The sequence below is a fragment of the Capsicum annuum genome, chromosome 3 (assembly GCF_002878395.1).
Source record: "Capsicum annuum cultivar UCD-10X-F1 chromosome 3, UCD10Xv1.1, whole genome shotgun sequence".
Taxonomy (NCBI): domain Eukaryota; kingdom Viridiplantae; phylum Streptophyta; class Magnoliopsida; order Solanales; family Solanaceae; genus Capsicum; species Capsicum annuum.
The window spans coordinates 68,471,706-68,543,794 of record NC_061113.1 but is presented as its reverse complement, the minus strand read 5'-3'; the positions used below and the strand labels follow the sequence as shown (position 1 = coordinate 68,543,794).

General features: G+C 36.2%; 3 protein-coding genes across 8 annotated transcripts; 2 read left to right on the top strand and 1 right to left on the bottom strand.

Moving 5' to 3' along the window:
* The first annotated feature begins 18,690 nt into the window (after positions 1–18,690).
* LOC107863747 lies at positions 18,691–20,109 on the top strand. Its single transcript, XM_016709864.2, has 2 exons — positions 18,691–19,249; positions 19,543–20,109. Exons 1-2 carry the CDS (start codon positions 18,892–18,894, stop codon positions 19,863–19,865), a joined length of 681 nt encoding a protein of 226 aa, XP_016565350.1. The 5' UTR covers positions 18,691–18,891; the 3' UTR covers positions 19,866–20,109.
* On the bottom strand, positions 20,082–50,588 carry LOC107863746 (protein EMSY-LIKE 3). Of its 6 annotated transcripts, XM_016709858.2 has the most exons (11): positions 50,372–50,587; positions 50,039–50,189; positions 45,709–45,763; positions 45,138–45,340; positions 44,718–45,053; positions 44,427–44,618; positions 43,581–43,649; positions 21,776–21,991; positions 21,607–21,675; positions 21,471–21,534; positions 20,207–20,545 (listed from the first exon to the last, which is right to left on the bottom strand). In XM_016709858.2, exons 2-11 carry the CDS (start codon positions 50,069–50,071, stop codon positions 20,406–20,408), a joined length of 1,377 nt encoding a protein of 458 aa, XP_016565344.1. In that variant the 5' UTR covers positions 50,072–50,189; positions 50,372–50,587; the 3' UTR covers positions 20,207–20,405. The 6 variants fall into 6 exon arrangements, with proteins under 6 accessions (XP_016565345.1, XP_016565344.1, XP_016565348.1 ...); XM_016709862.2 differs by lacking the exon at positions 50,039–50,189 and having other exon boundaries at positions 45,704–45,763; XM_016709861.2 differs by lacking the exon at positions 50,039–50,189.
* A 10,305-nt stretch (positions 50,589–60,893) lies between these two features.
* LOC124896676 lies at positions 60,894–61,508 on the top strand. Its single transcript, XM_047408335.1, has one exon. It carries the CDS (start codon positions 60,894–60,896, stop codon positions 61,506–61,508), a length of 615 nt encoding a protein of 204 aa, XP_047264291.1.
* Positions 61,509–72,089: the final 10,581 nt, after the last annotated feature.

Here is a 72,089-nt window from a genome sequence, read left to right as displayed (position 1 = left end):
CATTAGTTAACAATTTTAAAACACTTTCCTTCCCAAGAACACAAAATTCCAAGATTCTTTCTAAGGATTCAGCCATTCAAGGTCCCAATTCCATGTCTTCTACAAGAATTCAAGCAACTCAGGTTTGTGGGGTATTCATCAATGGGTTATTTTCACCCATTGAGTCTCAAGAATCCTTTGTATTTTATGTACAAACCCTTTTCCTTCTTTTTATGAAATTTCAATATTAAGTATGAATTTACTCATTGTTCTTTTAGTAGTTTTAACTCCAAGCCATGCCAATATGCTTATACATATAAATTATGTTATTACATGATTTAAATTTAAATTACCCATACCATGCTTAGTTGATACCATGTTAATTTATTAAGTTATGAAATAAACCATGTGAGTATGTTGTCGTCATAAGTTTAACATATTTCCATACTCAAAATCATGGATTTCATTAATTAGGGATATATTTTATGTTTTAGCTCTCTAAATCATGAATTTCTTTATAGTTTTGTTAGATGATGTCATTGTATTTAAAGTAATATATAGTGTTGGAGGGTTATGAACACCCGATACCTATCTGTCTATACATGTTTCCATTTTCAAGCAATAAGTCATTCAGATCATGGTTTTATTATCATACTCAGTTGGACATGATCATGTTGATCATTATTAGTTTTGATTTACAATTGAATTTAATCAATACCAATGTCAGTTCAATTAGAAGTAGGATTTAACACCAAGTGAATCCAAGGACGGGGACTCACCTACCAGTCGAGGGTGTAACCTTTAGTAGTAGTCCCTAAGTTCTAGAACTATGTATCCAGCATAGTTTTGAGAGGTCTTCCTTCCAATTGAGGGTTGACACTCTCTTAAAGGCACCTGCCAGTAAAGGGTGACATACTAGTCCTTTGGGACACCAGTTTAGTGGATACACACATCTAGAGTTGATACCCATGGCAAGGTACTAACACCCTTACAACTAGGGTTATAGGTTGGACCCCGATTATCTAAGATTGGGGCATGTAGATTACATAATAGCCCCCATAGTATAAGATCAGTATCTTATTTTATCAGCTTAGGTTTGCATGATCCAGCATTTAGTTTATCAATAATTTAGTCAGTCAGTATTACAGATTATTTCAGTACATGTTTAACTTGGTCTTGCATTTGTTTTACGTGTTCATGCATTCATGCTCAGTATTCATACATGATCCTTAATATAGTTTTACCGCCTATTCAATTTTAACTTAATATTTTCATATAGTACTTATATTTCTACCATTTTCTAACCTATAAAAATGTTTTCATCTCATGATTTCACATTCTTTTAGTTTTACAAACAGACCTATTGTTACTGCATATTTTAGCAGATAGCTTATGTCTTCAGTTTAAAGCATATGTTAGTTTTTCCATGATTTAGTTCATGTCTCACAAACTCCGTATATTCTAAATTACTAAGCACATATATGAGTTTGTGGCTACATTCCTTCATAATATAGGTACCAGATGTAGCATACACACCAGGGTCAGACAGTGATGAAAGAATAACCTAAAGAGATAAAGACTAAGAGAAATAAGATAACAAACAAATACAATAAAGTAAGATAGTTTGACATATGAGATTACAAAAAATAGGAACCAAATTGTGTATCAAACAATAAGACCCCTAAGACCCATAATAACAACACCAAACTCTTACGGTAACTGCTAAGGGAATCAACTCCACCTTACAACTACCGTTCTTAAGCAAAGATCAATAATGGATTTTCCAAGCTCTATACTACTTGGATTTTCCAAGCCCTACACTACACTCTCAAAGAAAGAAGAAGAAGTCTTTCAATGACTCTCAAATATCCATCATCAACTAACTAAAAAATAAGCCTAATGGAGTCTATTTATAGCTATTACATCAAATAACCAAAATACCCTTAGTAAAAAGAGGCTCCTATGGAGTGTAAAGAAAAGGTAAAAAAAACCAACACACCCTTAATAAGGGGTGGTCATGGAGTGTTAGGACTCCTTCTTCACACTTCAACCCTTGCGATCCTTTGGTGCCTTGGATAGTCATCAAGGCAAGCTTCTAATCAACCTTCCACACACGAAATTTCTTTATTAAGTGTCCAAAATTACTTCCCATGCATACTCTTAGGCCTTCAATGTGTCCAAAATTGGAGTCTCCATGTGTTGGCCACGAATGATGGCATTAAAATTTATAATGGCCATTTGGATCGTATTAGATAGTTCCCAGCATTTAGCCAACAGGTGATAGATTCTCTTATTTTAAGGACTTAAGTTAGTTGCAGTTCCTATATTTTACTTCTATTATTCTTATGTATTGATTAGGGATAGTTGGGGTTTATGTCCCGAGTACTTATAGTTAGTATAGTATAGGCTTCATAGATAGTCAGTTAGAGTTAGTATTTTTAATTTGAGTGTCTCTCTCTTATATTTCCCTGTTGTAAATTTTAAATAGTTATGTATTGAAACAACTTATTTCACAGTAATTATGCTTCCACTCAGTTATTTAGCCTTTATATATATTTTAAATTAGTTTCTCAAGTATAATGTCAGTACATAGGTTAGCTTGGGATCACTTATGGTTCTAAGCATCATGTTACGACTAAAGGGTAGTCTCGGGTTGTGACAAACTTGGTATTAGAGCACAAGGTTCAAGTATCCTAGGGTGTCTATGAAGTTGTGTCTAGTAGAGTCTTGTGAAATGGTACAGAGATGTCTGTACTTTTCTTTGAGAGGCTACATGGTATTTGAGAAATATTTCCCTTCTTTTATATCTTGGGTCATGTTGTAGATATGCTCTCTAAGAAACTTATACAGATTCTTGTCTTTCTCCATTTATGCCAACACTGCCTTATTCTTGAGGTAACATAAATAGTCAAGCTTAAATTCCTATCGATAAAGTTTTATCAGTCAGTCCCCACAGACAGTTATACGATTGCATGCAAGCTTAAATAGATCCCGCCAGTGACTCTAAGTTCCAAAGTTTGAAAATTTTTGTTCTTATTCATGAAAATCATGTACTAAGACAAAGTCAGATGTGCCCTCAGATCCCTTCTACAATTCTATGACAGCATATGATCTACGGTGAGAAGCATGGACCCAAAAGTTTAGCAGCGGTAAATTGGGGATAGTATTTTTATAGATTTATTAGATTATGTATCTATGGGGCTAGTTGTATGAAAGTTGAGCAAGTAGGCTTGAAATAGTTTATGCAAGAATTTAAGTTTATTGATTCAAAATTAAGTATGATAATGTGGATATGATCTAGAGGTGTACCCAAGGTGATATGGGATTGTGTTATTTCTAAGTTTTTAAAGTGTATGTGCTTAGATAAAACCCTTGAGTTTCTAAGTATGAATGAGGCTAGTAATGTAGTATATGATTTCTTACCAGCTAAGTTATAGGCTATAGGTTATTGATGTTAGATATTTTGGTGTAATGGTAATTCTCATTGTTTAGGGAAAAATATAAGCTTAGAGATGTGATATTAGTAGGCTATTAAGGAAAAGAAGTAGATTATGTGTTTAGTGAGGCAAGTATGTTGTCGAGAAGGGTGTAAGTACGTGATAATGATTGATGAAGCTAAATAAAGTTAAGGATAGTAGATATTAAGGGAGTATTTAAGAATTAAGTTAGTATAGTTCATTAAAAGATTGGGAATATTCATGTTAAGTGTTAGAATCTAAGTTTGAATCTTGGATGATTCAGCTAATTGAAAGGATAAGTTGAAATTCTAGATGATGTGAACTCAGGGTTTGGTGATACTCCTGAAGATCTTAAGCTAGTAAGTGTTTAAGTTATTATATGATGACTATTAGGGATATAGAAAGCTAAGAGTTATATCTTAGAAGGAAGTACTAGTAGTGGGATTTACACTTTAAGATATAGTCTTTCAGGGTAAGTTTATTATATATGTATATTTTTATATCTTAGACTCTAGAGTAGAGGTTGCAGTTTAGTTTAGAGTTTATTAAAGGGGTCCACAGACTTAGATTATGGCTTAAATCTAAAGGGGTGATGATAGAATAAGGAACCAAATCTTGCTCTTAGATTATAGTAGTGATACCAGTGTGTTGTAGAACATCACTAGGGAAAGAAGAGACCCGACTCATTCTTATCTCGGTACAATTTTATTTGTACTTCACTCATAACTATATCTACTCAAGCCTTACAAGTCATCTCTATGATCCTAGTTTATATTCATGCACTTTATATATAATCATGTACGCTCCCAGTACGTAGTATAGGGAGTTTCAGTTCACACAGAAGTACAAATCATATTCCATGAATTTATGAACTCCAAACTCAAGCCATGCAGCTCATGACTCATGTACTTATGTTTTACAGTATGCTCAGTTTCCCAAACTCATGACACACCCTTGATGGTCAGTTAATATTTGCATTATGTCATGTATGTCCTCATATTAGATCTCTTTAATGAATCAATTCCATTGTAGTTTGGGTCTTCAAGTTTGATACACTCATTGGTTCTTAATTTCTTATCGTTTCTTAAGTCAATTTATCTATCTTTACTTTCATGCATCTTTTATCTTTTGCTTCTTTAGGCAGATTTCATCTTTTGTAGCTAGATCCGTATCATTTAGTATCAGAGCTGATCTTGATTTTATTCCTACGAAATCAATCTTTGGTTTGCTATATCAAAAATCAAAAAAAAAGAAAAAGTTATTCTATTTTTACCCCTAAGCCGAGAATTTAGGTCTTGGATTTTTTGTGTCTTTTGTGTGTTTGTAGTGTTAGATCCTTCTTAACTAGCACTAATAGAATCTAAATCTTGAATTTGATTTATTTTTGGGTTGATTTGAGTCATCCACCATTGTTAAGCTTGAGTTGAAGAAACTTGAAGGTGAGTTTCACATATTTGGAAGGTTACTGTTAAAATTTAGACTTGAAAATATGTTGGTGATGATTGGGAGTGCAACGTGAGCTTGGGGAAACAAAAATCATCAAATTCTGAGGTCATATGCTTAAGGGTCAACTTTGAATATCCATAGTGTTATTCATATATTACTGAAGAAGAACATTCAAAAAGTGGTTGTTTGATTCAAAAAAGAGGTGAGAGAAGGTTTGGAACTTGTTTGTGTCAAAGAATATTCCAAGCTTTTCAAAGAAAGAAAGAAACAACAAGCATCAAAAGGGGAATATTCTCAAAGAATAAGACAAAGAAAGTATAAGGGGGACCATACGAAAATTCAAACTCTCTTGAGTTTGAAGGATCAGTTGAAATGCTACAATTATTGTATTTTTCACTCCCAAAGCCGATTACTACACCTCCCAAATAAATATTGATTGAATACAAATTAGAAACAAGAATTTTCCAAAACGTCAACCAACATCAAATGTCATTTTGAGGCAGCCACATCGCTCAATCGTCCAAGTGCCTTACGCTCAAATTTTGATTCTAAGTTTCTTTTCTTTGATTCTTTTGTTTCTTTCTTGATTCTAATGCTAATTAACAACTATTGATCACCTACTCAGTTGTGAATTAGTTTTGAATTCGTTTCTTTCGTTGTAATCTTTGTTTGTGTGCTTTTAAAGTCCGTATGAGATTTCTTTAAGTCACTCAAATGAAAATCTATTCTGGGCAAGAGTAGATATCATCCCTCAAATTCTCATAGATTATAAGCCAATATTCAACACTTGTGAATCCAAGTGTGAGGAAAATGAGGTGTGTAGAGTTGTGAAGATACCTTCTATTTGATCTAACGCGCTTGATATTTTATAGGTATCTTTTTTTCTTAGGTACCATGGACAAAAATGCTACTAATGTTATCTTAGCCACTATTGAAGCTCTCAACCATAACATGGAAAGACTACAAATGGGTGTGTCTACCATGAGAAGAAGGTTGGATAGCATAGAAAGGTAAAGAAACTCCCATCCCTCCACTCCTCAAAACTACCATGTTTCTCCAAGTGGACATGCTTAAAACACTTCTAATACCATTACCCCAGAAACCTTCCACCAAATGCTTAACCCACCAAGACTTCCATAAAATCTTACCACTCAAACTACCCCTTATCCTCAAAACTAAAACCCCACTAGACCACTTCATCCTCAATTCAATCAGATCCAACAAGAAGAACTTAGAAACCAAATGCCCAAATTTACACCAAACTCGATTCCTCCATTCCAAGCTCCACTTAACCAAATGCCTTAACCTCTACCAAATCCAATTCCCCTATTCCAAGCTTTACTTAACCAAAACCAACCCATACATGTAGAGAAAAATGGTAGGTAATTAATGAATAAGAAAGAAGTTGAGAAAAGGGAATGGGAACTAACCCTTGAACAAAGAAAGAATAGCATGGCTCAAGAACAACTAGAATTGACTAAGAATAATGAGCCTAGTGGTTGATTGAAAGGTGTGGATGAGGAACACTTAGTTGTGGGACTTATCAATACTAACTCTTTGTTAATCACTCACATTGATACTAGCATTTACCTAGTATCAACTCTTCTTTTACGCAGGCACAAGAAAATATACTTCTAAAGGAAGATCCAAGGAGACTTCCTTACGAACCTATTCTTGATAATATAACAGAGTTCTTGGCTAAGAATTGCAACTTTAGGAAGAGTGATGAAGATATGAATCAAGGGAGAAGACTTACAAACTCCCTTGTGATGAGAGCTTTCCAAAAGAGCAAGTGAGCTGCCATGATACACACCAAGGTAAAGACTATACCTCATATGAGCTACAAGGTAACAATGTTATCTCCTACACTCTTTTAAACTTAGAATGTTGTGATGTGGCTAGTAGTAGCCAAGTGGATGAAGTTGGTGGTTTGCTTAGAGGAGTATTACATGAGTCTTTCCTTTGTGATACTCTTGGTATTGCTAGGTTGCATGAAGATCAAATTCTTGTTATAAGTAAGCAAGCACTAGTTGATCCTATAGATAACCAAATTAATTCTTCTCATGAGATCAATATGTGTCCACCTAGTGCTAGCACTTATAACTTGAATGAGGTCCCATGCCGAGTGATGAGAGTAGTCACACACAAGTTGACCCTTGTGAAAATTGAGGTGAGTCTATGTTGGCATATGAGTTGCCAACAACTAGTGAAGGTGTGAATGATGATCAACTTACTCTTAAATTTAGTCCACTATTTGAGCATGTGTATGATGTGCTTAAAGAGTCTAGTTAGTAATGATATCGATAGAGTTGATCATGAGAATGGAAATATTATGAAGAATGACATATGTCTTTGTTAGAGTGAATCTATATGCTTGCACTTCTTACTATTAAATAGTGAATCTCTCTCAAAGCAAGATGTCTTATGTGAAAATAGTGACATCATTCCTTGTATAATATCTAGTGATGTGCAATGTGATCTGTTTAAAGGGGAAGGTGGTATGCCTATGATTCACATGCTACCCTATTTCCTTAAATCTATTAAAAATATAGGATTAAGTGAAGATTATGCTAACCATCTCATTCTTGATAATGATCTCTTACTTTTGAAAAAGAATGATCAATTAGGTTATGTAACTTTGACTCTCTTAAATATTTAAGAAACCAAATTAGTGATTATTCTTTTGAAAATGATTTTAATTATGATCCCTTGTATGACACTCACCCTTGCTTGACAAATATAGGGATGAATTGTTTGACCCATATGACAACTTGAGTTGTGATCTCTTTGATGTAAATGGTGAGTTGTGTCTATTTGAAGAATGCTCATTTGAATGAGAATATGGTGTTTGTTTTGAAATTATATCTACTTCTTCCATGTGTGTTTCCTATGTTGAGCATACTCATGGAAAGGATTTTAAAACTATTAGTGAGTACATGTATGAGGACACCATAGTTGAAATTGACTTATGTGAAATATTTCTCTACCCTCCTTTTGCTCATAATATTTCCAATGGTATTATAGAAGGTATGCCTAATTTTGGGGATGGGACCATAGGGGAAATAAAAAATATCCGTGACCCATGTCATTGGCTATTTCTCCCATTTGACCCCGGTAACCTATTGGGATGTGGAAATTTCTACACGTCCAACTTGATGCTTGGTCAAGACGACAAGCAAGGTTTGATTGAGAATGTTGGTATTCTTCCCTATGATGGAAAGTCTTTCTTGGGGATTTACAATCCACTTGATAAACCCAAGTTGTGCATGGGGGAATTTCTAACAACGTTAAGTGTTCATTAAATATGGGGAGTAATATTGAGGGTATGAGAGCATGCATGGGGGAACCATTTTGAGCTTCCAATAGAGCAATCCCATGTGTGGAAGGTTGCTTGGGGGCTTGCCTTGATGTCTACCCGAGAGCTCCAACTGATGAAGATTGATCGGGGAAGCCAAACTTGACAAAGCTTCACCACTTCACTTAGGCTAAGCTTGGACACAATTGGTCATTTATGTTTGACTTATTCCTAACTCATTTCACTTGGTTTATGGGCCATTTTTGGGTCCATTTTAATAGTTATCCTAAGACTATAAATAGATAACCCTAGGTCATTTTATTCCTTAGCTTATCTTTGATATTGAATGAACTTTGCTCTTGAAAAAGTGTTGGTGAAACTAGGGTTGAATGTTTGCTTAGAAATGGGAGTTTTGAGGGTATTGATTCCCTCTTAGTCCACATAATAAATTGGTGTTTGATTCTACGAGTTTTAGGGGTCTTCGAGTTTGATACACTCATTGGTTCTTAATTTCTTGTAGTTTCTTATGTCAATTTATCTATCTTTACTATCTTGCATCTATTATCTTTTGCTTCTTTAGGTAGATTTCATCTTTCGTAGCTAGATTTGTATCAACTATGCTTGTTTTCGAGAATACCTATATATGAGTTGAAACAAATAGAAAATATGAGAGGTTACAAAAGTTATTATAAGGTTGTGAAAACCCTCTCACATCACACTGCACGACCTCTCTTTTTTTCACTCTACAGTAGTCACATATCATGCCCTTACTCCTCTCAATCTTTTGTCTCTCTATTTTATTAGAGTTCAAATAAGTGCCATTGATCCATTGTGATGGGTTTGGAGATCTCTTAACCTTTATCTTCCACTTTGGGGCACAATAAGCGGATATGTTGACGTGCATATTCAACACCTTAGCACCAGCCTCACAAGGAGTAGCTTACTTTGCCTCCAAAGGAAACTCCTTAAATTCAACTTTATGTTGTTTAATTTGCCTCCTTTGGAATATTGACTTGGATTTTTAAAGTAGTCGAGAGCAATCATCCAATTTTTCATCCCATATTCCAAAATTTTCATCCAACTCTTCCCTCAATGAAGCATAATTTTTCCTCAACTCAGTAATGATTTTACTTGTATAGTCTTTCTTAGGGCATGTTGGAGAAAAGAGAAGTTGCTATTTAAGATCCATGATGTAATAGTACCAATCTTGTGTATATGAAAGTCCATGACTTTGGAACCATAGAATTTCCAAACATATTTGACAAGCTTCCAAGGGCACTACATCACACCAAATCTCCTCTTGATGATTTCCAAGTGAAATAGATACCTTAACTCCCCTATCAACCAAAAAATCCATTCGAGTAACAAAAGGATTTTGTTTTATAAAGAAAGGCAACACGAGCTTGCTAAACATTAAGGAGGTTATAGGGTTAATAACACTATAATCATCCATTACAACTTTAAGTTCTGCTCTTCCACAAATGATCATTTTTGTTTTAAGAATTCGTCTTCTAGTAACATGTATATATTGAAACATTGAGTTAGCTTTGCTCTCATGTACTATTGATCTTTCCATCCTATTAGCAGAACTCAACAAGCAAATTAGTAGCAAAACTCTCCATGTCTCTCATATGTCAGCTCACCTAAAGTGTCTTTCCAAAGTTGATAGAGAACTTCCTTTGTCCAATTAATTCACAAGTCCACTTATTATTTGTGTAAAAATGAATTTCTATACAAAGAAGGATGGACATCTCAAGTAAAACTAACGGACTTGAATCAAGAAATTATCAATAAAATACAGACTCAATGAACTTGATAATATTTAATAGGGTAATTTACTAACTAAAATCAAGTTATGAAGTCAAAGAAAATGAAAAATTAATGAAAAGAAATTGATTTAGCAAATTTGGACTTACAAAAAATATTTAAAAAGAAATTTGATTAAAATTCATGGAGAAATACCCCCAAAAGGTGAAGAAAACTTTAAAAAAAATAGCTTAAAATGGGTAATTTCCTGCACTAGAGCTGCACATGAGGAAGCTGGAGCCACTTGGCTGGACGCTGGATGTGCTGGAGCAGGTTGGAGGTAAAGAAACTAATGCAGGAATTTGTGGCACGACTGAGACGAGAAAGCTACACGGACGTTGATGAAAATATGGCTTGAGGTATAAGTCGGGTCCCAGCATGCTGAGCTCTAAGAATCTCGACTATTACTGCATGCGTGGACAGCTGGTGGCAGTTGAATGGGCGTGGATGCTGATGTGGGAGACATATGGATAGCGCGGCCCTATTACTTCGCTGGCAGCATCTGATTGGCCAAGAAAAGGAGTTTTCTCCTTTAGCTTCCTCATTTTAGCAGATGAATCTGTAAAAATTTATAACTTCTTCGTTTTAGCTTCAAATTCGATAATATTTTAACCACATGCTCCCTTCAACATCATGAACAATCTCCAATAATTTTATCCCTCAATTTTAAGCCAAAAATAAACCAATTTTCTCTATTTTCATACTTTGAAAAACACCGTGAACACCATGAAAATTCAACAATTCAACATAAACCAAATGAGATCCGATTGACACAAAATTTAAAATGCAAACTCCTTTCAATACCACAAACAAACTCCATAACAATAGGCTCTAATTTCAAATCAATTGCTTACAAAATTTAAACTCACTTGGAATTTCATCAAACCATAAGAACATCATGAACTCTAAAATTGATCTTAGTGAAATTTAACTCAGTTTGTCTTTAAATTTTAAATTCTATCTCCTAAGAAAAACAACCCCAATATAATTGAACCTCCAATTTTGCCTCAATCAACAAACCCACTTCACAATGGTAAAATTTTTAAACAACTCCAAATCGAACCACATTTTAAATCTATACCCCTAAATACTAGAGAAACACGAATCTCATGTTGAAACTCAAACAAAACATGAATCACACATTTTTTTTTTTATTTTTGACTATTTGACTCAATTTTTGGCATGATTTTTAAATTTATGAACCTAGGCTTAAGAAATGTTGAAATAACTCATTAGCCTAAGCTCTGACAATAAGATGGTAACAATCTCAATCGAGTGACAAAAATTGATGTTAAAAATGAGAAGAATCAACAACACAAAATAAAAATAGTGAAAAAAATAAGAGATGAAAATTAGAAGAAATTGAAATGAGTATAGAAGAAAGAAGGGCTAATTGAATAAATTAACCCAGGAAGAAAAGAACATGATTTTAATTGGAATAGATAAAATCGATTTGAATTCACTAATGAGTAACTCTTGTGAAAATCAAGGTTAAAAAGTTTTATATTGACAATGGGAATTCACCTATCGCTAATCTCACTAACACTATGGCTACACTAAAGGAATTCCATCCTACACACTCTAAGGGGTTCAATTTCCAATTCATCAAAGTCTAAGAATGAAAATGGCTAAGGCACTATTTATACTTTGTCTTTACACAAATCATCTATTACAAAAATATCCCAAAAGTAGTTATTTAGGAAATACTCCCTCCATCCCAAATTATGTGTCGCCATTTTCTTTTTGGTCCGTCCCAAAAAGGATTTTGCCTTTTCTTATTTGGTAAGTTTTTAAAGACACAATTACAATTTTACCCTTAGTGGTCCCAATTGATTTTAAATACTTTTACTCCTTTTTTTATTTATTTTTCAATTAAAAGTGGTCCCACTTGATTTTAAATACTATTATTCCTTTCTTTAAGAAGGGTAATTTTGTAACTTTAACAAAGTCAATACTTATTTCTTAAATATCGTGTCCGGTCAAATGACGACACAAAATTTGAGACAAAGGGAGTAACTCACAAGGGCCCTTCTTGATTGCCCAAATGGCATCTTGATCGCTTATAGCCTTGTGTATTTATTGCTTCATAGCATCCTTGGGATCGAAAGGATCATTCATACATAGAATACCATTCTAATGTTCCCTGTGTTAACCATGATAATGTCAACTTGTCACTGTTTTTCTAATTTGATTTCTATTTTTACTTATCATTTTTGACAAATTAAGAAAAGACATATTTTTTCCATGATTTACCCTTAGCATTAATTACTTATTTTTCAAATCATTTTTCAATACCTATTACTAAACATCAATTAATAGGAGCAATATGGTAAAATTATTGTACCAGTTATTATTTTCTTAGTTGGTGTGCTATGTCAAAAGTGATAAGTAAAAGCAAATGAAAGGAGTTGTAACACCTCGGGTTTTTTATCCTTGAAAAATTCTGAAATTTTATCTTCACTGTCCTGACTAAAACTCTCCTAATGAGTCGTAGGGAGTCTTGATGAGTCATTGGCCTCGAATCATAACCAAATCAGAAAGTGTGTGGTTGAGTTCTGCTCTGAGTACGAATGGCTCACTATGAGTCATAAAGTCGTAAAGACATTTTACGAGTCATTTGGTGTAAATTATAGGGTGTCTAGTGTATACCCCAAATGGTTATTGGGTTGACTACGACCGAACCCTATGAGTTGTAGGGTCCCATTACGAGTCATATAGTTTGAGTCATATGGTCAACAGATTGTGAGTGCCTTGGAGACTATCTTGGTTACGACTTATGTTAACCAGCCGTAATGGGTCTATATGAGTTTTTGATACAAATCAAACTACGGAAGGCACAAAATTGGCACAAAATGGTCCACCAAACAAGAAGAAACTGAGAACACAATGACAACAAGTCTCAGCCAACAACAACAACACAAGAATGACAAGATAAAAAGGTGTTTCAATACCAAAACAGCAACAACAACACAAGATGAACAACAATATGACAAGAACAACAACAATATGATAATAACAGCCAACAGCTTGAAGATTACAAGAGACAAACACTAACACGGTTACAAGAAAGTAAATATAGGTAGTTGACATAGATTATTTACAAAAACTAAGAACTAAGGTGTGTATCAAACACCAAAACCTTAAAACATGTACTAACAACACCAACACTCTTATGTTGACACAAGAGGAACGTTAATCTCCCCAAGCACCTATGTTTCGAGGCCAAGAACACAACACAAGCGAATCCACACTTGGTTGCCCTGGTTTCAGGTTGACCACTTCTCACACTAGTGAGAGAGAGAGTTTCAAATGTTACAAGACTTACAAATATCATCAATATATTAACTACTAAAATCCTAAAATATTCTATATATAGGCTATTACAAAATATAAGATGAAATGTTCAAAATGTCCCTTTGATGAAAGATGAGCACTAGGCGCCCTTGGAGTGTATTATGTGGACAGTTTTGGACTGTTTTTAGGTCCTTCTTTGCACTTTATTTTCACACTCAAAGTATCGGGTTCAATACAGTCTCACATGCATCCATCTTCGTGGACGTGCCCATATCATCCTCCCCTTCTTGGAAAGAATTCAACCTTGAATCCATACCTTGCAAAATCAAAGAGAAGACAAACAAGCACATATCCTCATGGCATGAGGGTTAGAGTTTGCAAAATAAATAAATAGCATCATTATGCCATGGTGGTACACACTTGAAGTACAACGAAGAATCCTTTGTGTTAATTATGAAAAAATTTGGTACAACATCACAAAGGAAATGGCTAGGGTAAACATTAAGAAATAAAGAACAAAAACCGAGACTACTCCTTTCACACTCTAAGATGGCACCGGGATCAAATGGTAAAAGTATCCAAGGACACAAGCCGAGGCTACTCTTTTCTCCTACTAGAGTGTCCTCCTCATAATCACACACAAAAATATTTTCATACACATGATCTGTATGAAAAAACTAATAGCAAGGCTTTTACCATAAAAGATGTTCAAAGAATCATGTTTATTACCAAGATCAACCCTATAGACACCATCACTAACGTGAGACTATTTAAGCACACCATACTCATGCTCAAGTAGTGAACAACATTTATAAGTGAGTTGATTATCATACATACCAAGAGTATCGGCAAGGAAAGATTCATGCACTTCTACACTAGGCAAAACTGCAATTACATCCTTTGGCTAGTACTAGCCATATCACAACATTCTATATTTATAGGAGTGTAGGGAATAGCATTTTTACCTTGTAGCTCACATGAGCTATGGCCTTTACCTTGGTGCGGGTCATGACAGCTCACTTCTTTCTTTGGAAAGATCTCATCACAAAGTGCTTGGACAAGAGAAATTGGATTTAGTGGGATAAATGCAAATACTAATTATCGTATTTTTTCAATGTGTCATTTGAATTCTTCACAATTGTCATTGAAGTTATCAAACGTGGCATTGAAATTACTAATATCTATGGTACCTAAAAAAACCAAAGAAAACAACAAACTAGTTAGCTCAAAATAGCCTCACACACTTGCGCACTTTGATTGCGTCACACTCAGATTCCACAAATGTTGTAAGCCGGCTAAGAATCCATGAGGAGTTGAGGGGTGAGTCTACTCTTGTCCAAAATAGATTTTCATTTGAATGACTAAAAGAATTCTTGTCGGACTTGAGCCAAAGAATTACAATAATTTAAAATAATAAAAGCATACAAATAATGCAAACATGATAAACAGACTCAAAACTAACTTAGAACCTAGTAGATGATTACTAGCTTGTCAATTAGTGTTAGAACCAACAAATGAAACTAAGAAACAATAAAATGAAACTAAGAATCTAAAGTTTGAGCTCAAAATTCATGCGTGAACAGTAAATAGTGACATGGCAGCCTACTATTGGTTGTGGTTTTTATCAAGTTTTAATTTTTTTCAATTTCAAGTCTTGACCAATTTACAATTTGGAATTGGTGGATTTAGTTAAAAGAGGGAAATACAAGTCTTGGAGCCCTTTTTCAAATTCAAAATCAAAGGCTTGACTTTCTTTGTACTTCTTCCTTAAAATATGGTCTTTAAATCATGGAAAGTAGTTGAAAAGTGGTTGCCAAGTCTTTTGAGTGATGTGAACAAGTCCCTTCACCAACAAGTACTACAACTTTGTCTTTCACCTTTTTAGATCTAATGTTCACTTTATGTTTATCAAGATGAGAAAGTGGTGAAGAACATCAAGAACAACAACAACCACCAAGAACAACAATAATAATCCACACGTCTAACTCAATCCACAACAACAAAGGTCACAACACACAGCCAAGTTTAAAGTTCACAACAACAACATCAACAATATAAGCGCAAACTTAGATCTAGACTCCTTTAGTGTTAGTGGAGAAGAAACTAACACTAGAAACATTCAAAACAAACAAAATACTTCTAGATCTAGTCTCAAAGTCTCGGCCAAGATTCACAACAAGAACAACACTTTTCGGCCAAGCTACAACACAATAATACTATATTTTGCAAGATCTTCCAAAGATTGATTTTGTTGAAACAAAATCAAGTCTTGCTCTGATACCAAATGATACAAATAAAACTATGGAATAAAGGCACAAAATAGTCCACCAAATAAGAAAAAATCAAAAACACAATAACAATAAGTCTCGGCCAACAACAGCAACACAAGAATGACAAGATAAAAAGGTGTTTCAACACCAAAACAGCAACAACACCATAATATGAACAACAATATGACAAGAACAATAATAATATGATAACAAAAGCCAGCGGCTTGAAGATTACAAGAGAAAAATACTAATACGATTATAAGAAAGTAAAGATAAGTAGTGTGACATGGATTATTACAAGAACTAAAAACTAAGGTGTGTATCAAATACCAAAACCCTTAAAACATGTAATAACAACACCGACACTCTTATGTGGACCCAAAAGAGACGTTAATCTCCCCAAGCACCTATATTTCCAAGCTAAGAACACAACCCAAGTGAATCCACACTTGATTGCCCTAGTTTCGGGTGGACCTCTTCTCACACTAGAGAGAGAGAGTTTCAAATGTTATAAGACTTACAAATATCATCAATATATTCGAAACTAAAATCCTAAAATGTTATATATATATATATATATATATAGGCTATTACAAAATATAAGATAAAATGTTTAAAATATCCCTTCAATGAAAGATGAGCACTAGGCTCCCTTGAAGTGTATTGTGTGGACGGTTTTGGTTTTAATTCCTCCTTTGCACTTTACTTTCACACTCTAAGTCTCGGGTTCAATACACTCTCACATGTATCCATCTTCATCGTCGTGCCCGTATCAATTTATAGTGACGTAATCACTGACGACCAAATTTCAGTTTTTAAATTAAGGGCACTTTAGATGATTTCCTTCTCACCCAATTAAAATCCCACGTTCATAAATTACTTAGAGGGGCTGTTTATCACTCATAACATACTCAAACACTTCCATAAATCTCTTAAATTTTCTCAAGCAGTCATACTTAGGGTTTCAAGAATTAGGCCATCCAAGGGCTCAAGGGTTGAATTTTTTTCGTAAAACTTGGTATTTCAGGCATGTTACTCTTTCCTAATTATTAATTTGCTAAGAGCATAAGTTTTAAAGTGTTTTTCATATGGTATTGAGGTTGATTTTGAAAACATGGGTTAAGGGGTTTGAATAACTATTGTTTATGAGTGTCGATGCATGGGTTATGTTTATTTGTCGGTTTTAAAAATTAAATTAATGCATGAGAATGGTGAATGAATTAGGAATTGTGATTTTTCAAACTTGTAACTTTTGAAGTGGTTATGACCCCAACCCCATATTATGAAACTTATTTTGAATATGAAAAATATGCATATTGAACTACTTTTGACCTATTGCATAATGTGAAGAGTCAATAAAGTACAATGTTTTTGAATTAAACCTTAAGGGGTTGTGTAATTCCCCGAGCTAATTTTTAATTGAACCAAAAAGGGGATTGTGATTTTGCCAAGTGTGGTAATTGGCTTGGCATGTTGATGTTACCTTGTAAGTGTAGTTGGAATGACGATACCAACAATGTATGCCTAAATGTATATCATGGTTCAATAAATGATAATGTATGTGCTAATTATTTTTATTGGGCTCTAATGAGGGTTGTGTAGCTGAGTCATGAAAGTGGGGGTCTTGAAGGACCAATACTAGAAATCGCGATTGCCGACGTGGGAGTTGATATGACCGGGTGGTTTGAGTCCCCCTAGTTATTATCATTTGATTGGGAGGTTTGAGTCTTCCACATCGTATTATATGATTTGGTGTTTGTGTCACCTTGATATATCGGGAGATTCGAGTCCCCCATAGTGCATATGTATACCCTCTGGTTCGTGCAGCCACACACACTGAGGCCCTACCAGTTGGGGGAGAGTTGGGCCCATATAGCCCGTGTGTGCCTTCTTATGTTATGACAGTTAAGCTACACAATTCAGGCTAAAGTTTTAAAGTGCATGTTAAACCTTATTCCATAACCCGATATGTGATATATATGTATATGCATTTGATTATGTGCATTGGTTTTGAATAATTTTGAACTGTTGATTACGACATTATGTTATCCTTATCCCCGAGCTACATGCTAGTGTTCATCCCACTAACCATCTTCGGACGTTTTATCCCCACGCGATGCAGGCACCAGAGATACCCCTACTTTTCCTACGCAGATTTAGGTGGACCGACTCGATTCGATGGATCATTGTGGTAAAGTAGTGAGCTTCCATACTTCGAAAGACTTAAGACATTTCATCAGTTCTTATCATAGACTAGAGATAAGAGTTTCATTATCATTAGCATTATCATTTTCATCTGTCAGAGTCTAGGACATGTCCCGTCCAAGACCAGTTTTTAATTCTTTTGTTAGAAGGCTTTGTTGGATTACTATGGACTTAGGTGATGTTGATCGATTGTTTTGACCGGTAGATGATTATCGGTTATAGACACACCCTTTTATTCTTTAAACTTATCTTGTTATATGTTCGGAATTCATCCGACATTGGGGATATCATGTTGTTTGGTTAGGTGCACAGGGGTGATCTTTGGTCTACGAAGGACTTGAGATACCCATCACAGCCAGGCTCTGGTTCGGATCGTGACAGGAGTACTAATACTCCCTCTAGTCCATGTTAAGTGAATTTTTGAGAATTTTTTTATTTTTCAAAAGAAGTAAAATGTTCAAAGTTTAAGAAAATTGTTCTAATCTTTTTCTATTTTTGCCCTTCCATGTAATGAGGTTCTTAACTACTATTTATTTTACATTTTCTAGATGATAATATAAAGTCATATTTATGACTATCCCTACTTTTTAGAATAGTTTGGAATAATCAGGGGTAATTGTGGAAAGTAGTGTTTATAAATTATACTGTATGTTTTCTTTATTTTTTCATGAGTCAATTTGACTATATTTCAAAGCTAAATTAGATTAGATTAATTTAATTTTTTTAAAATTAAAATTTAAATATTTAAAAATTATGTGAAAAGTGATATAAATTATAAATTTTTTTTTTTTTCAATTTGATTAAGAAATATATTTTAAAACGCTAATTAAAGTTTTTATTGTTTGACTCTACAAAGTAAAAAAAGCATATAAAAAAATTGGAAGAATTATGGTAAAATACGTTTTAAGAGGTGTGCATTACTCCAAAAATTCACGTAATATAAGCTGAAGGGTATTTCTCCAAAAAGTATAGAAACCTACTCTTCCAACGGCCAAACCAACGAGTCTAAATTCTCAGCTACCTACCTGCCTTATGGACCTTACATTTATTTCCATTTAATTCTTCTCCAAAACCCAAGCAAGCATTATTAATACGCAGTTGTTTTCCAAACTGAGACCAGCAATTTCAACACTAAGCTATGGCTGAAGAAAATGGTACCCATAGCAGAAGCACTTGTACCATTGAAAGCACCGACGGTGTAACTTTGGACGGTCGTGTTTACCGGCCAACTTCGGAGAACAATTCGACCGTTATTGCAGTGTTGGTGCATCCTTATTCGGTGCTTGGTGGATGTCAAGGATTGATGAGAGGCATTGCAAGGGCATTGTCGAGTCGAGGGGTAATTGCTGTCACTTTTGACACTAGAGGCGCTGGGAAATCCAATGGCTGTGCTTCCCTTACTGGATCTGCTGAAATTAACGATGTTATCTCCGTCTGCAAATGGGTTCAAACCACTTTCTCCACAAACAGAATTATCCTTATTGGTTCATCTGCAGGTCAATTCGACAATATATACTATTGTTTGTTATTTTAAATATGGGCAATTGCAAGTTTCATGTCTCACATAATTTTAGATTTAGCTGGATCTAAATTCCTTCAATTCGACAATATATACTATTGTTTGTAATTTTAAATATGGGCAATTGCAAGTTTCATGTCTCACATAATTTTAGATTTAGCTGGATCTAAATTGCATCTTGAATTTTGATTGATGATGGGGGTATTGGAATATCTCTGTGTTTCTTGACTAGCAGCTTTTTGAATTTCTCGTTTTTGTTCCTAATAATAGGAGCAGCGATAGCCGGATCTGCAGTTGATCAAGTAGAGCAAGTGGTTGGGTACGTGGGCTTGGGATACCCTTTTGGTTTCACTGTATCAATTCTTTTCGGAAGGCACCAAAAATCCATATTACAATCCCCCAAGCCAAAACTATTTGTGATGGGTACTAACGATGGCTTCACCAGCGTCAGACAGTTGGAGAACAAGTTGAAGGATGCTGCTGGAGATAACACGACACATCTTATTCAAGGAGCTAGCCATTTTCAGATGGAGGGTCCTGCTTTTGATGGTGGCATGGTCAACCTAATTCTTCAATTCATTACCACATTATGATTTTACTGTGCACCAAGTTATTTCTGAAACACCAACTCATCTTTGGCACTTTTCTATGCTCTTCTAAATATTCTATGAAACAAACGAAAATCGTACCTAGACAAAAAAAGTAAATAGGCGACTTCATGTCTAAAAGCCTTGGTGTTAAAACACCCAAAGATATAATGTAATAGCGTATGAAATGGATGAATAATGCGAGAGGTAAATACCAGCATAGAGAGAAAAACCTAGGTGCTTCCTTTCATTTGTACATTTCTTGAGTAAATAGTTTGTACCCGTATTAGTGATAAATAACGTGTGAATGCACACGACCATCACCAAAAATAACAGAGACGCATCCGGGAAAGGGAAACAAACTGAAGCAGCTTTATTCACTAATTGTAGCAGCACAACTAAAGGATAATAACATAACATACAAAGGGATCTCTACATTGTCTTACAAGATCAATCCATTGAGCTGAAATACGATGTTTAGCAGCTCACCTCCAGAATTCTAAAAGACAATGGATTGCCTACAAATGATTATGAAAAGGGAAGAAACTAAATGATGATGACATCCTCATCTGGATGATTTTCCAGTGTACCTTGGCCTCTTGCCCTCATGTTAGGCTCCATATCCGCACCACCATCAAGATTGCTCACCAGCAGATTGTTTTTACGGAACAACGGCTGTTCCCCACCTAATCATATAAATTATTATAACCAAAAAAGAACAGAAGATATGTATATATCTATGCAGTTCTCAAAATCAAGCAAATATTTGGGTATTGCATTCATGCATTCAACAGTTGTCAAAAGGAGGGTAAATCAAAGAACACAATCTCCATTGTTGCATCTTCCGAGATTAACGCAACTCTGCTTTACTGGATTCACTACTATGCAAATATGATCGACTGATGGAGAACTCTTTTACGACTTGAAACTTCTGTTGACCGTGGGTTTTACGACATAACCTCGCATGACAATGAATTAAATCAATACGCTACGATCCAATTCTTTAGTCATATCACTCATCACTGTCAGAAGCTGGATTGAGTTTCATTAAGGTAAATGGGTAAACTTGCTCAGTTCACTGACAAATTCACTTAAATTATTTAGAAGCAGCTAAGTTATAGAAAACAAACTTCTGAAAATCCAGTTAGGGAAATTGTTGGAACAAAAAGTACACAAACAATCTTTGGCATGTCCTCAGAATGTGTTACAAAATGTTTTCAAATTTCTATATTTTTTGCAAAATCCTTTTCCAACCAAATCACTAAAGATGCAGTTCTCTAATTTTTTGCAAAAACTGAAAACCACATCCTGAGTAGTTTCTTTTCTTCAATGCGGAAACTGAAAAGTCTCTGGAACCACATCCGAAGTAGTTTCTTTTTCTGCGTTTTTTTGGGGGGGCAAAAAGCTTTACATTTTCTCTTCAATGCAGAAACTGAAAAGTCTCTGGCTTGTTTTTTAGGAATCTTGTCTTAAAAGTGGCAGAGAGAAGAAATCTCCCGAACAAAGAACATAGTAGGACAAAAAGCAATCAAGTGAGACTCACATCATTAACACAAATTTTGGATAAGTTGCACCAATTTTAAAAGAACCTAAGCTGTAATTATGTCATACCACTTCCACTTCCACAAACATCTGCAAGCTTGGCAATCACATCAATTAATGCTTGTTCATGTTCCTGTAATATAATCAGGTTTCAGCCGTCAGAAGAAACAAATATAGGCTAAAAGAACTGTTGAACTTATTCTACCTTGAGCATTTTCTTTGCCTTTTCAATCTCAACCAGATCAGGGTGACTTGCATCAATAACCTTCTCAACCTGATAGGCCAACAAGGCAAAAAATAAAATGACTGACATGATGTATTATGTATTTGTTATGTAGAGTAATTTAGTTGACCAAGATCAACATGTACTATACCTTCTTTAACAGTGTTTCAGTGTGCAGTATCTCAATTTCATCTGATGTCTTCTGAACGATTCTGTTCTCTGATGCATTGACATCATTCTCAAATTGTTGCCTAGCAAATCTCCTCCCTCTTCCAGCAGTATTAACTCCATAGCCTGTCCCACCACCTCCACCTACTCGAGATATTCCAGGATCATCACCTATCCATCGAATATCCACAGAGCGAATCTGCATTTTAAGAAAATAACAAAGTGATTTCACTATTGTATTTACTAATGTCCCTGTTCAAAATGCAACAATATTGTGATGATGTCTTCATAACTCCTCTTTGGCAAGGTACAATGTCCTATAGGTGCTCTCACAGAAAGCCTGAAGCAGAAAAGAACCAGATTTTACAGTCACCATAAGGGAAATGAAGCTATGGACAACAGAAGAAAGAGAGAAGCACCTTGTGTTTTGAGCAGCAAATTGGATATGATCAGGCAAACTAAGAATCTCTAGATGTCGTAATGTTGAAGATGGGATTTAGTGTTAGATGGGGAAATTGGCTCAAGAGTTTCCAGCAACTCAAGCAACGTGCGACAGGGAGAACCACAATCTCCCATGTTCATTCTAGTTATGGAGGCATTCAGAAAGATGAAGAGTAAGGTCATCGCTGGTGATTATTTGGGGGGGCTTTAGAGCAATGGTGGTAGAACATGGTTCCGTGAGTGTCTCATATCTATATCTATTATTTGCAGATGATGTCACAATTTTTTGCAATGCAGATAGATAGTACCAAGTTGAAATATCTAGGATGTGCAGCTACATGGTTTCAAGTGAGATCATATTTTGTATTGCCACTACGATGGTTTCAAGTGAGATCATATTTTGTATTGCCACTACGAGCTTCTAATAAGGATCAAGCAGAAAGGAATCTGATGATTCAAAGGGTTGCGAAGAGGTTTTAGGATGGCACAAGAAATATATGTCTAAAGGAGGAAAGTGTAGATTAAGAGAGACTTGAGCATCCCTACCTACTTCGGGGGTGTTTGGATTAGCTTTTTTTTCAAGTGACTTGTAAGCTAAAAGCCAAAAGTAGGTAGCTACCTACTTTTGGCTTTTGGCTTTTGGCTTTTCTTTTTTTGGGGGTTTACTTTTTAAGCCTAAAGTAAAGTGCTTAAAAGCACTTTGTGTCTTTGCCAAACACCTCCAAAAATAAAAAATACTTAAAAGCCAAAAGCACCTAAAAATAAGTGAATCCTAACACTCTCTTCATGTCCTTTCTCATGCACCACCTAGTGTCACGCAAAAGTTGGAAAGACTCTAAAGGAGGTTTCTATGGGATGCAACAAACAAGGCAAGGAAGTTCCATTTGATACAATCAGGAACTGTGACGTCTCCCAAATCTTGGGGTGACCTTGGGGATTAAAATTTAAGGGGTTGTTTAGTTACCAGGTAAGGACACACAAGAATATCCCATAGAATTAATTATTTGACCTTCTATATAGGATAGCTAATTCCAACATTTTAGTGTAAATGATTCTCAGTACTAATTATTACTCATAACCAAAAAAAGGACAACTCGATGAACTAAGCTCCCGCTATGCGCAAGATCCGGGGAAGGGCCCCACCACAAGGGTATACTGTACGCAACCCTTACTGTTAGAGGATGTTTCCAAGGCTTAAACCCGTGAGTTCTTGGTCACATGGCAACAACTTTACCAGTTACTCTAAAACTCCCCTTCAATACTCATAACCAAGTAAGGGATAAAATAATCCGCATTCATCCTAAGATTGTTGTCCCTTATCGCACCAATCAAACAACCCCTAAGGACGTTTAAAAAGGCTTGTAGAGGAACAAGTCTTTTGGAAGGAGGTGATGCAAGCTAAGTTGTGTGAACTTTCACTTCTGATGTCGTACACGTGTCGGATTCTCCAAAAATATACTACTTTTAGAGAATCTAACACGCACTCGCTAACATTTTTGAAGAGTCTGAGCAACATAGCTTCAAAAGGGGTTGGAGAACAAATAATGTTCTTTTACCTTAGAGAAATATTTTCGAAGGATGGGTAGGATTTAGCAGAACATATCATATGAGTAGGACCAGGAATAGCATATAGAATCCTACTTGAAAAAAATTGTAATGTATGCAGCATCCTACTTGGAAAAGGATTGAAATGTAGTATCCATAAATAGGACCTCAGTTTAATAATAAAGACACAACGATTCAATAATATTCTTCTTTTATATTTCTCACATAGTATCAAAATCTCTACAATCTTGGTAGAGAATCAAAGAGCTTTTGTTGTCGGCACACGGCTATTACCCATATATGTCGTCCGTCTAGCCAATAATTATGCTAGCAAAAGTTAGGCCACCACGCTTCGTTCTGAAGGCTTCTCATATCTAATTTGAGTAGCACCGTGCATCTTTCCAGTGAATACTTTCTCATATCTAATTTGGGTAACACCATTCATCTTTCGGACTACTTTCTCATATTCAAGTTGTGTAGTACCATGAATCTATTTGAACTACTTTCTCATATATAAGTTGCGTAGCACTGTGCGTCTTCCCAATGACTCCTCAGATCTAATTTGTGTAGTTCCATGCGTCTTTCTGGTGACTCCTCAAATCTGATTAACGTAGTTCCAATTTTTGTGACTGTTGTGCAAAACAAAAACCAACACATCCAAGAGGTCGAGATGACCCATATATTTTATACCAATTTTCGGCAATTTTCCTACGACATATCGACTTGGCAGCGTTAACTACTTTTTTACCACTTTTTCAGTTTGTTCCTTTTCAACTGAGTTCGCCTAGACGTCCCGAGCAGTTCTTACCCGCTTTCTTGCAGATATCTTCACCCAATCCCTCACCGATCCTCAAATTCATTACATCCATAACAAGTTTGGTACATATGACCTATATGCACCAGCTTACGGGGGAGTGTTAAAATAGGAGCAGGAACAGGATATAATATATAGAATCCTACTTGAAAAAAGGATTGTAATGTAACGTCCTACTTGGAAAATGATTGGAATGTAGTGTCTATCAATAGGGTCTCAGTGTAATAATGCCGTCACAACAATTCAACAATATTCTTCTTTAATAATTCTCACAATATCATTCAGGGTAGGGTAGGGTAGGAGATGGGAGAAGGATAAGGTTTTTGGAACAGGTGACGACGGGAACAACATTTTGAGACTTACTTGTTCTAACATATACAGAATCACATGTCATGCCAGATGGAGAATACAGTCCAAGTCGTCAAAGACGACAACATGGAGAAGCATTTAGGAATTTGAGTTTTAGAAGGAATTTCCAAAAGTGGGGCTGAATGAGCTCCAAAGCCTAATTACAGTGCTTCACAAACAAAGTACACCACAAAAAGGTCATGAAGTATGGAATAATGGAGTTTCTTCTGTTAAGTCGTCGTATGAGAAGCTCTTGATTGAGTCGCGGGGTCTCGGGGGAGTAGACAAAAGAAAAATAAAGTTTTTCACCAGGTCAAGTGGAATCTTTAATTCTGAGTGTGGATTGTGAATTAGAAACCTAAAGAACCACAACAAAGTCCTCAAGTTGAAGTGGTTACCAGAGGTACTCTCAAGACCCTCAAAATCCATATAGCAAGGTGATCAAAGCTAATGATGGATAAAAAGATAACTAAATGACAAAACTGGTTAACACAACATATGGTGTTAACCTTTGAGGTCTATCTGGGTACTATGGACTGCTCTAAACAATCAAGTTTCTAGCGGTGTGCGAAATGGAAACAGGACATCTTTCTGGAATGACAAATGGTTAGGGAATTGAGCTCTAAGGAGTCGTTAGGTGTGAGGTACAGGTTATACTAATCCCGGGATAAAATTTCAGATTATTTTATCCTGTGTTTGGTTGGCCGTATAGTTAGTCCCGCGATTATTTATCCCATATACATGGTGGGATTACTAATTTCGGGATAATTAATCCCGGGATAACTTGTTCCCAACCAAACGACGCCTAAATTTATTCCTTGATATCTATGGTCTATACAGAAACCAACAAAAATCTATAGCTGAAATGCGGTCTCCTCAATGCTGGAAGCTGATACTTAGAAGAGGTTTGTATGATTGGGAGATGAATCGAATGAATTTCTACAAACAATTTGAAAGCTTCACAGGACTATAGAACGGAGGTGCACATTGAGATGGGAAGGAAATAGCAATGGGAAGTTCAGAGTTGATGCAGCTTACAAAATTATAAATAAACCTGAACCTCAAATCACCAATTGACATTAGAAACATATTTGGAAGACTAAAATACCCTACAATGTTGCATGCTTCTCATGGTTACTTGCAAAGGAAGATATGTTCACACATGATATAACCTAATCAGGAGAAAGAAACATTTCGACTCAAGGTGCTATTTATGTGAAAAGGAGGTGAAACGGCTGGCATTTTTATGTTTCAGGATAACTGACCAGTTATGGAAGATCTTTATTTATCTCAAAGGGGCATAAGCTTGGACAATGCAAAGATTACTGAAACTCTCTTTAGTTGGGAAGTAGCTAGAGCTGGAGCAGGTCACACAGATCAACAACATACCCAATGTATTCCTACAAAATGGGGTCTAGGGAGGGTAAAGTGTACGCAATCCATAGCATCACCTCAGACAAAATAGCGAGGAGGCTGTTTCCGATAGACCCCCGGCTCAAGAGAAATAACAGTATAAAAAACATAAAAACAACAAACAACATGGGAGTGCATACCAATAGATAATAAAAGAAACAAGACACCCACAGAGTAATACTATACACAATCTATCCGAATCACAAACATCACCAAAAATACCACGAACAAGAAACTACAAACACACGCATAACACTATGACTACAGGCACAACTACGAACAAAGCACTCCTTCCTACTAGCAAGGACGCACTCCCACCCACTAACTCTCTACCCTAATTCGTGTCCTCCGCACCTTTCCATCTAAGGTCGTGTCCTCAGTAAGCTATAACCACCCCATGTCATATCTAATTATCTCCCTCTTATATTTCTTCAACCAACCTCTACCCCATCCGAGGCTATCCATAGCAAACCTCTCACACCTCCTCGTGCACCTCCATATCAGATTCCCAAACTATTTCAACCTCATTTTCCGCATCTTGTCTTACGCCGAAGTCACTCCCATCTTCTCATGAATAATCTCATTTCTAACTCTATCTCTCCTAGTAAGTCCATACATTTATCGCAGCATCCTCATCTCCACCACCTTAAACCTTTGGATGTGGGAGTTCTTAACTGGACAACACTCCGCTCCGTACAACATAGCCAGTAGGAGTGCCACTCTGTAGGAACTTGTCTTTAAGTTTATGAGGCACTTTCTTATCACACAAGACTCCCAAAGCTAGCCTCCATTTCAATTACCCAGCACCAATACAATGTGGCATCCTCGTCAATCTCTCCATTCCCCTGAATCATAGACCTAAGATACTTGAAACTATTTCGCTTCCGAATGGCCCGAGAATCCAGCTTTACTATCACCACGTCAGCCTCCTGTGTCAAATCACTGAACTTGCACTTCAAGTATTTTGTCTTGGTCCTACTCAATCTAAACCCCTTTACAACTCTAGGGTTTATCTCCAAACCTCCGACTTATCATTAACTCATCCCCGAGTCTCGTCTATGAGAACTACACCATTAACAAAACAGCATACACCAACGTGCCTCCCATTGAATATGTCGCGTCAATACATCCATCACCAAGGCGAATAAAAACGGACTAACGAATCTATCCCTCGTGCAATCCTGTCAAAGCAGGAAAGTGCTCCAAATCACCTCCTCCGTTCTCACATGAGTCTTCCCTCCATCATACATGTCCTGAATCGACCTAGTGTACGCCACGAGAACCCCTCTAGCCTCCAAGCATCTCCATAGAACCTCCTTAGGGACTTTGTCACACGCCTTCTCCAGATCGAATGAACACCAAGTGTAAGTCCTTCCCCTCCCTAGGATTATAGATTGTTTTTTCTATTCTTTCGCTAACTTGTAAATATGACACCAGTACAACCCATATGTACTTTTTTATTCTTAATATATACAACCTGCTACATTTTTAAAAAAAAAAAATCCTAATAGACTTTCTACGGAAAACCAGTCAATAATAGAACAAATGTTGATCTTTTATGCGATACACTAATATTGCAATCAGAATCCTAAAACAGACGCTATATACAGCCTGCTACATTCTAAAAAAAAGTGCGGTCCTAATAGACTTTCTGCGAAAAAACAGTAAATAATGGAACAAATGGCTGATGTTTTACCCTAGATACACTAATATTGCAATCAGAATTCTAAAACAGCCGCTAGGAAATTGCTAACACCTTAAAATACAACCTAAGACATGAATGAAATTCAAGTATAAAACACATAATACTACGATTACACAAATTCATGCATTCCTAGACATTCAAGGGGCTAGAACTCTCCCAGAGATTCCCTTTTCTTTTTCCTTAATATCTCCCTCTAACTATCCTGCCCTTTTCTACAGAAAAAACCACCCAATATATGTGTAACTGTCTCATGACAGTTATTAAGTTTTCCAATTGGTTATGTTGGCCTCCTAAAATAAGTTTTTAAGACTTGAGGCACATCATTACCTTCCCCTATAAGAGTCACCTTGTCCTCGAGGTGAGAAATTGCAGATTGATGATTGCATATTCCTCCCAATAGTTCTCAAATTCTGGTAGGATCTTCCACTTGATCAACACTTTCCACTTACCATTGATTAGCTTCCTGGTTTGCCTCACTGCTTCAGGTTCAACTTAAAGCTCCAAATCTTGGGAAATGGAGGTAGGTCAAAAGCAGTAGTAGTTGGGAGCAAGCACTTTCTTAATTGTGGAACATGAAACACTGAATGAATGCGAACTCCAACTGGTAACTCAACTAATAAGCTATGGCACCAATCTTTTCTAGAATCTTGAAAGGGCAATAAAAACAGGGACTGGATTTTTCATTAATCTTCTTAGCCAAAGAACGTAGTTTGTAGGGTCGAAATTCAAGATTTCACCAATCTCAAAAATCACTTCTCCACTATGTCGATCAGTTTGATTCTTCATTCTTTATTGTGCTTGTAACAGATGTTCTTTGAGTTCAGTCAAGATCAGATTTCTAGTGCACACCTGCTCATTTACTTCTTCCACCGTTGAAGTAATGTCATCCATGTGAAAAATCGATGGTGGATCCCTTCCATATAATGCCTTAAAGGGTGTCATACCTGTAGATCTATTAAAGGATGTATTAAACCAATACTCTGTCCAAGATAACCAGTGAGACTATTGGGACCAGTGTGTAGGATTTTCTCCTGCCATACAACGGAGATATGTCTCTAAACTCCTATTAACGACTTCTGTTTGCCCATCGGTTTCCAAATGACATAAAGAGCTATAACGTAAGGTAGTACCTGTTATTTTCGAATAATTCCCTCCAATTGGCTTACACGACCACAGTCAGACATAATAGATTTAGAAAATCCATGCAATTTAACCACTTCCTCAATTGAAACAGCAGACACATCTTTGGCATTAAAAAGGTGTGACAGTGGAACAAAATATGCATACTTAGTAAGACGATCCACCACAACCAATATAGTATCAAACCTATGGGATTTATGAAGACCAATAATGAAGTCCATACTTACATCCTCCCACACATGATGAGGTAAAGCCAGAGGTTGAAGTAACCCATCAAGACTCAGAGTTTAAGACTTGTTATTTTGACAAATTTCACACCAAGAAATGAAGTCTTGCACATTCCTCTTCATACCTGCCCAATTGATATTCCTAGATAGTCTCTTATATGTGCGAAGATATGCCGAATGGCCTCCTATAGGAGAAGAATGAAACTCTTTCAATCGACTAGGTATTCGAGATAACCCTTTTGGCAAAACCAAGCGTCCTTTGAATAGTAGACATCCATTCTTCATGGTATATTTGTCATTTGTTTGTTGTCCTGAAATTAACTTCTGCAAAATAGAAGTCATTTTGGTGTCTCGTTGTACTTCTTGGTCCCATTCTTCCTTGTCTTCATATTTCCAAATTGAAAATGCATATAACTCTACAGACTCCCCGCATCTTGACAACGCATCAACCAGTTTATTTTCAGCACACGTTTTGCACTAGATCTCAAACTTACAACCCATGAGTTTGGACACCCATTTCTATTGATTCTCATCAATAACTCTCTGTTCCAACAAAAATTTAAGGGCTTTTTAATCTGTTCTGATGATGAAATGGTGGCCCATCAAGTAGTGATTCCATCTCTTGACATATAACACAATACCCATTAGCTCCCATTCATTTACCGAACATTGTCTTGCTCTAGAAGAAAGAATTCGACTGAAATAACGATAAGTTTACTAAAAAAGGGCAGCCTAGTGCACTAAAGCTCCCGCTATGCGCAGGGTCCGGGGAAGGGCCCCACTACAAAGGTGTATTGTACGCAGCTTTACCTTACATTTCAGCCAGAGGCTGTTTCCAAGACTTGAACCCGTGACCTTCTGGTCACATGGCAGCAACTTTACCAGTTACTCCAAGGCTCCCCTTCAACGATAGATTTATTATGTTGCATTAAAACTGCAAAAACACCAAATCCTAAAGCATCAATTTCAATTACAAAAGGCTGAGAAAAGTTTGACATCGCTAAAACGAGCACTTGAGTCATAGCCAACTCCAACGCCTCAAATGATTGTTGGGCTCGCTCTCCCATAAAAAGGCATCCTTTTTAAGTGAATCAGGCAACAACCTTACCATAGGTTTTTGACAAATTTTCTGTAATATCCTGATACATGCCAAATCGGCATTGAACATTCAAGGACTATAATCCAAGGTCAACACAAAGGGCACCATGATCATAAAGGAGGCAAGGATATGTTTGGGGAACTCTTTTCAAGCTCCTAAGAGCTCAACACCATATGTGGAGGATAGCTTGGAATCGAGAGACAAATTTATCCCAAGGCTTCAACAAGGAAGCAAGGCCGAGAACTACACACTCCAATGATTATTGATGAATTTAGATGTGTTTCAAGCCATCTTGATACCATTTAATCCGTGTTTTAGAGTGTCCAATGAATACAAGGACCGAGGGTCATTGGAGAGGTCGTTGGAGGGTAAAACGAAGCCTGAAGGCATTCTGAAGTGACCTGCGACCTAACCTGCGCTCACAAGATGCCCATCTGCGTGGGCATGTGGGCCAAACCTAGCCAGCTTGCTTGTTTTGTTGAATTGAGTCACATTTGGGCCTATATATGTAATATAGCCCGTGGCTATAAATACAAGTTCCGTTAGCTTATTTTCTTGACTGTTGAATCATAATGAATTATACACTTGAGAGTGTAAGGGCTAGGATTAGCTTGAGCTGAACGTTTGTTTTGAAACGTGGGTTACTTGGGAGATCAATTCCCTTGTAGTCTACGTAAGAGATAGGTGTTTGATTGTATTTGAAAGAAAGGTCTTAGAATTTGATACATCCTAGATTTTTTCACCTACCTTCTTTCTCTTTCCTCCGTCTCCGGCCACTCATAGTCGTCGCCGTTACCAATCTCCGATTTTTCACTTCGGCGACGACGGCGGCGGTGACTGTTCTCCTTCACCTACTTCCCCGCTATTAATTCCTCAAGTTTCTTAGCAAGGAATCAAGCTTCAAGAATTCAACAACTATATTTCCGACCATCTCGCCAGAATAGAAGAGTCCTTTTGTACCAAGGAATCTGACCGGCGAATAACCATCTCATCAGAGTGGAATTTCCGACCATCTCATCGAAATATAATTTCCGACCATCTCGTCGGAATAGAATTTCCGGTAAAACTTCCTCCGGTGACTTCTCCGACGACTAGATTTGTGGTCATTCTTCTTCTTTCGACTCTTTTTCTTGTGTTTTATAACCCCTTTCAGGTACTTGAAGTTCAGTGCAATCTGCCATGGCATACATTTTCCGACGTACAGTACATTTTCCGGTGATCGAGTTAAGGGACGGTATCAGCAGTAGATAAAGGTGACAACAGCAATTCCGACAACCAATTTTGACATCAAATTGCCGGAATCCGAAGAACAGATTCAAGAACACGTACTCACTTCATCTTCATCTCGGATCAGGTGCACTCGTTTCATCTTTTCTAGTTTATTTGGTCTAGATTTCTTGACTATTGAAGGCGGATACGTCCTGCCTTGTTTGATGTATATATTTTTCATCTCTTCTGGTTTTTATTTGCCTATTTCGCTGTTTTTAGCTGTACCCTATTGCTGTCGTGTTTTTTGCCTCTTTTTTTCTTCGTTTTCCACTATTATATCCTTTTGAGTGGTGGTTGGGGTGATAGATGGTGGATTAGGGTCATGTCATAGGTTAGGGTCGGGACTGGGATCGGGTCTAGGTGCGAGTCTAGGGTTGGGGGCAAAGGGGAGTAAGGCTAGGTGGGATAAGGGTGCTTCTAGGTTGAGAGTTGGGTCCTGGAACATAGGGTCGCTTCAAGGTAAGTCTATAGAGCTGGTGAAGATTCTTAAAAAGAAGAGGGTTAGTATAGCGTGTGTCCAGTAAAACTAAATAGGTAGGCACTAAGGCAAGAGATATGGATGGTTATAAATTGTGGTACTCGGGTAGCATGAGACATAGAAATTGGATAGGTATCTTAGTAGAAGAACTTAGGGAGCAGGTGGTAGAGGTTAAGAGAGTGAGCGATAGGTTGGTATCTATTAAGTTGGTCATTGGAGGGTCTACGGTTAATGTTATTAGTGCCTACGCTCCGCAAGTAGATTTGGACGAGGAAGAGAAGAAAAACTTTTGGGAGGTTTTAGATGAGGTGGTGAGGAGCGTCCTGAGCACCGAGAAGCTTTTCGTGGGAGAAGATTTCAATTGGATTTTTCTAGGGCTTTTGGGTAGTGGATAGCGAATTTGCACTTTCCAAAGAAGGAGGAACACCTTATTACGTTTCGCAGTTCAGTGGTTAAGTGGCCAAGACTCAAATAGACTTTTTGCTTCTTAGAAAGGGTGATAGAGCCCCCGGACACCCCGCATAGCGGTAGCTTTAGTGCACCGGGCTGCCCTTTTTTTTTAGAAAGGGTGATAGAGCGCTATGTAAAGATTGTAAAGTCATACCCAGCGAGAATCTTTCGACTCAACATAGGTTGTTGGTGATGGACTTGGTAATCAATAAGGGAACAAAGAAGAGGAGTATGGAGGGGCTCAACCTAGGATTAGGTGGGTTAGCTTGACTTTGGCTAATGCTTTGGAAATGGAGGAAAAGTTGAAGAGTAGGGAGCTTGGGAGAGTAGAGGGGATGTGGATAATATGTGGGAGACGACTGCTAGTTGCATTAAGGAGATTGCTAGAAAGGTGTTTGGTGTCTCGAGAGGTCGATCTGGCAAACATCGAAGGGACTGGTGGTGGAACGAAGAGGTTAAGAGGAAGGTGGAGTCTAAGAAGGTGGCTTATGCTAAGTTGTTTGAGAGCAAGGACGATGAGGAGAGGCAGACGAATAAGGAGGAGTATAAGGTAGCTAAAATATAGGCTAAGTTAGCGGTTACAGCGGCTAAGACAGCAAACTTTGAGAGCTTGTATGCGGCATTAGAGAAGAAAGGTGGGGATAAGAAGTTGTATAGGCTTGCCAAAGCCAGGGAGCGGAGGACTCATGACCTTGACCAAGTGAAGTGCATCAAGGGAGAGGATGGTACAGTGTTGGTTGAGGATGCCCTCATTAGGAAGAGGTGGCAGTCCTATTTTCATCAACTTTTGAACGACAGGGGGACAAAGGGTTCATGTTAGGGGACTTGGAGAAATTTGAGGAGTGTCGCGATTATGGTTATTGTAGGCGTATCAATGTTGAGAAGGTCAAGGGCCATTCGCAGGATACAGCGGGGTAGGGAGACGGGGCCAGACGAGATTCCAGTGGATTTTTGGAAGAGCACTGCCGGGGCAGGTTTGGAGTGGTTGACAAGGTTGTTTAACATCATTTTTAGGGCGGTGAAGATGCCTGAAGCGTGGAGGCGGAGTACGATGATTCCATTATATAAGAACAAGGGAGACATCCAGAGTCGCAACAACTATAGAGGTATTAAGTTGTTGAGTCATACTATGAAGGTTTAGGAAAGGGTGATAAAGTTGAGGCTGAGAAAGATTGTGACTATCTCTGAGAATCAGTTTGGTTTCACGTTAAGTCGCTCGACTATTGAGGCCATTCACCTTGTGAAGAGATTAGTGGAGCAATTTCGGGAGAGGAAGGACTTGCACATGGTGTTTATTGATCTTGAGAATGCATATGACAGAGTTTCCAAGGAGATTCTGTGGAGGTGCTTGGAGGCTAAAGGAGTGCCCGTGGCGTACACTAGGTCGATTCAGGACATGTATGATGGTGCGAAGACTCGTGTGAGGACGGTAAGTAGAGATTCGAAGCACATTCCAATTTTGATGGGTTACACCAGGGATCGACTCTTTAGCCCGTTTTTATTTGCCTTGGTAATGGATGTTTTGAGACCGACATATTCAGGAAGAGGTGCCTTGATGTATTTTATTTGCGGATGATGTGCTACTGATTGACGAGACTCAGGGAGGAGTTAATGATAAGTTGGAGATTTGGAGACAGACGCTGGAGTCTAAAGGATCTCAGTTGAGCAGGACCATGACGGAGTACTTGAAGTGTAAAAGTTTAGTAATGTGTTGCATGAGGCTGGCGTGGTTGTGAAGCTGGACTCTCGGGCCATTCAAAAGAGAGAGTTTCAAGTATCTGGGGTATATGATTCAATGATTCAGGGCAATGGTGAGATTGACGAGGATATCACACATCATATTGGGACAGGGTGGTTGAAATAGAGGCTCGCTCCGGGAGTTTTATGTGATAAGAAGGGGCCCCCGAAGCTTAAAGGTAAATTCTACAGAGTGGCAGTCCGACCGGCTATGTTGTATGGAGCGGAGTGTTGGCCAATTAAGAACTCCCACATCCAAAAGTTGAACGTGGCGAAGATGAGGATGTTGCGATGGATGTGTGGCCATACCAGAAGAGATAGGGTGAGGAATGAGATTATTCGGGAGAAGGTGGGAGTTGCTTGGTGGAGGAAGAAATGCGAGAAGTGAGGTTACGTTGGTTCGGGCACGTGATGAGGAGAGGCTCTGATGTTCCTGTGCGGAGGTGTGAGACCTTGGCTATGGATGGTTTTAGGCGGGGTAGAGATAGGCCGAAGAAATATTGGAGGGAGGTGATTAGACATGATATGGAACAGTTACAGCTTATAGAAAACATGACCCTTAATAGGAAGGTGTGGAGGACGCGGATTAGGGTAGAGGGTTAGGGGGTGGGAGTGCGTCGGTAACAGTAGGGGAGTGTTCTCTTCTGTCTGAAGTTTCTTATTCGTGGTGTTGTGTGATGTCTATGGTTTCGCTTAGATAGTTTTTAGTATTATCTTGTGGCTGTAGTATTATCTTGTGGCTAGCGGTGTTAGTTTATTTTGTATACTGTACTTAGTTTATATGCATTTATGTTTTGTGTTTATTATACTGTTATCGGTCCTAAGCCAGGGTTCTATGGGAAACAGTCTCTCTACTTCACCCAAGGTAGTGGTATGGTCTGCGTACACTCTACCCTCCCCAGACCCACTATGTGGGAATACACTAGATATGTTGTTGTTGTTGTATCTATCTATCCATATATCCTTTAACTTCTTGCATTTTAGATTCTATCGTTTTCTTTGTTTTCGTTTTCGTCTTTCGCATTTTGTGGGTTATCATATCCAGTGAGCCCCAAAAAACCCAGCAAAGACTTGACATCCCTAGGAACTGGCCAAGATATCATACTCTCAATCTTGGAGGGATCAGCTTGCACTCCCATTCAAAGGAAATGATATGGCCTAGATATTTAAGTTTAAGTTGACCAAACATGCATCTTTTTGTTGATTACCAGTTGATTCTCTTTGAGAATATTCAAAACAACCTTCAGATGCCCAAGATGTGAGGCATAGTACAACACAACAACATACCTAGTGTATTCCCACTGGGGAGGGTAAAATGTACGCAGCCCATACCACTACCTCTGAAGTAGAGGGCTTTCCCGATAGACCCCCGGCTCAGGACAAAAAGACTGTAAACAAAGTTGTAATAAAACATGAAACAAGATGAAATAACATAAATAAGACACCCACAAATAATATTATACACTATCAAACAAAAGCACTCACCTCACCCAAACTCCAACCTATGTGCAAACACTACGACTACTAGCCAGGCTACACCAAAGCACTTCTATCTACTGTCTACGACTCACGCACACACACTAGCCCTCTAACCTAATTCGCATCCTCCATACCTTCCTATCTAGGATCATGTCCTCAGTAAGCTGTAACTGCTCCATGTTATGTCAAAACACCTCTCTCCGATATTTCTTCGGCCTACCTCTACCCCGCCTGAAACCATCCAAAGCCAACCTGTCACACCTACGACTGGGGCATCACTGCCCTTCTTCATCACATGCCCAAACCATCTCAACCTCACTTCCTGCATCTTATCCTCCATCGAAGCCACTCTTACCTTCTCCCATATAGTCTCATTCCAGACTCTATCTCCCCTAGTAAGTCCACGCATCCAACGCAACATCCTCGATCCGCCACCTTCAACTTTTAGATGTGAGAGTTCTTGACCGGTCAACACTCCACTCCTCACAACATGACCGGACGGATTGTCATTTTATAGAATTTGCCTTTAAGCTTGGGAGACGCCTTCTTATCACATAAAAAACTTCTGAAGCGAGCCTCCATTTCATCCACCCTGCCCCAATACTGTGACATCCTCGTTAATCTCTCCATTTCCCTGAATCATAGACCCAAGATACTTAAAATTATCCCTTTTACAAACAACCTGGAAGTACATCTTCACTACCACCTCATCTTCATGTGTCAAGTCACTAAACTTGCATTCCAAGTACTCCATCTTGGTCCTACTAAACCTGAACCCTTTAGACTTAGGGTTTGTCTCTAAGCCTCTAATTTATCATTAACACCCACACTTACCCCCGAATCTCACCAATCAAAACTACATCATCCGCAAATAGCATACACCAAGGCACCTCTCCTTGAATTCGCGGAGTCAAAACACCTATCATCAAGGCAAATAAAAACGATCTAAGAGTTGATCCTTAGAGCAACCCAGTCAAAACAAAGAAATGTTTTTAATCTTCTCCCACCGTCCTCACCCTCATCTTCCCTCCATCATACATGTCCTTGGTCAATCTGATGTACACCATAGGGACCTCTCTAGCCTCCAAGCATCTCCAAAGAACCTCCCCAGGGACTGTCATACACCTTTCCCAGGTCAATAAACACCATGTGTAAGTCCTTCATCTCCCTATACTGCTCCACTAGTCTCTGCACAAGGTGAATTGCCTCTGTCGTCGAGCGACTGGGCATAAATCAAAATTGATTCTCAAAAATAGACACAATCCTCCTCAACCTCCGCTCAACCACCCTCTCCAAATCTTCATAGTGTGACTCAACAACTTAATATCTCTGTAGTTGTTATCTCTGTAGTTGTTGCAACTCTGAATGTCACCCTTATTCTTGTATAAAGGAATCACCGTACTCTCTCTAAGCCTCGGGCATCTTTGCAGTCCTGAAAATAACGTTAAACAATTTGATCAACCACCTTAAACCTGCCTGTAACACCCCGTATTCAAGTACGTGCATTGGTGTATTCAAGTACGTGTATTGGTCTTATTTATATGGCATTAATTTTTTTTATTTTATTTATACTGGAATTTGCTCGTCGATGGTTCCATGCGAAGGTTATTGAATAAGCTTTCCAACAATATAAAGATTTCCTAAAACGAATAGGTTTCGGATATAATCGAGCACGTTCGAAACTATAAAACTGTGGCCGGGATATTTGGGAATAGTAAATGTGCAGGAAAATTTCCTGCACACAAACTACTGAGGCTAGCCGAATTTTTAGGTCAACTTCAAACGATCATAACTCCATTAATATAATGAATTGGGAGAGCTACGACCTATGAAAAGAAAGATCTTTGAGTCTTCTTTCCAATGCAATTGGTTTCATCCAAATCCAACGTCTGAGTAAGGAGTTATACTCGCTTTACTTCAGCCTATCAAAACAGATTTTTAGGGTCAACTTCAAACGACCATAACTCCTTGTACAGGACGAACTGGGTGGCCTACTTTATATGAAATGAAAGCCCTTTGAATTATCCTACCAACGATACCAATTTCACCCAAATCCGATATCGGAGCAAAGAGTTATGGTCGATCTACTTTAGCTTATCAAAACAGTCCACCAAAGGACAGATTTGACATTATTTAAATTTTAAAGGCATTGTGGTCATTTCCTATTATATTATAGACGGGAATATGTGTATATATACATGTATATGAGTTCAAAAACTCATTTTCATCATCAATCATTGAGAAAGAACAAACCCTAGCCAAATTTGACCTTTAAATTACTTTTGATTCAACCGTAGAAATTCCAAAGTAATTCGATAACTGCGTTTGTCATCTCGAGAGCTTCGAACGGCACCTATTATTTGTGCAAACAGGATTGCATAATCAAGAGGTGAATTCTAAGGTATGAATATTGTTTGCCTTTGTTCTTTTTCATATGTATATGTGTGATAGAGGATTATATGTATTGGTTGTTATTGAAAGGTGATGAAAATAGGGTTATGGACTATTTTGCATGGTTTGGTTGTATTGAATTGTGGAAGGTGGATATGGTAATTGAGTTATGGAAGGTGGATATGGTGATACACTATTGAATTGATGATTATTTATGTCTATGGCTCAATTTGGTTTAATGGATTGGTTGGAAGGATAAATGAATCCAAACTTGATATTGGAGGATGTTGTATGAATATGCATGGCATGTGAATGTAATTGGAGTATAAGAGGGTTAAAGTGACACCCTTTATGGTGTAACTAAGGCTTACTACTTAACCACTAGTTTGGTGAATTCAAATAATTGAATTGTGATGTTTGGTCGCTAATACTAGATTGCTATATATGTTCATTGTAGATAAGTAATCCGAAAAGACGGGAAGTCCATTTGGGACTAGTATTGAAGGTTGACAGTCAGGTATGTAAAGCATACTCTATACCATATCTTTGGCATGAAAGTGAACAATTGTTCTATTAAGAAAGTTTCCAAAGTTATTCAGTAACATGTGATCCATAATGGTTTTGTATGATGTCCTACGTTACCAATGAACTTGTTTCCACCCTACAAGATGTCAAGACATTCCAATACTTACTTGTTTTCCAAATCTTACATATTTATTGCACTAATGAATGTCAGAAGGTATCCGGTTACTCAAACAAGATCCATGTGTTATTAATGACTCCAAAACGTTTCATTGATATACCAATAAGTTCCTACTTCATTGTTATGGCATTGATGACTCCAAAACACTTCATTGATGTGCCAATGAGTTCTTACTTCATTGTTATTGCATTGATGGTCTATTTATATGTCTCTTATTGATGTATCATTGTTTCAAAGTATCAAAAATGTGATGGCGACCGAAATAACAATCTCAAAGATTAATTGAACTAAGTGATGGAAGTTCTCTCTTATCGGGTGGTATCCCAGGGGCATAAGCCTATCATGGGTCGATCCCTATTTATGTGTTTATGGGTGGTATCCCAGGGGCATAAGCCTATCATGGGTCGATCCCAGTAGATATGTACTGGAGGCAGCCTAATGGTCACAGTACAATACAGTAATGATTACAAAGATGATAAGAACGAAGGTAAAGTGATTGAATAAATACAATGTACAGGTTGTCACAAGTTCTAGTAAGTGTGATCCAACCCTATTACGATTTATTCACTTGTTTCTGATTTCTATTGAGCTCCTATATCATATGTGATTATCTACAGCTTTACATACTCAGTACATATTTCGTACTGACGTCCCCCACGGGGGACCTACATTTCATGCTGCAGGCACAGGTACCTCAGCTCATACACCGCACAAGTAGGAGCCAAGATATCCAGTTGCTTTTGGTGAGCTCCAATTTGCTTCGGGGCTTTCCGTGTCATATCCAGTCACTTTTGGTATTGTATAGAAGTTAGTTATATGGCGGGGTGTGTCCCGACCTTAGTTAAACTCTGTGTATTGTCTAGAGGCTTTGTAGACCTAATGTACAGTCAAGGTAGTGTTTTGTTAATAGACGTGATGGCTCCAATGGCCAGGTATTGTATATACATATATATGTGTGCTCAAGCTTATACAGGTGATTATTTCCTTTTATATGCGACATGATGCTGTCCGAATTTCGGGTTGTCATAGAGGTATGCATGGGAAGTATAAGGTTATGAGCTGGTTCTCCCAGGCCTCCTCGGTTACGGGTGCCAGTCCGCCTTAATAGGATTTGAGGCGTGACACTGCCCCACCAGTATACTTCCAAAAATCCACCGAGATCCCATCATACCCCATTGTCATACCCCCTATGCATCCTACGAATAGCCTCTTTGACCTCTTCAACCATTATATGTCCACAATACCCAAAATCACGACACTCCTCTGAGTGCTCCAACTCCCCTAACACGATGTGAAGCATAGTCCCTACCAAAGTTGCTCGGACTCTTCAAAAATGTCTACGGATCCTCCAAAATTAGCGTATTTTTTAAGGGTTCGACATGGGTGCGGCAATATTTTTGAAGAGTCCGAGCAACTTAGGTCCCCACTGCAAATTAAAATATCATCAAAGAATACTAGAACAAATTTCCGCAAATAATCCGCAAAACATCATTCATCAGTGATTGAAAAGTCGAGGGTGCATTAGTCAAGCCAAATGGCATGATCATAAACTCATAATGTCCCTCATGGGTGTGAAAGGCTGTTTTTTTCTTCATCTCCGACTTGAATGCAAATTTGATGATAACCCGACTTAAAGATCCAACTTTGTAAATATAGTGGCCCCCCGCTCATCCAGTAACTCATCAATCCATGGTATTGGAAATATGTCAGGGATTATGATATCATTAAGAGCTCAATAATCCACGCAAAATCACCAACTGCCATCCTTCTTCTTAACCAGTAATACTAGACTAGAATAAGGACTAAAACTAGCCTTAATCATTCTAGCAACTGGCATCTCTTTGACCAAAACTTCGATCTCCGATTTTTGAGAATAAGAATATCGATATGGAAATGTTCGGCGGTTGTGCTCCAGATTGAAAAGTAATAGCATGATCCCAAGAACGACTTGGTGTTAGGCCCAAGGCTTGCTACCTACTTCTGGATAATCAGATAATAACTTTTCAATCTCCTTTGATGTTATAGTTTCATCTTCAGTTTTTATTACCTAATTCAACTCGACCAAAAATCTTTAGTTCCCTTTTTTTAGTAAATTGGACATGGCTTTGAGTGATACTACTATGTGAACCATAGCTAGATCCCCTCGAAGCAACATTGATCTTTCCGCATCATTGAATTTCATGGTAAAAAGTTTCCAATTTACCCTCATCTCACCTAGTGTGACTACCCATTCCATCCCTAAAACCAAATTAGTTCCCCTCAATTCGAAAAGAAAATATTTTTGGTTGATTTGGCTTCCTTGTATGTCCATCCTTACCTTTTTGCAAATTTTACTCCCGCTAACCTGTTCACCATTAACAATTATTACTTCAAATCTTTTGGTCTTCTTAATAGGTAATTGCAGATGATGAGCAAGGGTGGAAGATATAAAATTACGGTAGCCGCGCTATCGACCAAAACAATTACGCTGTGCCATAAATCTTCCCTATGAATTTCATTGTTCTACATCATGTAAGTCTCATAGCCGAATTCATAGTCAACACTATCATAGTACCCTTCGTTTCCTCTTCAACTAAATCTTCTATGGTAGGCTCAAAGAATTCTTTGTATCATCATCTATGTTAGGTGTCTCTGGAACAATCAATAGGTTAAAGCCAACTATTTTTACCATGACGATTGGGGCCAAATTTTACACCACATCTGAAACATAACCCTAGTTGTCTTTTTCGAGAAAATTCTGAATCAAACAACTTTCTGAATTGTCCCTCGGATTTTGCTACTGAAGAGTTGAAGCTAATAGACTTTGCGGCGGGATACAATGGTGAATCAGTGTTATCACCTGTTGTTCCGGCTCTTGAGTCCCGTGCTTCTAGAATATTTGCAACTCGATGATAATCGCTTCAGGAATTTCATTAACTGCAAAATATTATTCCATTCTGAAAATCCATCCTAAAGGATCCTCTCATTTGAAAACTGAAAATTGTAGTTTCCGAAACTTCTTCCCATCTTTTTCTCTGCTGACACTGCTTCCCTCTTCTTGGTTTCCGACGGATCTAGTTTGAGAAGGGGATTTTTTGTCGTGACAGTTGGCCCTTGTGCTTGAATTCTAGCAAGAAACACTCTCATTTCTTGAAACCATCCTTCCAGTTTTCTGACATCATCTAATTACCCCTATCAAATTAGTCTCCATCTGTTCGACTCATCCCTCTATTTTACTCACCATACCCGAACATTACTGTTCTGATACCAAATTGATAGACTTTCTGCGAAAAAACAGTAAGTACTAGAACAAATATTGATGCTTTACGCTAGATACATTAATACTACAACCAGAATTCTGAAACAACCACTACTAGCAAACTGCTAACACCTTAAAATACAACCTAAGACATGAATGAAATTCATACATGATACTAATATTACACAAATTCATGCAAATTCATGCATTCCTAGACATTCGAGAGGCTAGAACTCTCCCAAAAAATTCCCTTTTCTTTTATTCTCAATATCTCCCTCTAACTGTCCCTATGTTGTGCGTCGAATTCGCCAAAGCTAGTGTATTTTTGGAGAATCCAACATGGGTACGACATCAGAAGTGAAGAGTCCGCGCAAATTATAACTATCCTGCCTTTTTTCTACAAAAAAAAAAAAAAAACACCCAATACATGTGTAATTGTCTCGAGACAGTAACTAAGTTTTTTAATTGCTTATTTTGACCTCCTAGAATAAGCTTTTATAACTTGAGTCACATCAGATCCCAGCGTCCGTAAATTGACGATCGAAAACTCGAAAACGAGGAAGACAACTATGTTAGTTGATGATGTTTTATGTGTTAGGATGCAGTGAAGACATAAGTCATCGCTTTTTACATTGTCAGTGGCTCCTTAGTGGCTCCTTGGTTATGGCAGGTCATCTTTAATTTGTTTGGATGCGGGTGGTTTTAAAGGAAAGAACTAGAAGACCTTTTAAGGGGGTAGGGAGTAATTTTGCGCAATTGAGTAATTGCCTCTTACCCTGTACTTCCTTTTGGTGTACCACACCTCTTTGTATAAAAGATTAGGTAACTTTTTCCAGAAAACCATATTCTTTTTGTAGGTTCTATTTTTTTGGTATACCACTTGTTACATGCTTTTTTTACCCAAACATTCAATATTCTTTTTCTAGGTTTTCTCCTTTTTGGTATACCATTGTTACACGGTTTTTTTCCCAAATATTCAATAAAATGCTGCTCCCCTGTTCCCATTTAAGTGTCTTGATTTGAATAGGCACGGGCTTTACAAAAATAAGAAGGATTTGGTCTTACACTAAAGATATGCGTAATGTACCAAAATGCCCTTTGAATCTTGTGGTCTTAAACACACTATGCAGAATGTTGGAATTTGAAAGTTACCAAACCTAGAATGAGACTTTCTTTTGAAACAAATTAAAAAAGAAAGACACTAAAATTGAAATGGAGGTAATTATAACTTTTATCAAAAAAACACCAAATTCAAATGTACCAACAAACGAAGCAGGAAGGCGTAGCCAATTGAATAACAAAAGAGAGTACCTCTTTGAGATCAACCCATTCCCAAGTTTCATTTGGTGTATTGATATCATACACCAAAGCATGTCGACCCTAAACAAAAAATATGCAAGTTATAAGAGTTTGAAATTCACAGCACAATCAATTTGCTTGTGTAATCTGAAAGTAATGCAAAGCCTAGAGGTCCTTAATTTACAAATAATAACCTGTATTTAGTTCATGGAACAGCATATCCATAATAAATATTTTGCTTGTCGATCCATTACTATATTAGTTTTAAAACAACCAGCAATTAAAGCAACTTCTGATTTAGAGAAATATTAAAAACTAAAAGAAACTTTGCTAAGTTTCAAGAAAAAAACTTGCCAAAAGATTAGGATTGCACCGAAAAGTTATAATTCAACAGGCCTTTATCAAAACTCAACAAGCCCTGCCCTCTACTACACGCAAAAAGGAAAGGTTAAGGCAATAGCAAGAAATCTGAAGTGTGAAAAGTTCCAACAAAGTATGTAAAGTTCTAATTAAAAGGACCAATCGAGAAGGAACGATAACACATTCCAAATAAAAAATTTGGCACATAGGGGGATCTCAAGAACTCATTGCCTCTCATACTCACTCCCTTTCTCTAAATCTTGATCCTGAAAAAATAGGTAATTCATCTCCCTCTCTCTCTCTGTCTGACTGCAACCTTAAACTACACTCCCTTCCAGAAAAAAATGGCATTTTTGGCACGCAAGGAGAGCTATATTGGTAGCAAGTAACACTTAGAACGCACGATACTTTCTGATGATCATTTTTTACATAATGCACCCAATCCCCATTTATGCGCAGTGAATAATCTCCAACATACTAATTAAATCCGGAACATACATCAATGGCACTGTAGTCGGTTATAATGGCCTCGTAGAAGTTGTTATCATCTGGCCACCGAGTCATCACTCTTCTCCCAATCAAGGGGTCACGCGGTCTTTCAGCAAGTTCACCAGAATGAAGAGCACTTGAAGAACCAGGACCAGCCTGCTGATAATGAACGGGCTTTGAAGAGGAGAACACTGGCTGGCCCTATTGAAAAGATCGAATGTATAACAAGTTAAAAGATACATTGATACCTATACCTTTTACTATAGGAAGATAGCTTCATTAGTTATCAAGAAAACATACAGCTCTAGACCTAAGTCCTCCATTTCCTGGTGCTGCTCCCCATTTTGCACCTGGAGTTGTAGGTTGCGTGTTTGCTGCAATTGTCTGATGGTGCAATGACTCCAACGGGGCACCAAGCGGCATTATCACAGATTGCGACATTTTAGGCCTCTTTCTTGATCCAGAAACTGTTGGGCTGGGGAGTTGATCATGAACAGGTTGGTTTCCCATAGTCTTTCTCCACTCCCTGATCCTATGAATGAGGTTATCTGCATTGACCTTGGTTAGTAGGTCTCTGTGCTCATCGTCCGACACTCTCAGCTCTTTCCTGAGTTCTGTTATCAAGCTTTCCTTTTCCTGAATATTACAGATTCAGTAACGCATAGTGCCTACTCAAAAGAATGTTATATAAAGCCAAAACAATGAATGTACGTTTTATACCCATGTAAGAGCATCAGACTGTGCTTTGAAAGCTCGAAGGACTGCACCATATGCTTCCTGCTCGAGGTTGTGAATTTGGACTTCCATATCAACATACATCCTTTGGAATGAAGCTGAACTTATACTAGACCTCCCGTTTCCACCTATAATGCTTCCTGCAGGGGCTCGATTATATTGTGATTGAGGCAGATCATCATCAGTACCTACATTAATAGCAAAACAAGGGAAAACACCATTGAACTAGAGATAGCTTTCACTAAGCCAAAAAGAGAATTACAAGAGACTATTTAAAAGGAATGCTTAGCAGCCCTTTCCACAGGCACAGTACAATAACACAGTAAAAAGGTTGGTGAACATATTTTGTCTTTATGGTAAAACATTACCTAACCAAATGCTTAATATGACTTTATGGTAGGACACCACCTAAACAAAGTGATATCTAAATGGCGAACTGAGGAAGGGAAGGCGGGAGGAGAGAAAATAAGCAGCTACTTTCATTCACAGGGAGGGAGGGAGGGGGGGAGAGAAAATTTAGATGTGTGCAATGCAAAGAGTTGGTTACAAACCTCACCTAGATTTATATCTGAGGTGCTAATAGTGCATCTTTTGATTGGCCCAGGCAGACACTGTAAGCAACACAATAAGCAAAGAAAATATACAACTCATTCTTCTGTAAGAATGCGACAAGAGACATTAAAGGGCAACAAAGTTGTCTTTTATAGCACGTCACAATGGGAAAAAGTTTGTCAAATAGTGAAACACTTAATATTGAAAAGACACATCTGAAACAAAAAAGGGAACTCCAAATGATTTTGTAATCATAATTGCATATACAAAAGAGAAAGCAGTAAAAAATCCATTGTTGAAAATATTAATCATCGAAAGAAAAACTAGAATAAATGGACAACTAATATAATAAGAATAAGTCACAAGTGTCCACACCCGCAAGTCAATTTACATTTTGCATCGTCTCAACTTTTTAATTTTGATGATAACGGTAAGATTATTTCCCTTTACTATCTTAATTGCAAGTGTTTCTATATTTTTAAGGTGACAGAACTAGAAACACAAAGCTTCCTAACTCCATTGCTACAAAAACCACAAGAGGATCCGTGAAAAAACTTTGCTAAGCAAGAAAGCATCAAATTTAGTCCAAAAGCTTCATAATCAACCCCCTCCACCCAACCTATCCCCAATGGTTTCCCCAGTATTTCATGAGTTAGCTACCTAAAATGCGCGGACTCTTCATTTTTGCTACCAAAATTGTGTTGACACAACACGACACGGGTGCATGATTAGTGTGGAATTCGGTCAACCAACATAGGATACTTTGAGCAGAGTCCGTGGACAAATTTGGGGGGTGGGGACACTTGAGATTTTGATTTCTCAAAATTAAAGATAAAACAGATTTAGACATGGAAATGACATAGCTCCAATCCTTTTCAGCTTTTCCTCTTAGTCAATATTTGTTATTTATAAATATTTTCTTTCTCATAGAAAAGAGGAATGATTTCTAAATTAATTGTTGTTTTTGTTTTTTTTTTGGAACCCCAGGAAAACCCACAACCTCTGCCACTGCTTCTAGCCTTTGGGCGAGCACTTTGTGGTAACCTTCTCACTGTGCAATAGCTCGCAAACCATACCGGAGATCTAAACCGCACTAGGCAAGCCTCATGCGACGAGCTCATAGTTGCGCAGCAGATCGAGGTTGGATTCGATCCCTAGTCTCCCACATGTAAAACCCACCTCCCAACCACAACCATGCCCAGGAAAAAGAGATACATTAGCATGTTGCATTTTGACAATAAATTTATGATTTTAATGCCCATCTTAGAGAATGGAAGATTGAAGTCTACAACATAAAAGTACGTTTCGCACGAAATGTCTCTCAAAATTTAAAATACCTTCGAAGCTATATTTTTATAATTTTGAATTTTTTAGCTGAACCTCAGCACTCGTATCCCTACCTAGATCCGTACCCTCGAATCTTAGATTTTGATTTTTAAAATCCGACCCTCGAATATTCGCACCCGAGTCCAAGCAACCTAGTTAGCTCCTAAATAAGCGCAGGGAGATTTGGAGCGTGTGATCATTTCAAGAAAGAAAATGGGTGGACAGTCCTAGATAAGGCTGGGCATAAAATACCGAAAACCGAATCACCGAACCGAACTGCAAAATTTGGTAATTAGTATTTAGTAATTCGGTATTGGTATTTGGGAGTAAAATTTCAATATTTCGGTATTCGGGATTGGGTTTGGTACAAGATATTAATACCATTTGGTATTTGGTATTTACCTAATATCAAATTCTATATATATATATATATATATATATATATATATATATATATATATATACATATATATGTGTGTGTATATATATATACATATATATGTGTGTGTATATATATATATATATATGTCTAACCAACCCAATAGACAATAGTATTAGTCATCCCAAAGAATCTCTTGGACCTTGGTAAGAATACTAAATAGGTTTTCTATTTAATATACTCCTTGAAGTTTAAACGTACAGTTGCACATCTTCAACTTTAATATGGTATTACCAAATACCGTACCAAACCGAAGTTTAATTTACCGATTACCGAACCGATGTTTAAAAGTATGGTATGTGGTATCTACGTTCAAATAACGATTACCGCATTACCGAACCCAAACTTTAAAAATACCGAACGCCCACCCCTAGTCCTAGACAATATTTATTACATATTTCCTTAAATCCAATGTTTTCAAAAGCAAATGCACCAAAAATGACAAGGTTCATGGGAAGCGAGACGTGAAGTGCACAATTTATGTCAAACTAAAATAGTAAGCATATAACGATTCAGTAGTATAATAACCAATTTCAATTGCATTTACTAATTTTAGCATCCAATATACAATAATGTACTCCCTCCGTTCCTAAATACTTGTCATCCTTACTAAAAACAGTTGATCCACAATACTAGTTATCTAGAAAACCAAGATATAATTAGTTATTTGTTCCATTTTTACCTTAGTCATAAATATGGGGAGATATTAATGTTGTGCAAAGAGGAAAAATATTAAATTGGAAGGATTAATAAATAATGACAATTTAGTCATATTTGGTTATAAAAAAAATGATAATTTAGTCATGTTACCCTCTAATTAATGATTTTTCACGGGGGTGTGCAGAATAAAACACGACAAGTATTTAGGAATGGAGGGTGTAGATATTAAGCTCTCTCAAAGTTGAGCTTCAAAATACCAATATTGTTGGGACAACTTTGTGCATCATGGTTTGAAGCGCATACATCTCTAATGGATTCAGAACAAGAGTAGTAACTAGTACAGTTGTTGGCATGTGACCTGGAGGTCACGTGTTCAAGCCGTGGAAACAGCCTCTTGCAGAAATGCAAGGTAAGGCTACATAAATAAACCCTTGTAGTTCGACCCTTCCCCGGATCCCGCGCGTAGACGGAGCTTTAATGTATTAGCTGACATTTACTTCTCTAATGGACTCACTCATGAAGTGATAACCCCTCGTTTCACATCGTTTTATCACTTTGAGTAAAGAAACGATGGATTTTATTAACAGAAATTAAATCTAGAGTCGAGAAGAGAAAGAAAATGGAAGCAAGAACAGATAGCCTTATTTTCTCCAAGTAATTCAGAATAAAACCCTTCACTCCAAAGATTGTAAACAATCAGTACAATACATGTTTAATAGGGTAATAAATATTCTCTCGACGAGTATCGAAAGAAAAAGAAGATAAAGTTTGCATTCTAAGACTTAACACCTCCCCCCTCCTTTAAAGGAGAATAATAGAAAGGACAGGAATTAACCATTAACCCATGCTTGGAAACTACATATAAGGGGATGAAAATGAAAGAGAAAAGTACAGAATTAAAGACTTACTTTTCCAGGGAATAAAAAGGTGACGATACAGATTTGCATTTCAGCAAGTTAATGTATCAGGATATTTGTGATACTTTCTTAAACTATAGATTCCATGTATTGGGTTTACAACAACAAATTCACTCAATCAGCAATCAGAACAATAAAGGCATAACCTCTCTATGAATAGCATGTTATGGCGACATAACATAATGAGCAGATAAAAATATAAAATTTCACCGAACCATAGCCAAAAACAAATTCAAAACATCTAAAGCGGAAAGGGAAAAAAACATGTCGCAACATAAAGCATTATAACAAAAGAGAAAAGCCACCAGACCATGCCCCAGTTTTCAGAGGCAATCCAGTGGAATTCACAACTAAATTTACAGAATACGAGCCCCTTTATAGGTAGGGGTGGCAATGGGGCGGGGCAGGGGCGGGGCGGATTTTTTCTAAACCCTCAAATTTAAAAACCTCCCCGCATCAACTTTAAACCCGCATAAACCCGCCCCACACTCATAACTGCGCATACCCGCCCTGCACCGCCCCACTTTTTGTTTTTTCTTTTTTGAAAAATTTGTAACTCCACTAGAAATTTGCAACTAGAAAGTATAAAAGGGCAGCCCGGTGCAACTAGAAAGTAGTAACAATCAATTTCTATTCTATCACTTTTCACTAAGAAATTGTCAGAGAGGTATCGGGTATACAAGCAATGATCAAATATCATATTTTCATTAAAATGAATAAAGAAATTAAATTTAGAGATCAATCAGTTTATCTAATTATTTAAGTCCTTGCTACACATAAATTAAATAAGCTATGCACGGCAAAGTGATTTAATAAGGAAAAAACTTTAAACTTTTGTTTGATATTTTGAGTCATAAAATTATTTTACCAATTTCAAAAAAAAAAAGTTATTAAATTGTTTATCTTTAGTGTTATACATGTCGTTAAGTATCATAAAATTTTAAATAAAAAATACATATAATTTTAGGTGGATTCACGAAAATAATACTAACTTTTAGCTTCTTTTTTTTTGTTTGAACCTGCATCTACCAGCAACCCACACCGCCTCGCATCATTTAGAAAAAAATTACTTCAACCCGTCCAGCACCCACATAGTCTAAAACCCGCACCCTCTCCGCCCCATTGTCATCCCTATTTAGAAACCTAAAATATACAACAACAGATGAAATAGAATGAGGACACATGAATAATCTTTTCTTCCTCTCGAGAAAAGCTGCCTTTGAATCTTGGAATAAGGAGTAATATTCTGAGAGCAATTCGAGAAAGTCTGTAGGGCCAAAACCCTAAATCAATCTAGACAAATATGCAAGAAATCAGGGACTTACCGCTGCTGTCTATAAGTTCACAGTCCATATACCAAGAAACTAATAACAAAACACCAGATCTTCAAACTATATTAATCAAGAAAGCTTCAGAAATCCTATGAAATGAAAAGGCTGATGGAGAAAAGATTGTTGCTTTTTTTTTTCATTTATGACCTGTGCTGATGAAACAAGCACGGTTCGACGCTCCTACGGACAATTTAGAGCTCTTTGGATTTGTTATACAACTGCGAAGAACTTTTATAAAATAAAATTTTAAAAAAATACTTTAAAAAAAAAATATTTGTTAAATTTATTAGAAAAGTATTTTTAATAATTAAATTTTGTTTAAATAATTTTTTTCAAAAAATACTTTTTGAGATAAATGATCAAAAAAGACATCTATCAATAGATTTTTATTATTAAAATCAAATTATAAAGAAAATTTATTTTAAATATCTATTATAATATTTTTAATTAATCTTTTTAAATTTAATTAAAAAGCATGTACTCTAAAATTTTTAATTAATATTTATATATATAAATACATTAAAAAATTAAATGGTGATATATTGGTCAAATAATTTAAACATTACTTAAAACATCAAACAAAAATGAATACAAAAGTCATTTCATAAATTAAATCACTATATATGAAAAAATTAACAACAAAAATAATTAGACCTTCATACATCACAAAAATTCTCAACAATTTCATCCCTAATTTTACTACGCAATGTCTCCATACTTGTAAAATATATGTCTTATATTTCTGAAGGTATACCAAAAGGTTGGTCCACTTCTTCGATCTCTGGGATGATATCTTCATTAGCATAATAGTTAAAGTCTTTTTTAATATATTTTTATGGTGTTAAAATTTACTACGAAAAGACAGTCATCATATTCATAGATATATATATATATATATATATATATATATACACACACAATATTTTAACAAATATGTCACTTTTCATGAATTATTTATTTAAAATTAAATATTCGAGAAAAAAATTATATGTGATATCAAAATACAATCTTGTAATGTGAAAAAAATTATATGTGATATCAAAATACAATCTTGTAATGTGATTCTTATATATTCTTTAGTCATCATCATCAATGATATTTTTAAATTTATTTAAAGAAAATGAGTGAAAATAAAATAATAATATATAAATCATAAAGAATTATGACATAAATATAAAATATAAATTTTTAAAAATCAATTATTAATTATATATATATATATATATATATATATACATACATATATTTGTGTGTGTGATAGGGATATTTTTGTATATTTTTTTGCTTCTACTTTTGCTTATTTTGAGAAGCAGAAATTTTCTGCTTCTTCCCTGAAGCAGAAAAACTGTTTCTACTTATTTTTAAAAGCATTTTTACAAGTTTACCGAACATCCTTTTTTTTAAGTATTTTTTTCTCAGAATAAGTACTTATTTTGGGAAATAAGCAATCCCAAACAGACTATTAAAGACCAACAAAAGAGGATTGGGTTCAAGTGTAAAAAAAAAAAAAGACAAGATTTAGGTTGCATTTATTTTTTTTAATATTCAGACGTCCGAATTTAAATACGTATCTGGATTATTAATATGTTATCTCTAGATTGAAAACTGAATCATTAAACTGTTTGTTTTTCACCATCTGAGTGTGCAGAAATTATTTATTTGAATGTATAATAAAATAAAAAATATAATTTAAATAAAAAATTAATTATATATTACAAAAGTATGTAATTTAATACAACAAAATTATAATTTGATTAAGAAAAATATTTATGTTTGTTAATGAAAGTGGAGATGGTTTATACTGATGGTTGTGGTAACAATGATTGGTGTTAGTGATAAATAATGTTGATGGAGATAGTTGTGATGGTTGGTATAGTAGTGACTGTTATTATGGTAGCGATTGATGGTGGTAATGGTGGTTGTGATGTGACATTGCTTGATGGTAGTAGTTTGAGATATTGACTGTGTTGGTTGAAACATGAATGCATGATGGTTGATGATGTGTTGGTGCTAGTTGGAGATGTTGTTTGTTGGGATGGTGGATATGGTTGTTAGTAGAGATAAATTGTAGCGATGGTAGTTGTTGTAGTGATGGTAGAGGGGGTGTTACTAATGACAATGGTGCTGGCGGTCGAAAAATGTGTGGAGGTTGTGATATATTAATGGTAGTTAGTAGTGATACTAGTTGTAATAGATGAGTTAGTTGGTAGTAGGAATTGATTGGTAGTGGTTAATGATGGTGGTTCTATCGAAGGTGATGGTCGCGGTGAATATAATAGAATAATAGAGGTAGTAGGTGTGGCAGTGGTTGACAATAGTGGTTAGTAGCAATATTTATTGTCGATGGTGGTTGTGATGATGAAGATGGGTGGTGGTTGACAATGGTAGTAGTGGTAGAGGTGGTTAGTGGTGGTGACTGCTGATTATGAATAGAGTGGTGAATATCATCAAACACCAGAATATCTCTTCAGATCTATTAAGACTCGATTCTAGATCTGAATGATTAAGACCTATTCAGACCTATTAAGAGCTAAAATCTTAATAAAAACAAACACACATAATGGTCTGAAGTCTGAACCATTCGGATTCTAACCTCCATTAAGTACAAACAAATAAAACCTTGAAGGAATGGGAATTTATACATGTTAACCCCAATTTTTGTAGAACACAAGAAAACATAAATTATGGTCTCTACCTAGAAAAATTTAATAAAAATTTCTTTTTTCTTTCGAAAACTTAATTATTTTTTAATTTTAAGAGGAAATTTTAATTTTAAATCGATCAAAATATTTGTATGGCTAATATATGTATTGTTAATAAAAAATTATTTAGATTATAGTTTTTTTTTTTTTACAATTATTTGGATTATATTTAAGTACTAAAGATTAGTCTAATAAATACTCCCTCTGTCCCAAATTACCCATCCTAAATTTTCTAATTTGATTTCTTATTTTACTTGTCTTTTTCGTTAATCAAGCCGAGACAATTTTTTTTTTCATGTTTTACCCCTTGCATTAATTACTTTTTCTTCAAATTAAAATGTAAACATCATTTAATAAGGGTATAATAGTAAACTAAGCATGTTATTATTTATTTTTCTTAATCAATGTGTCATCTCTATTTGGGACAGGTAATTTGAGACAGAGGGAGTATTAATATAATCGGTTTAATTAATTAATTTCAAGGCATGGATATAAATTAAAGGAAAAATCATATTTATATTTATATTTATCTCTATCTATAATTTATATTTATATCTATAATCTATAATCTATCTATGATATATTAAAAGTGTGAAGAGCTTTAGAAATGTTTTTGAACTTTTTGTCCTTTGTTAAAAATCTTTGTTTTAGACAAAACCATATTTTCACTATTTTTTTTAATATTTAAGAATTAAAAATTAATTAAATATATTTATGAAAAAACCTTTCCTTATTAGATGTCATCAGAATTAATGACAACTAATATTTTTTATTAATTTAAGAATTTTCAATCAACTAAATTTGATTTTAAGAAGATTTGAAAAATCTATAAATAAATATAAAAGCGTTAGAACAAGTAAAATTTAAGAAGTATGAAATTTTTAAAAGTTTTAAGTACGTAATAAGAATGTAATCAACGATTTTGTAAAAATTGACTTTAAAAGCTAAAAAAGATTTTAAATATGAAAAAAGGAAAAGAAAAATAATTGCACCACAAATATGGTTTAAATTGATGTGTCTCTGTTAGCCTCTGTTAGCAAGTGAAAGATGTACTGTATGACAAACGCAAAAATGTTTATTCATCAATAACTTGGAATTTCTTGTGGTAAAATATATATGTGCTTACACTAAAATCTATATTTATGTTTACATTATTATATTAAAGTGTGAAAAATCTTTGAAAAGTGATTTAAACTTTTACACTTCATTTAAAATCTCCGCAATAGATAAAATTATTTAATTTTAAATAATCAAACGTTACACGTGTGAGACACGTACAGTTAAACTAGTTATATTAAAAGTGTGAACGTCTTAAAATATGTTATTTGAATTTTTTGTTCTTCGTTAAAATTTTTTGTTTTAGACAAAATCCTCTTTTCATTATTTTTCTCAAATTATAATTATACACAAATATTAATACTAGTTTAGGTGTATGCGTCTTGCGCGTGTACCCCACTTTAATGAGTTCAAACATTAAATTAAATAGGATATTTTTTTAAATAATAAAGATGAATATAATAGTTAAATTTAATATTTTTTGAGTATGTAAAGATGGAGAATTTATTTATTAAACCTAATCTTTATCAAAAATATTTTTAAAAGTCGATCGACATTCATCTACCATCTGTAAATTGCAACAAAATAATATAATGATAGAGACATCAAAATAATGCAATTAAATCTAATCTTTACATACAAAATTTTCTCAAAGTCGTCCGACACTCATCTACCACCTGTAAACAATAACAAAACAATACGATAATAGTGATATCAAAATAATACAACAAAATCTAAAGTTTACATAAAATTTTTTTTCAAAACCGACCAACATTTATCTATCACCCGTAAACTCCAACAAAATAATACGATAAAAGTGATATCAAAACAATATATTAAACTTAAATTTTATACACAAAAATTTCTCAAACCCGATCGAGATTCTATGAATTGTAAACTACCATAAATAACAAACTAATAGAGATATTACGACAATACAATTAAACCTAACATTTACCTAACAAAAATTTTCAAAGTCGACCCACATTCATCTAGCATCTGTAAATAAAAATAAAATAATAAGATAATAAAGATATCAAAACAATACAATTAAACCTAACTTTTACATAAGAAATTCTTCAACGTCAACCGACATTCATCTACGACCTGTAAACTATATAAAAAAATAATAGTGATCACAAAGCTTTGATTTTGAACCAACTAATTCTTGTCTGAGCGAAAATTTTGACCATAAAGAATGATTTTGAATAAAAACAAAGAAGATATATTATATATATATACACACACACATCTTGAATTCTATTCTGTTGACAAAAATAGTGAAGAAGTTGAGGGTTAGAAAAATAAGCATCCACTAATCTAGACATGCAATCAAATCAAGTTAGATAAGCATCAATCATATTCTCCCAATAGGCAAACCAGTTTATTCTCTAGTTTAACATATATCTCAATATTTATTGAAGTATTTCCTTAATAGAGTCCTATTTTAGGAGTATTTTTCTAATTGAATAGTAGAAAGAAAAATATTAAAATTCTCCTACCATATATTTTAGGAAGTCTAGTAAAAAGAGAAATATTAATTCTCCAACTATATATTTTAGGAGTCCCACATATTTTAGAAAGTTTAGTTAATATAATAAAAATAAATAAATAATAAATTAAAAAAATAGTGAAAAGATAATTTTGTCTAAAGATGGGTCTTTTAATGAAGGGTAAAAAGTTTAAATCACTTTTCTAAGGGTCTTCACACTTTTAATATATTATAGAGTATAGATATAGAGATATAGATTACATATTTTTGAACAAATTAAAATGAATCCTATAAAAACTTTGGGAAAAAAGTGGGACTTTAAAATGGTGCATTCGTTTGAAACTAGGATTTCAAAATATAAGGGATTCTTCTCCTTCTACTATAAATTGCATTATTCATGGCAAAAATATAAAAAAAATTATCGTATAATGATTTTTGACAAAACAAATATCATCATTATTGATACGGGTGAAAAGAGCTCAAGTCCATTCACAAGGAGTCAAGCCCAAGAATTACAAAGTCTACAAGCCATGTTCATGAATATGGATGCTTGTGAGTGTGTCATGAATTTACCCAAAGGAGTACATATGCTAAAGTGTGAAGAGGGACTTGAAAACACTCCAAGGCTGCCTCTTAATCACATTCCAAGGGCATCTCTCCTTCAAGGCTCATTAAAGGCATTTTGGTCTTTGTATGTAATAACTATAAATAGACTTTTAGGCTCATTAAGGGCATGGGTAATGATGTTAGTGGAGCTATCTTGGCCAACTTGAAGCCCTTACCCATGAAATGAAAATGATACAATCGAGTTTGGGTAAACTAGAGGCGGAAGTGTCGACATTGGGTGGTAGGTTGGATGATGCTGAGAGTCAAAGGAATTCCCGACCCTCTACTCGTCAACATTACCATGTGTCTTCGAGTGGAAATGTCCAAAACACCTCTACTACAACTACCCCCAAAACTCTTCACCAAATGCTCTATTCACCAAGACCATAAAAAAACCAAGTCCAAGCTCCACAAACTTTAGACTTCCATAGACCCTTACACCTCCAACTAAACCAAGTCTAACAAGAAGGACTTGGGAGTCCAATGCCACCAAAAAATCTGGACACTCCTATCCAAGCTCCACTTGACCAAAGGCCATACCCTCCACAAAATTCAATTCCTTCAATCCAAGCTCTACTTAACCAAAGACCGTACCATCCACTAAATCCAATGCCTACCTTTCAAGCTCCAGTTAACTAAAACTAACCTATATATATAGAAGACTATGATAGAGGGGAACAAGAGGGTTATAGAGAATATGGTGATGCATACTTAAGAGAAGAAGTGATGAAGGGTGGATATGTTGATCAAGGTCGAGGAGGGAGAGTTGGTCAATGGAACCAACATAGGCATCATAACTAAGATATAGGCATACATTCAATCAAAGTTAGTTATCCTATCTTCAAGGGTGAGAGTGATCTTAAATCTTATCTTACTTGGGAGTCCGCTTATGACAAGATATTTCAAATGAATGACCTAATCGAAAAAAAAGAGTTGTTATGCAATAGCTCATTTTAAGGGGTATGCCAACACTTGGTGGGAGCACATTAAGAGATTTGGGAGTGAAGTGAATGAGGGAAAACCCCCTCAATGGTTTAGATTGAGGAACATTATGAGAGCAAAGTATCTATCCGAGGGCTATAAACATGAGCTCCTTGCTATGTTGTACAATTTGAGACAAGGGAGCAAAAGTGTCATGGCATACTATGATGAGTTTCAACAATTGATGTTGAAGCTTGATCATCGAAGGGAGCAAGTAAGTCATGATATCATTTATTTCAAGGTTGGGTTGAACAAGGATATATCTTTACATTTGACTATCCACAAATTTGAAGCCATTGATGGAATCTTTAATGCGGCTATGAAGATTGAAAAGGAAAACAAAGAGAGGTCGGCCTACAAGTCTAAGGGTCAACAACCATCTTTGGGTTGGCCTAAGAATAAGGAGGTGGTCCAATCCTCCTTAGGTTGGAACAAGAACAAAGAACAACCAACTTATGCCAAACAACCCGAGGTCAAGACCATCCAAAAGTATCCTTCAAGATGTGAAGGCAATAAGTACCCTACTCCTAATCTAAAAGGGTTCTAATGCTTCAAGTGTCAATGTTGGGGACATAAGGCAAACGAGTGTCAAAACCGAAGGAATGTAATTCTAAAAGAGAAAGTTGTACTATCTTAGGGAAGAGATGGGGATAGAAAGTGAGGAAAATAATGCCTAGCCTCAATACGGAGAGCAAATTAATGATGAGGTACAAGAAGAATATGATACAGAGGACACTTGGCCACAAGATGGTGAGTGTCAAGTTCCAAACTTTGTGGGTAAGGTGAGTTATGGTGAGTAAGGCACTAGATGATCCAAGTTAAAGGGAGAATCCATTTCATACTAAGTGCCTTATCAAATGTGGTATGTGTACCATGGTGATTGATAGTGAGAGTTGCACTAATATTGCTAGTGCTACTATGGTAGACTTCTTGAAACTTCAAACTACTCCATATAAAAATCACTACAAGGTTCAATGGCTAAATGATTATGGTAAATTAAAGGTGACATGGCAATGTATGATTCGGTTCAAGGTAGAAAACTACCAAGACGAGGTGTGTTATGATGTTATCCTAATAAAGGCTTGTCACTTGTTGTTGGGTAGACCATGGCAATTTGATAGGTCTACCAAACATGATGAAAGAGCCAATAGGTACTTACTTGAACATGGTGGCCTAAAGTTCATACTTCACCGTCCTCACTATCTCAAGTGAGTAAAATGCACCAATAATTGAGGGAATTAAAAGAAAAATAGAAAAGGGTGAAAGAACCCAAGAGTGTGAAATGTGGGGAAACCGAGGGGGTCCCAAATTTAAAAAGTAAAGAGACTATGGTTATGTTGGCTAGGAAGGAAGATCTCTTTAAGGAGCATGATAACCAAACACCTATGCTTCTCCTAGCCCATGCTTTTACTACTAACCCTTCTTCTTCTTCTTCTTCTTCTTCTTCTTCTTCTTCTTTTATTCCCCGTTCTATTTTCTTTGTTTTGCAGAAATTTGAATATATTTTTCCAAAGGAACTTCCACAAGGGTTACCCTCACTTTGGGGAATTGAGCATCAAATCGATTTTGTGTCGAGCTCTCAATTACCCAACAAACCAACATATAAAAGTAACCCTACGAATACTAAAAAACTACAAAGGCAAGTTGAGGAACTTCTTAACAAAGGATACATCAAGGAAAGCATGAGTCTATATGCGGTTTCGGTCTTGTTGGTGCCAAAAAAAAAGATAAAACATGGAGAATGTGTGTGGACCGCCGAGCCATCAATAAAATAATAATAAAGTATCGTCACCCTGTTTCTCGATTAGATAATATTCTTGATAAGTTAAATGGTTCTTGTGTGTGCTCAAAAATTGATCTTAGGAGTGGCTATCACCAAATAAGAATTCAATCGGGTGATGAATGGAAAACCGCCTTCAAGACCAAGTTTGGTCTATATGAATGGTTGGTTATGCCATCCGGCCTTACTAATACTCCTAGTACTTTCATGCGGTTAATGAATCATGTGATAAAACCGTTTATTGGAAAGTTTTTTGTTGTGCACTTTGATGATGTCTTGGTTTATAACAAGTCCCTTGAAGAACATGTGTTGCATTTGTAAAGTATATTTGATGTCCTTAGGAATGAGAAGTTATATGCTAATTTTGAGAAATGTTCTTTTGGTATTGACAAGGTTGTGTTCTTGAGATTTGTTGTAAGTTCAAGGGGAGTTGAGGTGGATGAATCCAAGATAGACGCTATTAAGATTTGGCCGACCCCAAGATCTATTGGAGAAATCCAAAGTTTCCATGGTTTGACAAGCTTTTATAGAAGGTTTGTTAAAGGGTTTAGCACTATTGCTGCCCTCTTAACCGAAATCATTTGAAAAGACCAACCTTTCAAGAGGGGTGATGAGCAAGCTAAGGCCTTTAAAACGTTAAAAGTTATGGTCATTTCCACCCTGTTGTTGCAATTACCTAACTTTGATAAGATGTTTGAAGTTAAATGTGATGCAAGTAAAGTAGGAATAGGTGCCGTCTTAATGCAAGATCTCAAACCTATTGCCTATTTTAGTGAAATGCTCAAGGGTGCGACTCTAAATTATTCTACTTACGATCTAGAGTTATACGACTAGATTAGAGCTTTAGGTAATTAGTAACACTACTTATGGCCCAAAGAATTTATGATCCAAACGGACCATGAATCCTTGAAATATCTTAGGGCCCAACACAAGTTAAACATAGGGCATGCTAAGTGGATTGAATTCCAAGAAACCTTCCCTTATGTCATTCAATACAAGAAGGGAAAGAAAAATGTAGTTGCCGACACATTATCTAGGAAACATCTGCTTATTACTACCTTATCTTCCAAGTTGGTGGGATTTGAGAGCCTAATATTATTATATCCTGAGGACCCTTTCGTTGCTCCTATTTGTAGGGAATGTGAAGAGTGGGGTAAGGAAAGATGGCTCAAGGAAGGGGGTTTGACTTTTTACTCTAAGTTTGATGGTTATTTGTTTAAAGGAAGAAGGTTGTGTGTGCCCTCTAGTTCTTGGAGAGAGGTATTTGTGAGAGAGGCATATGATGGTGGCCTAATGGGATACTTTGGAATTGAAGACCCTCAAAATCTTAGAGGAGCAAGTCTATTAGCCTAAAATGTGCAAAGATGTTGCTAAGATATGTGGCCAATAAATGGATTGTAGGGATGCCAAATCCCGCCTTTTCCCTCAAGGGTTGTATACCCCGCTTCCCACTCCCTTTTGTACTTGGCTTGACATATCTATGGACTTAATTTTGGGGCTTCCAAGGACAAGGAAAAGAAGGGATAACATCTTTATAATAGTTGACCGTTTCTCTAAAATGGCCTATTTCATCTCATGTTTCAAGAGTGGGGATGCATCCAGTGTAGCCTCTTTATTTGTTGAGTATGTTGTGAAACTAATGGGATTATTCGGACCATTGTTGGAGATAGGGACTCCAAGTTTCTTAGTCATTTTTAGAAGTCGATGTGGGGTAGGCTTGGTATGAAGTTGCTATTCTCAACCTCTTGCCACCCACAAACCAATGGCTAAATGGAAGTAGTAAATAGGACCTTGGGTTCTATGATTTTCTCCATGGTCAAAGGTAAGATGACTTCTTGGGAAGATCACCTACCCCTAGTCGAGTTTGCTTATAATCGTGTTATTCATTCGACTACGGGTATGACTCTCTTTGACTGTGTATACGGCATGAACCCCTTCACCCCTTTAGAACTTACCTCTTTGTCTAGTGATATTGTGTTGAGACTAGATAGAAACAAAAGGGCAGAATCTATGAAAAAGTTGCATGAGAAAGTGAGAAACCAACTAGAGAAAAATAATCAAGAAGTTGCTAAGAGAGCCAACAAGGGAAGAAGGAGACTTGTGCTAGAACCAAGTAATTGGGTGTGGGTGCACCTAAGGAAGAAGCGGTTTCCAACACAAACAAAAGCTAATCTAATGCCGAGGGGTAATGATCCTTTCCAAGTGCTTGAAAGGATCAATGATAATGCATACAAGATTGACCTTCCACCTAAGTACCAAGTACACAACACTTTCGATGTGTGTGACCTCTCACCTGTGGACACAATTAAAGTTGAAGAACCTGTGAATTTGAGGCCAAATTCCTTTCAAGATGGAGAGGATGATACGGGTGCCAAGAGCTCAAGTTCTTTCACAAGGAGTCAATCTAGAGAATTACAAAGTCTACAAGCCATGTTCATGAAGATGAATTCTTGTGAGTGTGTCATGAATTCATCCAAAGGAGTGCATAAGCTTAAGTGTGAAGAGGGACCTTGAAAATACTCCAAGTCCACCTCTTACTCACACTCCAAGGGCGTCTCTCCTTCAAGGCTCATTAAGGGCATTTTTTGTATGTAATAGCTATAAATAAACTTTTAGTCTTATTTCTTTATTAGTTATTGCATGATATTGAAAGACAAACTTTGAAACACTTTTTCTTCTCTCCGTTGTGAGATTGTAACTAGGGCTAGCATCTAGTGTTGAATTTTACTAGTGTTGGTATTTGGCTTAGAAACGTTGGTGCTTGGGAAAGATTGAGTTCCTTTTGTGTCAAGGTAAGATCTTGGTGTTACTCATATAGGTCATTTGGGTCTTAGGATTTGATACATCCTTTGGTTCTTTTGGTTTGTATGTTTCTAGGTCAAGATATCTATCTTTTTTCTTTTATATTATGTTGTGTTTTGATTTTTATTTTAGTATTCTCGGCTTTATCTCCCTTCTTTTGGCTAGTTTTCTCTTCTTTTAGTTTGGATCTATATCAATTATCATACATGAATTAGTCTTCTTAGTTTTGATATATATATATATATATATTCATCATATTTTTATATATAATCATCACATTATCATATATTCATCGTATTTTTTTTATTTAGTCTTCTTGCATTTATTATCATTATTCTTTCTACCTTTAAAATTTGTAAATAAATTATGCATAATTAACAATTGACAATGGATATTTCTTTTTGATAATTTCTCGCGTTTCTCTTTCAAGTGATAATTTGAATTATGAATTCTCCTCTTATGATAATTTCTCGTGTCAAAATTTAACGGACCAAGCATGTTACCGCAGAATGAAATAACTGAAAAAATATAAAAATTTTTATAATGTTTTCTCTTAGTTGTTTTCTTCCTAAATAGTGAATTCTATTAAGTATAGATCATTAGAATGTATCTATTATTCTTCTAATAGATCTTATTTGTCTTTTTGCAGTTAGGTACTTCAAGTTAATTGTGTAGTGGATGGGGCTGATGAAGCATGATGGTAATGTTTATTTTTTTTTTTCATATTGTTACTTTATTTTGAATTTAGTTAGTGGTTTTCTGAATATGTGTAAACACTAACAAGTCTTGATTATTTTCATGTTACTGGGACATGAATTAAAAACAATAGTAATTTTTGGTTATTATTTTGTTAAAATTTCAAGCTTTTAAATATTCTTTGTGATAAAAATTTCACGCACTTTTTAAAAATTAGTGGTCATTAGTTATTTGTTTGTTGAATCTTCAAGCTTATTTATAATAGCAATTAATAATATATATATTATATATGTTCGCAATAAATTTTTGCAGTGTTGAAAATTAACTGCAAGCAAAAATAAAATAAACAAAAAGAGTAATTTTATTTAAATGAATCTTGTGAGTACAATTTTGTTGTTCTCTTGATTCTTCTCTCCTAAGCTTTTTTCGTGATTCGAGGGCCTTCCGTAGCGTGTTTCTCAAATGTAGGATGATTTGAACCTCCTAGAAATGCATTTGGATCTCCAGGACTGTCAGACATACTTCGTCTTGTGAGTTGGTCTCCGGGCAGAACTCTGTTAGTCAATTCTTTGAAGAGTTGTGTAGTTAATGTAGAATCTTTCCCAAATGCTTGCAGAATGACCTCATAAAATTATGTAACCATTCTATTTATAGCTATAGGGGTAGGTAGTCCAAGGGTAAATAACATTTTCTACCTCTTCTGATTGGTCCAGTCAGTTCTCAAGCTTATCATAAATGTTGTATGATAAGGTTGCTTGTGATTGGCCACAAATATGTCATTTGGGACACTTGATGATGTTTCATTGTCTGTTGAACTTGACTTGTCTTGCCACATTCTTGAACGGGTGGCCTCTTTTTGTTGGTCTTTAATTTGACTGGGATGTCATGCCACTTGATACGTGGCATGATTTTGGGCTTCAAGGTGAGAATGGGCTTATTATTTTTACAACCCAAAATAGTTTTAGACCCAATAAAATATGGATCAAATTTAAATTTTATATGAATTTGATCCATTAAATTTTACGTGTCTACATATGCCCCCACTTCATGGCTCGTTGAGGTTTTTGATTTGTTGGACCTTTTATAGACGAGATTTGAAGTATTCGTGAAGTTTTTTTTGTGTGTGTGCGCGCGCTTAATTTAATCCTCGCAAAATAATTGAATTTGATGAGAATAAAATATAGCCAAACTCTTCTGTCGTATCTTAATTTTCTCATTGACGTGCTAGATCCAACCAATTAGAATACACTGAAGTATCCCCTTTTTTTTTGCAAAACTTGAGCATTTTTTCAAAATCTGGCACCTCTAAGTCATGATAGTCTGGGTAGAAAAACATGAATCCCTTCATTGGGAGTGTAAATTCTGCTTAAAACAAAATATATCCAAACCACGTAGGATCCGGGCATTAGTCTTATATCAAATTTTAATAGGATTGAATAATGATATTATCCCACTTCAAAAAGGATTAGGAATTTGGCTTATTTTAGACACTTGGACGTCTCAGTTCTTCTTGAAGACAACTTGTTTAACAAAAGCTTTTGACTTTTTCTTCCATGATGATTTCTGCCATTTTTCTTCTAGTCTTCACTTTTTTTTGTTGTCGGTGGGGTCCACCATGTTTCTTGTGATTTAATATTTTCTGTGGCTTTGTCTTTTATGCCTTGAAGATTTGTGTTTCTTTATCCGATAGTTACATAGTTTTTTATAGATGTTTAAAGTGTTGGTCAATATCTTCTGAAAATATTAAAAAATCATCTATATAGACTATAGAAATATTTCAATATTGATTGAATATATTATACATAATATTTTGAAATTCAGATGAAACATATTTTAGTCCAAATGACAAACATTCCATTCATATTGTCCAAAAAGAACATTGAAGGCTGATTTATATTTATTTTTTTCTGCTATTTGTATTTGCCAAAATCCTGATTTCATATCAAACTTGCTAGAAATATTAGCTTTATAAGTTGTTTTAAGAAGGTCACATTTGTAAGGTATCAGGTACCAAATCCATTTATTCATTTGTTTAAATGCTTATAATTGATAACTTGTCCTAGGTACTCTTTTTTTTTCGAAACTATTATTGATATAAAAGGCTGAGTAACTCCAAGGTGATTTAGAAGGTCTAATAGTTTTTTTTTATCTAGCAAGTCGTTAATTTTCTTTTTACAATATATCATTAATCCATGATTCATTTAAATGGGTCTTTTTTTGGTGCGGATAATCCTTTCATCAAATCCCTCAATATAGGGTGATAACACTCAACTTACACGCCAATTTAAGTGCAAGGTGGTCATTGTTAATATAATAACCCAACAAGAGTCGAGGTCGAATCCACGAGGAACAATATGAGTGGCGAATGAGTAAGTTTGAAATGAAAGTACTTACTAAATTCAAATTTAAAATACAAAAAGTTGGGGTTTTAAAACAGTTTCAAATGTGAAAGTAATTCTTGGACTTCTAAGGGACTAATTTGAGACTAAGAATAATTAAAGTATAATCAATTAGGCCCGAATCATGGGATTATGCTTTCCTGGGGCAAGTTATGCAAGAGAACATGCTGGTTCGGTGCAAATTCTAATCGTTAATGATGTGGTAGGCTAGGTTGAAAGTTCTTGAGGCTGGTTTGTCAACAAAGTCTCAAAGATGTCACTCATTGACCCTTTGAGTACCTAACGAATGTGTCAATTAAAGATACCCAATACCTCAATTAGGCATCCTTATTTCTAGGATGGTACCTAAGGGATAGTCAACCTCCTATTCTCCCTTATGGATAAGATAGTGAAAACTAGCAAACTAAATCCAATGATTGTCTACTATTACCTTGGTTCCCACATCCCTCTTTCAAGGATAATGAGGGTTCCTAAAGTTCACCCAAACCCCTCTTTCAAGGATGGTTTTGACTTTCAAGAGCTTGGGGATTTCACCTACAAACCCATTTTAGGTATTTAGGGATTTCACCCCTAAATCCCAATCAATTTACTCAAGCAATAGAAAAACCCAACACCAACACATTAGCATATACACAAATGAATCATAACCCACACATAAATGCGCCCTATTTTACCATAATCCCAAGAGAAAGAACTAGAAACTCATAAATATAATAAATAAAAATATACCAAAATCTCCATCAATTTGATTCATGAAAAATAAAGAGAATGCAAACCACACTTTAAATTCCAATGAATCCTCAATGTGATTTGCCAATTCTTCACTTTGGAATTTCTCTAATTAATTCTTGTCTCAAATTAGTATAAATTCAAGCTCCAAGCTCCAAGTGATAAACCCTAAACTAAGGATAGGATAATATGTAAGATAAAAGATTGGATGAAAAATGAGCCAAAAACCCCTATTTAAGTCCTAATTTCACATTTGCCAAATATTACAAAACTGCCTTTCAAAGATTTCCGCTCTACCGCAATTGCTATCCCTTCACTGCGATCGTGGTACCGCTATAGCAGTAGTAATATTACAATCACCCTTTGGTTGACTTGTTGACTAACCACTATCGCAATACTCAGTCCGCGATTGCGGTAACTGAGGGTCGACTCCTGGGTCTGCAATTTCAGCTTTTGTTCTTTTTGCTCACATTTCTTCTCTTTCACCTTCTCCTTAGTTCATTTTTATCAAGTTTCCTTGCTCATCTTCTTATTTCACTTTTACCTACACAAATGAGCATTAAGTAAGAAAGTACAACAAATCAATGAAGAAGCATAATAATTTAGGCTTAAAAGATGCTAGTAAGTTGTCAAATTAATTACTTATCAACACCTACAAACTTAAACCATTGCGTGTCCTCAAGCAACCAAGAACAATTTAATAAGATAAGGTATTTAACTCAAGTCCACCTAAAAAGAAATTATAGAAAACGAATAAGCTGACAAAGCTCTACAAAGACTTACCAAATATGTCATGGCCACAAGTAAACCAAGGTTTTTCCAATAAGCATATATTTTATAAAGCAAGGATGCAAGTTTGTATCAAATGAATCTTCCAAATCTACCAAGCATCTTATGAGGAAACATAAAATCTCAAAAGATTTTCTCAATCTTCACAATGCAACTTACTTCACCTATTTACCCAAATCGAGAGTAGGACTTTACCTTCTACCAGAAAGTATTAATGCCGCTCACAAGTAAGAGTTAGCTCCACACACATAAAAGACATTGAAATTTCTAAAGGATCTCAAATAATGAAAGAATTCACACTCACTCTCGCAAAGAAATTTTAGTAAAATAAGTAGAACCATAGATTTGCCCATTGTGTTTTTCGCCACTAATGTAGACTTACCTAGTTTGGTATCACCCAGGTCTTGCGGGACAATATGAAGGTTTGAGCTGTGGGAAGGAATATATATGGATCAAGTAACTAAAAGACCTCCATTAATACAATTACTCAATCCTGTCTACCCCTAAAATTTTAAAACTCTCCACCTTATTCTCCTTCAATTTATTTCGCATATTTCCCTACCCTTTTTTTCTCTTAGTGTTTACCAAGAAATTCAATGCTACTATTTTCTTTCTTCATTTCCTTGATTTTTTCAATCGACTTTCTAAATTTAAGCCCTTCTTATCCCTTCATTTATCCAATTTCTCTTCAAGTTCTATGGGCTACGGTATTTAACTTTATTATTAAGTATATCTCTTGTCTTTTAAGTAAATGAGTTGACAACCTTACATACACCTTTCTTTACTCATCTTAGCACATCACATTCACCCCTAAACTTGGAGTTTGAACCACTCTCACATTATTTTCTGAAGCATCCTGGGTTTGGACCCTTAGAAAAATTCCTGGAATCCCATTCTTTGGACCCAATACGACTTATGCTAAGAGCCGTTTGCTAGGGTACGAGTGATGAAGTCTTGTAATAAGCTGACCAGTGTTAGTTGGTAGGATAGTTTTGATTACTGGAATGGATACTACTTAGAGGTGAGTGTCGTATGGTTTGGTACGAGTCGTATTTGTGACTCGAAAGGTAGACAGTGTTTGATCCTCTTGGTGTTGTATTTTGCCAGGGATACAGATCATGGGTATAGATCTTATGCTAAGGTTGCGACTTGGGTGGATGAGTCATACACTAGACAGTATTTGATCCATGGTAGAGGTTTGGTCACAATTAGGTGGGTATCAACCGTAAGAGAGGCTATGACTCGTAAGGGGGTCAGTCGTGACCCTGTGTTGGATTTTTATGGAATTTAAGTAGGGGTATTCTAGATATTTCCCTACTTACCCTAATAAGGACCCACGGCTTCTAATACATTTAGGAGGTGATTTACCCTATTATTTTATTCTTAAGCACTTAGAAACAATTTTTAAACATATCATAATTCTCTCAATAGCTTTTGGGACAAAGAGTTAGGGTTTCAACTAAGGGATTACTTTGGTGTTTGTCTTGGTGAATTCTTTCCATCAATCTTCTTGGTTTAAGGCATGAGTCCTATTCCTAATTGTAATTTTAATTTAAGGCATGGTTACATGGTTGATTTCATGGTTTTTCTCTTGCATAATTATGGATTTCAACTATTGATTTGGGGGTTTTGATGTTAAATTTTTGGTTATGATTTCCTATGGTTTTAATTATGTTTTCTATGTATGAACGGTGGTTTTGGACAAATTTAATTTCATGGTAATGGTTTAATGGTAATGGAATTTGGTTTTTGGTTATATTATCCCCCAAGGTGTTTGATAAAATATTTATAAAGATATGTTCATTGAATTGGCTTATTTTAATGGAACTCTTGCTTTTTTTAGCTTATGCATGAAACCTTAAATTTTTTTAAATAGTTTATAAAGGTTTAAGGCTAATTGGTTATGCTTGTAGAAAACATGGTATTCTCCCAAGAGGTTTAATATGGCTAATGATAGGGCACTTGGATATCCCCTTAATCTACATGGTTTGACTATGGATAATACTTGCAAGTATGGTGGTATGATGATTCCACTGGTTTACTGAATAGCCTTGGTTAATAAATAGATAAGTTGATTTTTTGTTAATGGTTTTAATTGGTCATTAATGGCAGAGACTTAAGCTAAGCCGTAAAAGGTGGTGGTCCTAGGGGGATCAAAATCGGAAACTCATATTTGCCGATATGAGGGGTCTTTGATAGCCATGTGCGATTGTCAAGTTTATATTAGAGGGACGTTATAGTCATCTAAGAGATATTGCCTGGTCGTGCAGCTATACACTCTGGGACCCTTTTAGCAGGGTGAGCTGAACCCATATGGCCCATGGGTGGTAGGACGCGAAGCTACACAACCTAGGTAAGGGTTTTAAATGGCATGTTAAACCCGATCCCTTTTCCCAATACTTATATATATATATTTATATATATATATATAGTCGGTTACATTGGATGGTTTTCATATGATTTTTATAACTTGCCTTACTTTATCCTTATTCTGAGTTTCGTGATAGTGTTCACCCACTAACTCGTCTACTTCTCCTTCATAGTACTTGATTTGGGGACAACTTATTGGACTGATGTGGTGAGCTTTCATCCTTTCGAAAGGAATTATTTCATGTTGGACATTCTTAGATATTTTACTTTATTTCCGAATATTAGTTTTGGCCATAGTTGGGGGCATATCCCAACCAGATATTTATATTCTTTTGGATAGAGGCTTTGTGGTACTTCTAGGGGTTGGTATTGGCGGGATTGGTATTAGTATTGGCTTTAGCATTTGCATTGGTGTTGGGTCTGATATCATTGGATGATATTATTAGTTGTTCCATCGTATTACATTTTGGGTTTGATTATCGTATTATGTTTGATACTTTCTAAATGGTTTGGTATGAAGTGGATGGTTGGTATGGTATGGTTAAACTCAGTTGGGTAGGTCATGATTGTGACCCAATCCCAGAGTCTTTTTGAGAGTAATATGCAATCTTCTTATATGCTTGAAATTCAGCTTATCCAAGATTGTATATAGTGGTTGGGTTGGATTAAGGGCGTGGTCCCTGATCCTAGTTGGACTTGGGATGCCCATTACAATAAGACCTCGGTTTGGGCTGCACCAAGTTGGTATTAGGGCCTAGGTTCATGGTCAATTGGGAGTCAACAAAGCTGTGTCAAGTAGAGTCTCTTTTAGGGGTGTGTAACATGCCACACTCATAAGGGAGGGATTGCAAGACATTTAGGAATATTTCACTTTCTTGGTATTCTTTCTTCAAGCTTGACTTCTTAGTCCTGGAATCTCCTCTAGTCCTTATTTGTTCATCCTTTAGATTATGCTTTCTAGATCTGGAACACAAGGAAATTCTTCTTCCCCATCTGGAAGTGATGCTGAGCGAGCACGTTATACACCCAGGGTTCATCTTTGATCTCATGGTCCTATCCCTAATTGTACCAGAGTTTCTCTTACTGCTCTTCATGCCCCTTAGGGTAATATAACGAACGCAGAGTTTTGTCAGTATATATATGCTATTTCCCAACTGGTTGCTGCTCAGGTCGAATGGGGCACGACTAATATTGTGTTTGCTGAGGCTGCGAGGCTTGGACAATTTATGAAGATGGGTCCTCTAACTTTTATGGGAGTGAAGGTAGAGAAAGACCCATAGGGCTTTTTTGATAAGATAGAGAAGATCTTTCAGGTAATGAGGGCTACTGAAGTGGAAGGAATAAACTTTGTAGCTTATCAGCTCAAAGAGGTTGCTTATCCATGAGATGAGGGGTGGGATAGAGATAAAGGTTATGTAGAAGAGGATGGTTTATTGGAGGCCTTTTCTAATGCCTTCATGGATCTATTCTTTCCTCAAGAGTTGAGGAAAGCTAAGATGGAAGAGTTTGTGAGCCTCAGGGAAGAGAGAATATCTGTGAAGGAGTATACTTTGAAGTTCCATTACTTGTCGAGGTATGCTCCTTATTTAGAGGCTGATACGAGGTTAAAAATGTGGAAGTTTGCTACTGGTCTAAATAGAGATCGGATTCTGGATCACAAGATCGTTTTGCTTATAAAAGATATAGTCATGTCGAGGCTGACTATCATATGTAGTAGGTTAAGGATGAGAAGGGAAGACATGCAGAATATAGAAACCGACAGGGTAAGCGGGGTAGGTTTTCTGAACAGGGAGGTATCCAGTCTCAGGGTGGTCAAGACAGTGGGAAGTGGCAAAAAAAGAAGTAGGGGAGTTCTGATTCCTTCTCTACTGCCAGTGCTTCTAACCTTCAGCAGTCAAGCAACAGATGTTATCATGGTGGTGACAATTCTTAGGCGCAGGGAGCTTAATCTTAGGCATCGACTCAGGGATTGCCCATCGAACAAGGTTGCTATGGGGACAAATAAGATTTACGTGTCTTCATCTTCTGTTTCTACTCTCGATGGTATGGTATCTGGTTTTGTTACTGCTCTTTATTCCAGTGCTGGTTAGAACAAGTTGTATTTGACATCCCTTTAAGAATCTGAGGCATCGTCTGATATTGTTACTGGTATGTTACAACTTTTCTCTCATGACGTATATTGTTTGCTTGCTCCAATTCCTACCCTCTCCTATATGACTTCTTATGTAGCTGTGTATTTTAGTTTTGATCTAGAGATTGTTTCGGATCTATTTTTGTATTTCTACACTGGTAGGAGATTCGGTCATTACTGAATGGGTCTATAGAGGGTGTGTGGTTTCTGTGAGTGGTAGAAAGACTTCGACAGATCTATTTGAGTTAGGTATGGTAGATTTCGGGCATGGATTGGTTGCATTCTAATTATGCAAATTTAGATTGTTGAACGTGTAGGGTCATCTTTAGGTTCCCATAGGGAAATTTATTTTTTATCTTAGAACTCAGAGGTTAATCTCTAAGGGTTGTCTTTATCACTTGGTCTGGGTTAAAGATTCTAACTCGGAAGGTCCTTAGTTACTGTTAATTCTGGTAGTTAATGAATTTCCAAAGGTTTTTTTGGATGATCTTTTAATTCTGGTTGTTCATGCGTAAGAAGGATGGTTCTCTTTGTATGTGCATCAACTACAGTTAGTTGAATAAGGTAACGTTCAAGAAAAAATGTCCTCTTCCTTAAATAGATGACCTATTTGACCAGTTGCAAGGTGATAAGTTCTTTTCTAAGATAGATCTTCGATATGGGTACCATCATTTAAAGATTAGGGCTGTGGATATCCTTAATATGACTTTTTGCACTTGGTATCAGCATTATGAGTTTTTGGTGATGTCATTTGGATTGACAAATGCCCCAACAATGTTTATGAATTTGATGAATAGGGTTTTTCAGAAGTATTTGGACCTTTTCATTATTGTGTTTATTGATGATATTCTGTCGTATTTTAAGAGTGAGGCAGATTATGCTAATCACCTCTGTGTAGTATTGCAGACCTTAAAAGAATATCGGTTGTTTGCTAAGTTATCTAAGTGTGAGTTTTGGTCAAATGCTGTGACTTTATTGGGTCATGTCATTTCTAGTGAAAGGATCATGGTGGATTTGCAGAAGGTGGCTGTAGTGAAGAAGTAGCCTAGACTTACAACTCAATCTGATATTCGGAGCTTCTTGGGTTTAGCCAGGTACTACAGGCGATTTGTGGATAGTTTTTCACCGATAGCTAATCCTTTGACTAAGGTAACTCAGAAGAAGGTTAAATTTTCTTGG

Excerpts from the sequence above, each read along its gene's own strand:
- LOC107863746 (XM_016709858.2), bottom strand. The coding sequence starts at position 50,071 with ATGCAGGTTCAAACAAAAAAAAAGAAGCTAAAA. Across the intron at positions 21,676-21,775 it reads CTGAAACACTGTTAAAGAAG|GTTGAGAAGGTTATTGATGC; the intron begins GTATAGTACATG and ends TTGGCCTATCAG. Across the intron at positions 21,535-21,606 it reads AGGCAAAGAAAATGCTCAAG|GAACATGAACAAGCATTAAT; the intron begins GTAGAATAAGTT and ends ATTATATTACAG.
- LOC124896676 (XM_047408335.1), top strand. The coding sequence starts at position 60,894 with ATGACTCTCTTTGACTGTGTATACGGCATGAACCCCTTCACCCCTTTA.
- LOC107863747 (XM_016709864.2), top strand. The coding sequence starts at position 18,892 with ATGGCTGAAGAAAATGGTACCCATAGCAGAAGCACTTGTACCATTGAA. Across the intron at positions 19,250-19,542 it reads CCTTATTGGTTCATCTGCAG|GAGCAGCGATAGCCGGATCT; the intron begins GTCAATTCGACA and ends TCCTAATAATAG.